Below are 61,402 nucleotides of genomic sequence, written 5' to 3'. Positions count from 1 at the left end.
ACAGTGATAGAGCAGGATGCTCAGGGTCCTCCTCTGGCCTCTACACACCAGTGTTCCTGAGCACTCACATGTATGTATCATATACATCACCACACTCATACATATGCACACACATACAATAAACAAAAACGATAGCAACCAGGGTGGATGGCTATTGAAGAACGACATCCAAAGTTGACCTCTAGCCCCCATGCACAAACCCATGCACTCTCAAATGGGACACACCAAGAAGAACCGAGGGCACATGAGAAAGGAAAGAGCCCCTCATCTCGTCGCTGGGACCTGACTTAAGTCTCTGGTGTTTGGAATTAAAAGTTACAACACAGCCCACAAGAAACTGATATGTCCACAGACACCAGTCTCATTTACTAAAAGTATCACGAACAAGATTATTAAGACGAACTATGTATACATGCTTTAACCTCCTTATGTAAAGGATATATAGTCATTTTTGAATTTTTTGATGCATGATGTCTTAATCACGTATCATCCTCATGTGTAAACCCACCAGTACTCTTATAAATCACCTTGTGATTTCTTTTGTTTAAAAGCACTTCTTACAAGGAGTAAGTGACACCAACACTTTCTTTTCCCTGGATCTTAGCTGTAGATTGACTTTAAACAATGGAATTCCAGATCGCTCACAGCTCTGTGGTTGAGGCTCCTGGATACATTTCTCTCCTGACATCTGCAGCTGATTCTCTTCAAGTGCATCTGCCCTGTAGTGAATTAGTGACCTTCCAACTTTGCTTTACTGATTGCCCCTGACATTCTTTCCTGTAGTCCCAAGCCCTGATCCCAGGTGCACCCGCACAGAGGTCCCAAGCCGTGATCCCAGCTACACAGGCACAAGGCCTGAGGCTCTGCATCTCTTTGAGGATTCCTCAGGCTTCACAGCTGGCCAGCAACCAACCTTCCCTGCTTCCCACAACCTGTGAGTTTTGAATGACAAACAACCGCCTTCCAAGATTAGTTCATAGCAGATCAAGTTTTGTTACAATAACAAGCATTACAAAAGTTTCAGTGTGTCAAAAACAAAAAACAAAAAACTTCTAAGCTCCATGACATGCCCCAATTGACTGAGTTTCTGTGAGCACAATTTTTTTTAATGCTAAGACAAGAGAATTGGGAAATTTGAAATCTTCAAATTTCCTTTGAGAAATAAGATTGTATTTATTATATAAAAGATATTACCGACTCTTAAGTTGAACTTAATCCACAGTGCAAGAATGGGTTATGTCTAGATGACATAAAAGGGCCCCATGGAACCCCTCAAACAGCCTAGCCTATTCCCGAGGGTATTGGTCTCTTTTTGAGTCTTACTCTCTTACGGACAGTAAGACTCCACTGCTGACGACAACACTTACATCCCTCACTGCACACAGAGAAGGAAAGCCTTCACCCACGGACTAGTGTTCATGGTCCTGAATGGCACCCTGCATGCTTCCAGAGGAGAAACCCAGGGGCAAACCCCGCGGTCTACAAAGGTGATCTGCCTGAACGATAGGATGGTGCAATAGTGGGTAAATGTTGTGGAAACAGCCAACTACCAACTAATTGGATTTATGGCCCATTCCACAAGACAGAATCCTTGGCCGACACTGCTGGGATACAAGAACCTGAGACTGATTGGCCACGGGCCTGGGGGAAAGCCCATTCTTATTGTCCTGCTAACGGAACATAGAAATAAAACGGCTCCTAATCATATCCTGCTCCACCCACAGATCAGTGTGCAGCTCAGCCATCATCCGAGAAGCCTCCTCTTGCACTAGCTGGAAACTAACACAGAGACCCACAACCGGAATTTTTGGAGCACTCAGTCTTAAATGGAATATCTTCATCAAACCCCTTCCCTCAGGGCTCAGGGAGCCATGCAGAAAAGTAGGCAGGAAGATTTTAAGAGCCAGAGGGGACGGGATGGCTGACTCCACAGAAACAGGGTTTTCCTGACTCAACAGGACTGACCCACATAGGAACTCACAGACACTGTGGCAGCATGCGCAGGGCCTGCACAGGCCCAAGGTAGACAGGGTCCCAGTGCTGAGAGGGGGAAGTGACGGAAGCCCCCATCCCTAACCAAGGAGCTATCCCCAACTGACATCCATTGGCAAAGAAAATATTAGTTCTTTCCAATGGAGTCCCACTGGGCATTATTAACCATTGCCAGCACAAAATAAACTCAATGGTATTTTTGTAGACATTTTATCTCATATTGCTTTGTTTGGGCATTTTTTTTCCTTACTGGCCTTTTGCTTGTACATTATGGTTTCTAATTTTGTATTTTTATGGATTTTGTGTGTGTGTGTGTTTCTCGTGTTTTTCCTTTATTTTTATTATGTTTGGGGTTTTGTTGTTGTTGTTTGCCTATTTGTTTTCTAAAAAGAGAGAAAGAAAGGGTCTTGTATAATATTAGAGGGACTAGCCTTAATATTATACATCCCAGGGGCTCAGGAGAGAGAACTACAAACGGCGAGGACTATTTTTGGGAAACAGAATCTCAGCACACGGAGCTATTAGTCCAGTCATTTATTCTTCCAAATCTTCTTCCTCTCCTTCCTGTGCCCTGGGAGTCCCGGTATGTATACACTTACAAGCAGTAATCCCTTGGCAGTGCAAAGCCAGGCTTTCAGGGTCAAATAGAGGGTGATAAGAATCACATAGAGGGGCAGTAACCATTAATTATCATTTGCAACCCAAAGGGAAGTGACCAACAGGGAAATGAATTAACTAAAGGCTAAATTCAGGTAATATCTAAGAAGAGGGAATCTTATGTGCTCAACTATAGTCTTAAACGTGATTGGTAGAAAAATGTTAAGAATCTGTAAGTTGCTAGGTCAATGGAAGTAAATAAAACTGCCTTCTTTTTTCCTGTGGCTCCTATCTGTCCAAGCTATCTGCCATTTGTCTGCAGGGTAGGGGAAAGTGTGCTCCATCGCTAGGCAACCTGTGTACAGCTAAATGCCTCTGGTGATAGTTAAAGAGAGATCTGGAACTAGAGGTAAGATTTAGGAAAGGAGGAAGTTAAGCTTAATTGGCACATCCACCAGGCCTTCTCAAACAGGTAGCCTGAATGCTTAAGTCTGTTCTTAGAGAGTACAGCGGTAACTCTGATAAGGTACTTTCCTCCATCTGGGGATGGACCTGGCCGGATGCTGCCAATGATGATAATTACAAGGAGGCTTGAACTGGGGTTCTGGCTGAGCATAGCTATCAGTGCAGAGGGTTATCTAAATATTCCTAGAAGTGGTTAGGTAAGGAGTTAGTTGTCTATAAAGTTAGTAAGGATGTAAGAAAGAAGGGTCCGAGCTAAATTGTGTAAAGCTATTACTCAACGTCCACCTGACCTAGGCAGTGTCTCCTTGTGGAATTTACCTTAAGTCAGGAGACTTGTATGTGGACTGTTATTACTGCTAGTCCTTGAAAGTGGCTAAGGGAGATATGATTCCAGAGGAAGCCTTTCCTGAGGCTGTTCTCCAAATACCTTGAATGTGTATGTCCAGTGAGTGATCAGTCTACACTGTTAGCCCTTCTTGGGGAAAAGTCAATTGGGAAAACTATGAAGGCACACATGGTTTTCATAACAGAATACAGCTGATATATAACAAGCCAAGTAACACCAAAAGCTCCTTGGAATTTGGCTTCCTCTGAAGGAATTCCTTGATCCCCTCAGGTAGTGACTTTGCCATAACCAGCTGAGGTCTTATGATATATTCCTGTGGCCCTCAGCAAAAGGTTATGCAGTTGGGTGGGTGAGAAGGTGGGGAGAATCTGGGAGGAGTTGGGGAGGGAAAACTGTGATCAGAATATATTGTCTGAAAATTTTTTCAATTAAAAAAAATCCCTTATTATTTTATTAACTCTCTTCAACTCTTGCTGCTGCTGTTGTTGTTGTTGTTGTTGTTGTTGTTGTTTGTTTGTTTTTTGGGTTTTTTTTTTGGCTTTTTCAAGACAGGGTTTCTCTGTAGACCAGGCTGGCCTCGAACTCACAGAGATCCGACTGCCTCTGCCTCCTGAGTGCTGGAATTAAAGGTGTGCGCCACCACCACCTGGCTTTCATTAACTCTTTACATCTCTAAAACCCCATCTTATTAATTATACAAATACAGCAACACTGAATAAGGTCAATAAGGTCATTTATTTTACTTTAATTTCTTTTAAAGGAATAAAATCTATATCTATATCATATTAGAATGCACTTGTTTTCTTAAGTAAAGTATTTTATGAATTGTAATTTTTCTTGTACTCTAACAACCTTTACTTTTTATATGTTTAGGAAAACTGAATAGTCAATATTAAACTTGAAATCCTTATTTCTTCATCTCACAAATGTCACCATGCACCTGTTTGGGATCCACAACTATCATCTCCCATGGACCGTCCCCCCATGCACAGATGATAAGATGAATGAGCACGTTTATGTGCTGGAGGTTTGACCTGTGTGGCAATGTCCAAGTATTAGAATCTTAAGATATGGAGTCTATGATGTTGGGGACAACTGGGTCATTGGATTACTGCCCTCAGAGGAAATGAAGGAAGTTCTCTTAGGACCCAGAGAGAATGAGTTGTTATATAAAAGAGCTAGTTCAATACATGCCTATTCCAGTTTCCTGTCTTGCTGTATGAGCTCTTCCTGTCACATATGCTACCATGGTATCCTACATCATGACGTTGTACAAGCCAAGGGAGTCCTCACCAGAGATAGCAGGTATCAGCCCTTGAGCCTCCAAAACTAAACACCATTTTCTTTATGAGGTACCCAGCCTCAGCAGTCTACCACAGCAACAGAAAGTAGACTGCTGTGGCAGTGATACATGCTATAAAGGGGGAAGCAGATCCAGGTGGATAAAGAGTGAAGTGATAGAGTGTCCCAGGTCAGGCAAACATCACCAATAAGGCAGTAGCTTGAGTGGATTCCTGGAAAAAAGAAGAGAATGAGCCATCCAAGCAATAGCAGACTAGCAAGTGCCGTGTCCTGAGGCAGAGAGGTATTTTGCCTCTTCTAAACAAAGAGGTCATTGTGGTTGGAATAGGTGTGAACTAGAGAACCCTAGGCAATGATGGCTGAGAGAAAGCAGAGCGGATCACAGGGCCTGGCAGATGCAGTAGAAACACAGCATAAGAAGACATGGATGTATTTTAAATTCTCAAGCAGCCATACTTGAAGAGTAAAAAGAAACAAGTGCAATTTTAAGGAGATTTTATTTTGTTCCATATAGCCAAGATAGTTTCATATTAACACTGAAGCAACTATATTGCATGACAAAACAAGATATTAGTGTGATGATTGACACTTTTGGCTTTCTTGCTAAGTCTTTAAGTTTAGCATGGATTTTAAACTCACAACTGTGGTAATATTTTAATTGTGCTGAAATGTGATTTTATTTGTATGTTAATAAATAAAGTTTGCCTGGAGATCAGAGGTCACATAGCCATAAACAGGATTCAGGCAGTGGTAGCACACTCCCTTAATCCAATCACATGGCAGGCAGAGTCTCTGTGTGGTCAAGGACACAGCCAAGCGTGGTGACACGAGCCTTTAATCCTAGTACCAACCATAGAGACCTGGAGTTTTGTATAGACAGGCAGTGACGAAGAAGTCATGTGGCTGGGCTTAGAGCCAATGAGAAGGCAGAACAGAAAGGCAATAAAAACACAGGTTACACAGGAAGAAGCTCTCTCTGGGGAAGCGAGGGCGTTAGGTGGGAAGATAAGGTAGCCATGGCTCTTTGCTAGTTCTCTGATCTCTTTGGCTATGACCTCTGTATTTGGCTCTGTGTTTCTTATTTAATAAGACTGTTTAGAAATTCGTCTACACACAATGCAGCTAAATTCAGTCTAGCAACATTTCCAAGTACCCATTAGCCACAAATACCTTCTAGCTACCTTAACTGACCAGGCAATTAAACAGAAATTGTGAAGCTTTTTAAAGGTTTTTTTTTTTAATTTTATATATATATATATACATATATATCACATTATTAATTTTATTATTTAGTGTTTTATGTTATTATTTATTTATAATTGTTATTAATTTATATTATATATAATTTACATGATATATCCTAGCAATATATGAAAACAAATTAACTCTCATGAACTCATGTTTCTATCACCCACTTTTAACAGTTAGCAATGTCTGGTCAAGCTTTTGTCTCTGTCTCTCTTTGTGTGTGTGTGTGTGTGTGTCTGTGTGACTCTGTGTCTGTGTGCCTGTGTGACTGTATGTGTCTGTGTGTGTCTGTGACTCTATGTGTCTCTGTGACTGTGTGTCTGTGTGTCTGTGTGACTCTATGTGTCTCTGTGTCTGTGACTCTATGTGTCTCTGTGTCTGTGTGACTGTGTCTGTGTGTCTGTGTGTCTCTGTGACTGTGTGTCTCGTCTGTGTGACTGTGTGTGTCTGTGTGACTGTGTGTGTCTGTGTGACTGTGTGTGTCTGTGTGTGTCTGTGACTCTATGTGACTGTGTGTGTCTGTGACTCTATGTGTCTCTGTGTCTGTGTGTCTCATCTGTGTGACTGTGTGTGTCTGTGTGTCTCTGTGTCTGTGTGTCTGTGTGTGTGATGTGTAAGTGTTCTCACCATCGTACCCCAGTACATATGCGCAGGTCAGAGATACTAAGGAGTTGGTTCTCTCCTTTCAGGCTTTTCAGGAAGAAAACTCTGCTCATCAGGTTCATGCTGCAAGGACATTCTCTCTAGCCACCATGGCCAGTCTTGATGCATCTATAAATTAGCCAAAACCCAAGGTATTCTAAGGAAATAAACTGGCAAGTTTTGAACAGAGGAGTTCCTTATCAAAGCTCATTCCATTCCCTAGTGGAAAGGAACTGTGAAGGACAAGCAGGGAGGAAAAACCCAGACACACTGGCAGCTGCAGAGCTTTGGGAGAGGGGCGGTCGGGGTGATGTCTGTCAGGGTGGTGGCTGTCAGGGTGGTGTCTGTCGGGGTGATGTCTGTCGGGGTAGTTTCTGTCAGGGTGGTGGCTGTCGGGGTGATGTCTGTCGGGGTGATGTCTGTCGGGGTGGTTTCTGTCAGGGTGATGTCTGTCGGGGTGATGTCTGTCGGGGTGGTTTCTGTCAGGGTGGTGTCTGTCGGGGTGGTGGCTGGGAGGGGGGGAGAGAGAATGGACTGGGCTGACTGGATGCCTGACAGCAGAAGCTAACAGGAGATACTGATGGATTGGTTACTAATAAACGAGGGAAGAACCAATGGTAATGGTGGCAGGATTCTGGCCTGAGCAAAATGACAGTGTTGCCATTTATTAAACAGGGGAGAGAACAGGGGACGCTGAACACCCGAGATTGTGTTTAACGTGTTAAATGTAAGCCGCCCATCCGCGACCCAAGCGGGACAGTAAGTGACAAGCTGGGTATGTAGAGCCACAGCTCGGGAGAGAAGTATCGGCAGGAGACACACGTTGGAGAGTGGGCAGGACATAGGCCGTAACAGAAACAGGGCCGCCTGTACTCTAGTGCTTGAGAGAGGAAGGTTTCAGGTTCTGGGCCAATTTAGGATAGATTCTTATGTCAAGGGGCAGGGGAGGGCAGGCCAGATGTGTTCAGTAGGAAATGGATGGAATTGAGAGGAGCAGAGAGGGCCTGGTGCCTCCCCTGTTCATGGCAGGAAGAGGAAACACAGACGGCCCCAGCGAGTAAGAAAACTATAAAAATAAAACACAAAGGAAAGGGATGCCACTGAAGATAAGAAAGACGTATTTCAGGAAGGGGGTAGGAGCAAAACTCCCAATAAATTTTAAAAGAAGGAAAGAAAAACTAAAGCACGGAATTAGAAAATAAACTGAAACAAGTGACCAGTGTGGGTTTGGTGACAAAATCCAGGCAAGGGGCTATTCTACCAGACCTTGAGCAAAATATTGTCACTTCCCATCTCCGCACGATACTTTCTTGGACCACAACACAAGCAGCAGGGGGACAGGCTTCAGATTACCACCTTCCTTCAGCAGTCTCATTGTTAACAACAGTATCGCAGTTATTTTAAAACATGGGTATTGTATTAGATTACGACAAATAAACCATGTTAAAGACAGCAAGCCAGAACATTTAGCATAAAAAGATCAGTAAACAACAACAACAGCAATTAAGATCTTAGATTGGCATCTGGGTGAGGGGTTTCACACCTATAATCCCACCAAAGGAGACTGAGCAAGAGGATGGTGATGATACAGCATGACTCTGTATCCAAAAAGAGAAGAGAGGGAGAGGGAGAGAGCAAAAATATAAAATTCTTCAGTTGTAGATATATATTATAGATAGAATCTTAATACAAAAAAAAATTTTAATTTTAAAAGTTACATATTTTTGTCTTTCTGTGCTGATAATGCTCCCATAAACAGTGAATGTTCCTAAAACTCACTGGACTTTCTGGGAGAAATATGGCAATCACCTACCCTGCAAAGTGACGCAGCACACAGATCCTCTGTGGGACCAGGGAAAGCAGCACCTTGGCAGGAGCCTGCAAAGATGACTGTGCTGAGGTGTGAGCGTATGGAGCTCAGACACAGGCTAAGAGAACCTCTGGAGGACATAAGACCAAGGCCAATGGTCCAGTTCTCAGCTGATGTTGTTATGAAAACCATCGTGAGATTATATTAGGGGGAGAAGTTGCATGTTTTCCAGCTCTGTTCAATGGTGATCTTGTAGCAAAGCCCTGTGTGTACTGTGATGCTGAAACACCATTTCTTAAAGGGCCAAGAATGTCCAGGAAACAATGACCCCAAGAAACATACCATTTGTTCTTGGGACATCTTAATTCTGCCAAAAGACAAGGAGATCATGAAAATTTAATACTACCTAATTAAAGCCACAAAGACTCACCACACACCTATCAGAACAGTTATTATCAGGGCCAAGGAGATGATTCAGCAGATAGAGGTGCTTCCCAGCAAGCCTGAAGACATAAGTTCAATCCCCTAGAGGCTTCATGGTGGAAGGAAAGAAAAACAAAAGTTGTCTTTGACCTCCATAAGATCACCGTGGTATATGCATGCACATGTATGCATACACACACACACACACACACACACACACAAGGGAGGAAGGAAGAGTGGCTATTATAAAAAAAAAATTGTTGCCAAGGATAGAATGATCGGGATCCTTTGTACACTATGAGAAGAATGTAAATTAGTACAGCCACTATAGGAATCAGTACATAGTTTCCCAGAATATTAATAAATAGAAACTACCATGCAGTTCCACTACTGGGTTTATATCCCAAGAAAATAAAATCAATGTGTCACCTATCTGTGTTCCCATGTTCATTATCGAAACACCCTAAGGCATCAATCTTGAGTGTCCATCAGTGGATAAACTGATAAAGAAACTGTACGATAAACATAAAATGGAACAGTATTCAGCCTTTGAAAAAAGAAAAAAAACCTGTCATATGCAATAGTACAGACAAACCTGGAGGGGAAAACACTTAATTGGGGCTGGTTTACAGTTCAGGGGTTTAGTCCATTATCATCATGGCAGGAAGCATGGTGACATGCAGGCAGACAAGGTGCTGGAGAAGGAGCAGAGCGTTCTACATCTGAATCGGCTGGCAGCAAGAGAGAGAGACACTAGGCCTGGCTTGGAAATGTGAGACCTCAAAGCCCTCCCCCAGTGACACACTTCCACCAACAAGGCCACACCTACTCCAGCAAGGCCACACCTCCTAATAGTGCCACTCCCTATGATCTATGCAGGTCATTTTCATTCAAACCACCACAGAAGGTAAGGAAACTAAACAGACAGAGAAAGTTACAACACAAATTACTAGCAAGCACAGCCTAAAATAACCCCAAACTCATAGAAGAAAAGAAGAATGTGGTAAGATGGGGGGTGTGGATTGGGTAGGGAATAGACAGGTGTTGCTGAAAGGATTCCCTCTCTGTCCATGAAAACTCCCTCCTTCCATTCCTGAGCCCATTCAACTGCTGTGGTCAAGGCTGCCCGTGGCAGAGAACTGGCTGCTGAGTTTGGCACCAGCAACCTTGACCAAAGCAGTTGAATGGGCTCAGGAATGGAAAGGAGGGAAGGAGTTTTCGTGGATAGAGGGAGGATGTGGCTGTGGCAGGCAGTCTGTAAGTCTTCCCCTCCGCCATGCTCCTACTTCCTGTATTTACAGTCTTGTGTAATCATTCTCTTTAGGCCAACAGCATAGTGATATTTAGATATCACTTTCGGGATTAGACTGTAAAAGACTGACTTCTGCCCCAGGGAGCGGGGTGGGGGGTACCTTTAATCCCAGCACTCCAGAGGCAGGGTCGGGCAGATCTCCATGAGTCTGAGCCTGTTCTACAGAGCAAGTTCCAGGACAGCCAGAGCTACACAGAGAGACTCTGTCACTAAAACAAAACAAAACAAAAAAACCGACTTCTGCCTTTTAGCAGACTTCTCCATTCGTCAAGAGTCCTACTGTTAAGCAACCCAGGACAGTCTTAGGCCAGCAGTCAGGGAGGAACCAAGTCCTCCGGGTCCAAGAGGCCAGAGAGTACAGCCTGAGCTGGGGAAGAGGCGCCAGCCCTGGCAAGCACCACTTTGGACGGTAAAGGGAGGCCCAGCTACCTGGGGCCTGCACACCTGATCAGACAGAAGCTGTGGGAGAATAAATAAGTCTCAAGTGGTCAATCTTTTGGTGATTGTGGTTACAAACAATAGATAACTAATACAGTAGATAACTAATACAGTAGGTAACTAATACAATAGATAACCAATACAGTAGGTAACTAATACAGTAGATAACTAATAGAATAGATAATCAATACAGTAGATAACTAATACAGTAGATAACTAATACAATAGATAACCAATACAGTAGATAACCAATACAATAGATAACTAATACAGTAGATAACTAATATAGTAGATAACTAATACAATAGATAACTAATGCAATAGACAATACGATAACTAATATAATAGATAACTAATATAGCAGATAACTAATACAGTAGATAACTAATACAATGGATAACTAATATAATAGATAACTAATACAGTGGCTATAGTCGAAGTGTGTGGGGTTCAACCATGGTTAGATTTGGGGGCATTGGTTACTTTTGGGGGGTTTTGTTTTTCTTGTTTTTTGGGGGGGTTTTTTTGTTTTTTGTTTTTTGTTTTTTTTTTGGAGACAGGGTTTCTCAGCCCTGACTCTCCTGGAACTCATCTTGTAGACCAGACTGACCTCCAACTCATCTGCCTGCCTGCCTCTGCCTCCCAAGTGCTGAGATTAAAGGTGTGCACCACCACTGACCGGCTTGGTTACTATTTTTAAGGGGAGAATATTGTAAAGTTTGAGGGCTTGGATTTTGTGGCTCTGTTTTTGTTTGTTCTGGCTTTATTTGAATGAATTAGCCCAGGCTGGTGCTGATTCCCAATCCTCCTGACTCAGTCTAATGTGAGGGAAGCTGGGGTGGAGTGGGAGACTACACCAGTCAGAAGACAAGGGCACTGCTTATGAGGTCACAGAAGGTCAGAAGACTGAAGCTGATGATAACTTTCAAGAAACGGGGAGGGATGTCTCTACAAGCAGATGACAGAAAAAAAGCTAGTTTGCCTCAACCCAAAACTCTGGGGAGGAGAAAGGATATCTTCATTTTTATTTATTTTAGTAGTTAAGATTTGTCTGTGTGTGTGTGTGTGTGTGTGTGTGTGTGTGTGTGTGTGTGTGTAGGACAGAAAAGGGTATCAGATCCCTGGAGCTAGAGTCTTAGTGACTGTTTTTGTTGCTGTGATAAGACACTATGACCAAGGCAATTATAAAAGAAAAGCATTTAATTAGGCTTATGGTTAGTGAGGGTTAGAGTCCATGATGGCAGAGTGAAGGCCTGGCAGCAGGAACAGGAAGCTGAGGGCTCACATCTCAAACAGCAAGCAGAGAGCACACTGGACATAGTGGACGACTTCTGGACCCTCAAACAGCCCCCAGTGACACACCTCCTCCAACAGAGCCACATCTCCCAATCCTTCCCAAACAGCCACCAACTGGGGACTGTAGATGTAACTGACCGTCTTATTAAATAAGAAACACAGAACCAATGCAAAGAAGAAAGCCAAGAAATCAGAGCTAAGAGCCTTACCCACCTGCTGTAGCTATCCTCTTCAGCCAAGAGACCTCTCCAAAAGAGACCTACTTCCTGTCTGTCATTATATAGACTTTCTGTTCTGCCTTCTCATTGGTTGTAAACCCAACCACGTGACCGCCTCGTCACTGCCTGTCTGTACAGACCTCCAGGTCTTCTATGGTTGGTATTGAGATTAAAGGCGTGTGTATCCAATGCTGGCTGTATCCTTGTACACACAGAGATCTACCTAGCTCTGCCTACCAAGTGCTGGGATTAAAGGCGTGCGCCACGAACGCCCAGCTCTGCTATGGCTTGCTATTAGCTCTGATCCCGGGGCAACTTTATTTATTAACATACAATTAAAATCACATTTCAGTACAAATAAAATACCACCATAGGGGACCAAGTAAACATTCAAATATAGGCTCCTGGGGGTGGGGGAGGGACATTCTCACTCCATCCACTACAGTTGAACAGGTAGTTATAAGCTGGCTGTTGGAAATGCTGGGAGCCAAACTCAGCATTTACAAAAGCAGCCAATGCTTTTAACCACTGAGCTTCTTTCCAGATCCCATCCTAACTGCTTTCACAGGGGCTTCATGGGCACTGCTTGGTCCTTTTAGTCCCAAGGCAAAAAGATAGGTCAGTCTGTCTTAGGTTATCAGCAACGCTCCAGAAATGCCTAGCAGAAAGCAAGTACAACATCAATATCAAGGTATTATCTCAGTTCGGGCCAGGCAGGGTTTCCACCACCAAAGCCACACTGATCATGAGATAACGATTCAACATTCCATAACAAAAACAATCTATCGTGGATGACTATCAGTACTGACTAGAAACTATCAAATTATTTCACATAATAGGATTTTATTAGCCATGCCTGGAGCCACAAGCCTGTAACCTTAGCTATTCTGGAGATTTGAGCAGGACAACTGTATATTCCAGACATGCCTGGGCAATGGAGTTAAGACGCTCTTTCAAATTTTAAGAAAAATATTGACAAGGTTGGCATACTAGTTACTTTTCCTATTGCTGTGATAAACACCATGGTGAAGGCAACTTACAGGAGAAAAGGTTTACTTGGGGCTTACAGCTCCGGGGAGATAAGAGTCCATCACCACCATCAGCTCAGGGAAGAGAGGCAGCAAGCACCAGGCATGGCGGCAGGGGCTGCCACTGGAGCTGGCATCTGTACCAACAAACAGGAAGCAGAGAGGGCACATCAAGATGGAGGGAGTCCTGAGACTCTCAGAGTGGCATGCTTCCTCCAGCAAGACCACACCTCCTATACCTCTCCAACAGCACCAACTGGGGACCTAGTACTCAAATGCTAGAGAATTTACCCACCGTAAGAGCCAAAGTTACATTTTATGTTTTCATTACTGCGCCTAAGAGATCCATGAAACAAAAATGCCTCTAACCTGTAAGCCCCCTTGCCCAAGGACAGATACTTTCCTGAAGTGCTGGAGGCTATTGTTTATGGGGGATAACAAACTACAAGTTTTTGCTCCCCTAAACAAGTTTGTTTGACCCAACTATACCTGATGATCACATGTAGGGGAGAGGTACGCAGGCAGGAAGTATGTCAGGATATATGTTTGCCCCTGAGTGGACCTAATAGGAAATACGGTGGCCTTATGGGTGTGCCTTTATAAGTCTCAGCAAAATGTACTCATCATTATTTCCTGGGAACCCTGAATGGACCTGGCCAGAGTCCATCAACCTGGCCAGTATTTAATTAAAGCTTGCTTCAAATCTGGCTTTAAATTGGGGTAGTGGTTTTATTCTTGACCGGTGGGACAAACAGCACCACAACTGTGAATAGACCTCAGTGGCAGAAGCAGAGAGAAGGAAGGAAAGAAGGGAGGTAGGGAGAAAAGAGGAAGAAAGGGGTTTTATCAGAGACCATTTATTTTTATTATTTAAAAAGAGTGGGCTTGTTTGGAGGTGGGGATGAAACCCAGGGCCTTGAGCATGCTAAGCACATACTCTACTACTGACATACATCACCCAAGTTCTCACATTAAAAAAATAATAATTAAACCAGATGGTGGTGGCGCACGCCTTTAGTCCCGGCACTCAGGAGGCAGAGGCAGATGGATCTACAGAGCCTGGTCTACAGAGTGAGTTCCAGCGAAGCAAGGGCTAAACAGAGAAACTGTGTCTCAAAAAAAACAAAACAAAAATGTGTATTTGAAAAGAAGATTCTCATTCTTAGCCAAGATGACAAAGTAGGAGCTGCATTTGCCCCCTGTGGTTGGCTGAATAAACAAGCCGGAAATCACTGGAATCTGTGGGTGTTACAAAAGAGACTGCAGATTAAGATCTTCAGATGGGGAGACTCTACCCGATACCCGAGGGCACCGAGTGTCACTAACAGTGTCTGTGTACGAAGGCACAGGCAGAGGGTGTCTGACAGCACTGCCCCGCTGGTTCCGGAATGGAACGGAGGGCTGCAAGCCAGAAAACGCAAGGAATGAAGCCCCAGGAGTTGGACAAGGCAGGGAACGCATTTTTCTGCCAGGGCCTCCCTGTTGGAGGGAGCAGGTCCCGCCAACACCTTGACCTCGGCCAGGATAACTGATGTCAGATTTCTGAACTGCAGAACCACAGGGGAATAAATGTTTTCACCTGTCAAATTTGTGATCATTTTTATGATGATCACAGGAAACTAACATACTACTCCCCCTTAAAACAAACCAAGGACCAAATATATAAAACAAGCTTTCAGACATGGCACAACAGGAAGTAGAAAATGCTGGCCCCCGAGAGACGGAACACACACACACACATACACACACACACACACACACACACACACACACACACACACACCCAGCATCGCTCTCACCTACACTATTAGTTTCAAAGCCTTAGCACAAGGAACATGAACTCAAATCAGGCCAGATGTTCTCAAGTTTACGATGAAAAGTTGAGAATCCAGAAAGGCTGATAACAGCTCGTGTTGATAAAGTAGAGACAGAGCTACACCGGGGACATGCCACGAGACACATGACATACAGACCTGAGCTAATGTGCTGCTCGGCGACTGACTGGAATCTCAGTGGCCATTCCTGTGGAAGCTGCATTCCCTCCTGGGCCTAGCATTTTAAATTCTAAGTAGGGGCTGTACTTAGGTGACTAAATTGAGCTGCAGATAATGTCGGAATGAGTAGTGCCCTTATTCTTTAGTTCCACACAAGGCATGTAAACTTTCACGAGGTTAAACATCCTGAAAACACATGGGGATGGGCCATGCCTGACTGTAATTTGAACACTGAGGTAAGACAGGAGGATGGCCATGAGTTCAAGGTTAGCCAAGGCTACACAGTCAAATCCTATTTCACAATATAAATTGAAATGGGAGAAATTTTTTTTGGGGGGGGGTTGTTTTCTTTTTTTTTTTTTTTTTTTTTAAATAAATTACAGTAGCAGCCCAAGGAGGTAAAGCTCAATTATAACATCCTATCCAGAGCAGAGAAGAACATACATCCCGAAGGATGAGTCCCCTCAGCAGCGCCTTTTACCCTGAGACTACTTTCCCTCTTCATAAATGCCTTTTGCACTCCTGAGTTCTCCAAGGTGGAACTTTGAAGATAATACTCCGATTATCTTCTCAGAACAATGGTCCTTGAATAAATTTGATTTTTGTTCCTCCTCCTCCTTTCATTTCCCAAGTGTTGGCTTTGAGAGGTGGGCAACTAGACCTGGGCCTGGTAACAATTAGCACAGTCACAACTTTGTCCACGGACATGTCTGTCAGGAGCTGTGGTAATATTTTATTTGTGCACCCCAATAAAAATTTATCTGAGAATCAGAGAACAGAACAGCCACTATATTAAACATAGAGGTCAGGCAGTGGTAGCACATGCCTTTAATCCTAGCATTCAGGAGGCAGAGATTCACCTGGATCTCTGTAAGTTCAAGGCCACACTGGGAATAGAGCCAGGCATGGTGGCACAGGCCTTTAATCCCCAGCACTGGTTAACCATTTAGTGATTGATGTGGGAGGGCCCAGCCCATTGTGGGTGGTGCCATCCCTGGGCTGGTGGTCCTGGGTTCTATAAGAAAGCAGGCTGAGCAAGCCAGGGGAAGCAAGCCAGTAAGCAGCACCCCTCCATGGTCTCTGGATCAGCTCCTGCCTCCAGGTTCCTGCCCTGCTTGAGTTCTTGGCCTGGTTTCTTTTTATGATGAGCTGTGATGTAGAAAAGAAAGACAAATAAACTCTTTCCTCCCCAAGTTGCTTTGGGGATCCTCCTGTGTGACCTCAGTGGTCAAATTACAGTCAGGTGCTGTGGGATGGTCTGTATGTCAAGTGTGTTGCTGATTGGCCAGTGGCTAGACAGAAAGTATAGGCGGGACAAGGAGGAGAATAAAGCTGGGAAGTGGAAGGCTGAGTGAGAGACACTGCAAGCCGCCACGATGACAAACAGCATGTGAAGATGCCGGTAAGCCACGAGCCATGTGGCAAGGTATAGATTAATAGAAATGGATTAATTTAAGCTATAAGAACAGTTAGTAAGAAGCCTGCCACGGCCATACAGTTTGTAAGCAATATAAGTCTCTGTGTTTACTTGGTCGGGTCTGAGCGGCTGTGGAACTGGCAGGTGAGAGAGATTTGTCCTGACTGTGGGCCAGGCAGGAAAACTCTAGCTACAGTCAGGCATGGCCATGCCCATGTGTTTCATCACAGCAATAGTAACCCTAACTAGAACACCCAGTGCTGAAATTATAGGCATGGGCCACCATGCCTGTTTTATGTGGTACTGGGAATTGAACCCAGGACTTCACACGTACTAGCCAAGTATTCTACCAACTGAGCTACACCCCCAGCCCAAGTTAGGGCTTTAAAGTGACATGATAATGCTACATTTTAAATGTAGTCCTGGACAAAGAACTTGGTGATAAAAGACTCACCTACCATGCACAAAGGCTGTGGATTTGATGACCAGCATTAGGGAGAAAAAAGTCAGGGTTTCTAAAAACACCATGACCAAAAAGCAAGTTGAGGAGGAAAGGGTTTATTTGGCTTCCACTTTCATATCACTGGTTATCATCAAAGGAAGTCAGGACAGAAATTCAAACAGAGCAATAACCCAGTGGCAGGAACTGATGCAGAGGCCATGGAGGGGTGCTGCTTACTGGCTTGCTCCCCATGACTTACTCAGCCTGCTTTCTTATAGAACCCAGGACCACTAGCCTAGGGATGGCACCACCCACAATAGGCTGGGCCCTTCCCCATTAACCACTAATTAAGAAAATGCCTTACAGCCGAATCTTATGGAGGCATTTTCTCAAATGAGGTTCCCTCCTTTCAGACAACTCTAGCTTGGGTCAAGTTGACATAAAAGCAGCCAGGACAAAGTGGAGGTGGAAAACCAACAGAGAATATGGGCACGGAAGGCTGACTGACTGTGGATGCTAAAGATGAAAGACATGGCCTTGTGCACACAAGGTAAATTCTACCACTGAGCTAAACGGCCAGCCTGGAGATTCCAATTCTATACTAAAATGTCAATGTCAATAGTAGCTATCCCTGGTTAGAAAAAATGCAGGTGTTCTTTTCACTTTACACACACACACACACACACACACACACACACACACACATTTATCTTATGACCCTTACCATCACCTAACCAATGTTCTTAAGAACCATTCCCTCACGGCTGGGATTACAGGCACGCACCATCACGCTGGTTTACACAGTGTTGGGGATGGAACCAAGACTTGGAGCACACTAAGTCATCACACTACCAACTAGCCACATCTCCAGCCCCTTGCGTTTTCTTGTTGTTTTATAGTTTTTTTGTAAAAGTTGTTTGGAGTTGAAATAAAATCCAAATTTAAGATTATCTCTAGCCGAGCGGTGGTGGCACACACCTTTAATCCCAGCATCCGGGAGACAGAGCCAGGCGGATCTCTGTGAGTTCAAGGCCAGCCTGGGCTACAGAACGAGATCCAGGACAGGCACCAAAACTACACAGAGAAACCCTGTCTAGAAAAGCCAAAAAAGAAAAAAAAAAAAAAGATTATCTCTAGTCATTAACATTAAGGGCTGTGAGGGAAACTCAGTGCAGAGAACTAATTTGCATGTGTAAAGCCCTAGGTTCCATTCCTGGCACTTTAAGAAAAAACCAAATCATTTACCATTTATGAAATGCATAGCCACTACTTAAAGAACACATGGAACAATTGTAAATACAAACCATCTATTTTATTTCATCCCTGAAAACAATGACAAAACAGAAATGTTCACAACCCCTCTGAGACTGCACAAGCCCTTCAGACTTCAACCTAGCAAAGGGACATAATCTCTTCACATAAAGGTACAAGGAAGACATTTCAGAAAGCTATCTTTCGTGAAACAATATATTCTTATACTCATTTTAACAAAATATTACAATCACTGCTACTGTTTGTGGTAGCATATTATAATAAGGAACAATATTGAAAACTAAGTTCAATTTAGTCTGAATCTAGAGGCCAGCTGCTCTTTAGCAGTCATTATGTAGAATAAATACTATGAAATATAGAATACTATATAGCAATTGGATTTGCTACAAAAGATATTTAAATAAAGACATGGTTTTTTCTATACTAGAATTAACCAAGTTAAGATTTCTTGTGCTGTATACAGTAGCTATTTCCCTAAAAAGATAATCAGTCTTCATAATTTATATTTTAATGTTCTTAATTTTGTAAAGTGGTCAGTTATATAAAATGAGTAGCTAATCTGACATCTCCTAACACAGGATACTCATAACATCAACTAACATTAACATTTTCCAAGCAGTTTTGTGCAGCACAAATACATTTATTATATACATCTGGTTAACATCATCAAGTCCCTTCCTTTTCCCACCAAGATAATCAAAGCAACATTTACCAAAATATGGAAATAATGTACACCTTCCTAATAGCAGAAACAGTCAATGGGCAAAATATTTTCCTTTTCCTTTTTTTAGATAGGGTCTGCTCTGTTGCCTAGGCTGGCAATGAACCTGCAATTCTCCTGCCTTAGCCTCCTGAGTATCCATGGCTACAAGCATATGACACTGGGATTTACTTTCAAATCAACAATCATGATTGTGAAAAATCACGCATTATTTTATTTTTTATTTCATCATAAAAATATGTATTATTATGCAGAATATATGTAAGAAATTTTTAAGTATGAGATTAGAGAGTACTCTCATTTCTATTAAATAGTCCCCAATGGTTAGGCTATGGACAGTGGTTGCTACCCATTTCAAAATTATACTCTTACAAATGCTATTTTTAAAAATATACAATTAACATTCAGTTATTTTGAAGGATAGTGCAAATGAAAACATTCTTTGGGTCTATTTCAAAACATGATTTTTAACATGACATTTCCTTTTCCTGCTCATAATCTGAGTAACAAAATACAGTACTGGAATTAAGCATGTTTTCTACTCACAGGGACATCATGAGGGCAGACGACAGAATAATTCAGTAATGTTATCATCCGCTTATCTGAAAAACATGTTATATACTCAAATAAATATTTTATAGAAAGGACTCCATGTCTTTCTAGTGTTTTTGTTTCTTCTTGATCTCAGATACTAAAGATGTATACAAAGATGACTTCCCTGCTTACCACATCCACTGTGCTGCCAAACTCCCAGTAAGTATACAGAACAGCATTGAAGAGCTTTGTGCGAAAGCAAACTAAGAGTGCCTGCGAGTTTATATACAGAATTAGCGTCCTATGAATCCAGCGAGCTCCTTGGAAATGTGTAGAGCCTTTATTATCAAGTATCACTGTGTCCTAGGCAGCAGTTTAGAGGTGTCCTGCGATGGATGCACTCCACAGTGGTGTAGCCCTGCAGGTGGCCTTCACTGCTATCTCACACTGCCCGACGCACTCGTCCTTTTGTGGGTGGTCACCGGCACTAAGTTCCCACTGGTGCCGTTGGTAGTATTGGCTGCCGAACCATTCACAACAATATAGTCGACCTTGTTCTCCAGCTTCACCAAGCGTTGCAGAATGTCATCTAAGAGGACTGCGATCGTTCTCTTCAGATCCGCTAGGGGAAGAATTGGAATAAATCATATTAAATAGCAATAGAGCACTTAATACGTGTCTTTACAGTTTACAGGAAAGAGGTAAACAATTATCAGGACATCTGAAAGAAAAGGTACTACAGAGAACACACTCGGACCCCAGACAGGGAAAGCTGAGTCACTTTCATCACTAACACCACACCCAAAGCAAGGGAGTTCAAACACACCAGCAACTCTCCACTTCTGAGAGCAGTGCATCAGATTTAAAGTCTGGCTCAAAACATTCCTTCTCTGTAAGGAATGCACTCACTTTTAAAAACCGTATTTATTCTAGGTGTATGGACGCTTTATCTAAATGTGTATGTCTGTGCACCATCTGTATGCCTGGTGCCCACAGGCCAGAAGAGGCTGCTGGATTCCATGGACTAACAAGAGCTGTGAGCCCCTATGTGGGTACTTCCAGATCCTCTGGAAGAGAAGCCAGTGCTCTCACCGGCTGAGCCGTCTCCTGACACACTCCGCTGAGATTCTTGAGCAGTGTATACAGAAGGCTTGGACCGGGCAGGTCAAATACTGGAAAAGGCAGGTAAAGAGAGCTAAGTGAGCAATTCAACCAAACACAAGCAAGACACCTGAACCCTCTAGACTGGAGCAGGAATGGGGAGCCAGGGCACAGGGCGACCTCCTGAGTTTGAAACAGTGACTTTCAGGTTCAGCCTGGGTGACTCCAGGTTACCAAGCAGCCCTTGACTCCATGTTGAGGGCAAATGCAGAGGCTTTTGACTTTGCATCCTGTTTGTGTGCAGATACTACCACCAGGCCAGCACTAACCCTGAGGCACTGACCATCAACTTCTCCATATGAGCAGAAAGGTGCACACCAGACCCAAGAAGGATGCAACATGAACTAATGGACTCAAAAGTTCTCACAAGAAGAAATGCCAATAAATACTTGAAAACTTGTTCATCATCCTTTGTCATCAGATAAATGCAAATTAAAATTGCATTGAGGGGGCTGGAGAGATGGCTCAGCAGTTAAAAGCACTGGCTGCTCTTCCAGAGGACCTGAGTTCAATTCCCAGCACCTACGTGGCAGCTCACAACTGTCTGTAACTCCAGTTCTAGAGGATCCAACACCCTCACACAGACATACATGCAGGCAAAACACCAAACACTGATCATAAAATAAAGGATTATAAGAAAAAGGAAACAGAGATAGCTACCATTGAGACAATGGTGACAAACCCTGTCACCTACCTGTCCTCTAACCAGGCCACACAGGCATCAAGGAAGACAAAGAACCCCAAACTGCTTCTGGCAATTTAGGTCAGCAATGCCCCACACTGCTTGATGAGATCTAATCCAACTGCTGTCCTGATCCATCTCGACCCCACCCTGCACCTTGACTGGATGGTCCAGTCCTATGCACCTGGCCTCAGTCTCTCGGCTCCTTCTCCAGCTCTTCCTCGGCAGGTTTCTCTGCAGCTCCTCCCACTGAGATGCTCAGAACCCTGTCCAACTTTCAGGCACTGCGTTCTATTAGCTCTCACCTCAGCCATGGTGAGGCCTCTCAGAACTCTGTGTCATCAACGTTTTGTAGCCGTTGTGTGTGTGTGTGTGCGTGTGTGTACAGTAATACACACAACACACATACACACAATAATAAACTGCATTTTTTTAAAAAATATGTGATCTGAGAGTTATTAGCAATTAAGATTGGAATAAAAGATCTCATGTCCTTACTGTCAGTACACCTAGAACCATCTGGAATACTGTAGTCAATTAAGCCAGCAAAGCCTGCGAACTGACTGTCACTGCATGAATTGTGACCTTGTGGAAAGATACACTGTGTCTACTGCGGACACGGCACACTCAGGAGACCTGGCCAGGGTGGCAGGCATGCCACCTAGTTCTAACTTGAATTTCTTCCAGAAAAACGACAATTGCTCTAATTCTTAACCTTTGTGGAACGTGAAGGGGCTTAAATAGACTTTTCCTAGCTAGAACAAAATGAATTGCTCTTTTGTGAAATTGTCCCTTCAGGTTTTTCACGGGCACTTCACAGATATTAGGTAGTCAATAGTAGCAACTGATAGTGCTGTTTTGTGTTGATCCTGGACCAAGAAGGCAGCTCACCCTACTCTCTGATCACCAGGGAAACAAACGCATCTAACACCAGCTGATAAGGCTGCTGATGGCTGTGCTGCTATCAGAAAAAGTATGAGACATGAAAGAAAGAAAAAAAGAGTAAGTTGGACTTCATAAAAACTAAACCCTTTGGAGCACCAAAGGTACATCGCAATAAACTAACTCCTATCAATATTCTACTACACTCAAAGGTCAGTGTCTTGCTCAGCCATCATCAGAAAAGCTTCTTCCTGTAGCAGATGGGAACAAATACAGAGATCCACAGATAGACAATATGCAGAGAATGAAAGACTATGAACACTTATCCCTAAACAGTTTGTTTTCATCAAATCCCTCCCCTCGAGGCTCAGGGAGCCCAGCAGAAAAGGAGGCAGAAAGAATGTAAGAGCCAGAGAGGATGGAGGAAATCAAGGAATCAAAACCTAAACACAGCAGGACCGACACACATACGAACTCACAGAGACTGAGGCAGCGTACACAGGGCCTGCACCAGATGGGGTCCTAGAGTTTTGAAAAGGAGAAGTACACACTCGCCCCATCCCTAACCCAGAAGCTATCTCTAATTGATAGCCACTTGCAAATTAATTTTTCTCCAAGGGAGTCTCTCTAGGGAAGCAGACTATTTTTTTTTCCTTTTCTTTCCCTTTTGGTTCCCTCAGCTCCTTCTGCAGCACCATGTCTGCCTGTGTGCCACCATGCTTCCCCCATGATAATGGGCTAAACCTCTGAACTGTAAGCCAGCTCCAGTTAAATGTTTTTCTTTATAAGAGTTGTTTTCCTTTATATGGTGTCTCTTCACAGCAATAAAACTCTAAGACCATTTTCAAAATAAGAAAACAATATTGGCTCTCCAGAAAAAGAGTATATATATTTGCACAGAGATAAATACAGCTGGACACTGTGATACGTGCCTATAATCCCAACACTTGGGAAGCTGAGGCAGAAGGATCTTGAGTTCAAGGCCAGCCTGAGCTACAAAGCAAAACCCTGTCTCAAAAGACCAAAAGGGTAAGGGGATATAGATGCCCAGTTTATGACTAAGCAATTCAACAGCCACTTACTCTCAACCTTTGCTTATTTTTGAGTCTTACCCTGCTGTGGGATGTTCTGTATGGCAAATGTGTTGCTCTGATTGGTTAGTAAATAAAACACTGATTGGTCAGTAGTCAGGCAGGAGGAAGTATAGGCGGGACAAGGAGGAGAAGAATTCTGGGAAGTGGAAGGCTGAGTCAGAGACACTGCCAGCCACCGCCATGACAAACAGCATGTGAAGATGCCGGTAAGCCACGAGCCACGTGGCAAGGTATAGATTTATAGAAATGGATTAATTTAAGATATAAGAACAATTAGCAAGAAGCCTGCCACAGCCATACAGTTTGTAAGCAATATAAGTCTCTGTGTTTACTTGGTTGGGTCTGAGTGGCTGTGGGACTGGCGGGTGAGAGAGATTTGTCCTGACTGTGGGCCAGGCAGGAAAACTCTAGCTACATCACCCGGTACCTAGAATTTGCCAATCCAGTTAGACTGACTGGCCAGCAGGCCCAAGGGACCCTCATCTCCACCTTCCTAATGCTGGGATTACAGGTGTGCTACACCATGCCTGGAACCATAAACAGGAAATCTACATGTCCTCCAAGGCTCAGGGGATACCACAGAAGGGCAGAAAGAATGTAAGAGCAGCCTGGGAGTGACAAGCTATTGTACTCTTGACTCACAACAGTTATGATCCCTGCTGTGAAGAAGGCCTCTCCTCAACACTGTAAATACCTCTGCTGAAAGAAGAAAGTGACCTGACCAAAAGGGACACCCAACCAACAAACTTACTGCAGAGGCCCAATCCCAATGCACACTGGAGGCAGGAAAAGGTTGAGTTCAAGTTCAGCCTAACTTACAAAGCAAGAACCTATCTCAAAAATAAACAGAGTTGGGCATATAACTCAGTTAATAAAGTACTTGCCTAGTATGGGACACAGGCCTGTAATCCAGTACTAGGGGAAGAGAGAAGGGAAGATAAGAAGTTCAAGGCCATATTCAACTACATGGTAAGTTCAGGACCCTGCTCAAAATAAATGATTAATTAAATAAACCAGGCTAGGGCTACGCTTGGTTTACAGTGCTTGCTTAGCATTACGTGAGGCCCTGGGTTCGATTCCCAGCACTGATAGAACGGGCTTCATTCAGACTCATGACTCTCCTGTCTCAGCCTTCTGGCAATTTCTAGCTCCCCATCTCATCTAAGAGGGAGGAAAAATAGAAGACACACAAAAAGAACTTAAAACAAGCCGGGCGGTGGTGGCGCACACCTTTAATCCCAGCACTTGAGAGGCAGAGGCAGGTGGATCTCTGTGAGTTCAATGACAGCTTGGTCCTTGTATATGTATAGTGAGTTCCAAAATGGCCAGAACAGAGAGATCCTGTCTCAAAAAATAAAACAAACAGACAAACAAAAACCCTTAAAACACAGGAACTAGGATTTGAAAGGAGACTTGCAGTAAGCAGTGCTGGAGTTACAGGTAAGTCCTGGTTCTTGGACTTCATAGATGTTCTCCATTTGACGTTGATATTGAGACTTTTTTAAAAAATCAAAAAAATGTATATACATATATAAAACAAATACACTGTATTACATACTCATTTTTAAATGCACATAATATACTTTATACATACATATTTTAAAGAGATGAATGTAGCAGTGAAATGTTACAATTTCTCTAATGTACTTAAAATATAATAAATGTGAGACGTTAATAACAAATCTGGGTGAAGAATGTATGAGTACTATATTCCTAGTTTACATTTGAAAATATACACCTGTACTTTTTTAAATATCAGCTTATAAAGAGCACACCAGGAGCTGAGCTCAGTTCCTGCAACTGCGTTTGCACAGGAACGGCTGGGAAGGAGAGGACAAAAAACATCCCGTGGTTCTTACCGTAGCCTGCCATGGATGCTCCGCTGTCCACATCCACCACGCTCTTGCTCTCCTCTGCCAGGGCCTTCACGTATCTTTTGCTTAAATCTAGGATCTGCTCGCGTAACTTGACGCTGCTCTGATGCCTCGGCTGTTGAAATGTATAGTGAAGTAACATCAGCCCCCAGATGAGTCCGAACACCAGCAGCAGGAAACTCAGTTTCTGGGACATATTTTTTCTTGAGATTGTAAAAATCATTTCTGATGAAGCAAACAGACTTGATTGAGAAGCAGTAACTGGTAACAAGACACCAAATAATCACGACTTTTGAGAAAAGAGGAAAAACTCTCTAGTGCGGTGTGTCCATCTTCAGCACGGCTCCCTCCGCTTTGACATAACTGTAAATGAAGAACAAAGGGGTCAGTGTCACCTGTATCGGGATCGGGATAAACAATGAAAGTTCTAGAGTTCTGATTTGTTACGATGTCATCTTTCCCTGACAACTTTTTTTCTCTGCCTCAAAACAAGCTTCCTGATCACCTATGAGTTCATTTAGGGCCCAACAGCTTGACCACACAGCTGCCATGACAGGCTTACTGGCAGGTACCACCCTGTCCCCAGAAAAAGCCATAAGCTGACCCCACTCAGGGAGGGCCAGCATCTAAGGGGAAATACCTGACATTCCAAGCATTCCCAGCACACATCTATACCCTAGACAAATACCAGCCAATCAGGGTCTTGACCCCTGGAAATCCCCTCACCCCCAACCTCTGCTATGATAAAAACTCTACCCCACCCAGGCTCCGGGCTCTCTGCTCTCACCACTGTGTCAAACAGAGAGACCAAACTTTGAGCTTGAAATAAAGGCTCTTTGCTTTTATATATGGATTCGTCTCCATGGTGGTCTTCTGGGGGTCCCCGTGATCTGGGCATAACAACATATATTTTCAAAATTAAATGAGAAATAAATATAAATTTGTTGAGAATATCTGAAAAATGTGCCACTGTGAAGGCAATATTAAGGCCTAGACTTGACTTTACAGACTCCATCTTAGGGAAGGGCTACCATCTTAGACCACCTGGTGACCCGAGGCTGTACTCAGTTCCAGGAAGAACCTCAGGAATGTCATGACAACTCGAGCGGATACCCTAGAAGCAGTCAATTAAGAAACATGGCAGTAGGGGCTGGAGTAATGGCTTAGTGGTTAAGAATACTGACTGCTCTTTCAGAAGACCTGGGTTCAATTCCCAGCACCCACGTGGCAGCTCACAACTATGTGTAACTCCAGTTCCAGGGGACCTGAGACCCTCATGCAGATATACCAAAAAAAAAAAAAAAAAAAAAAAGCCCTTTACGGGGCTGGAGGGATGGCTCAGCGATTAAGAGCACTAACTGTTCTTCCAGAGGACCTGAGTTCAATTCCCAGCAACCACATGGTGGCTCACAACCACCTATAATGAGATCTGGTGCCTTCTTCTGGCCTGCAGGGACACATGCAGACAGAATACTGTATACATAATAAATAAATAAATCTTAAAAAAAAAGAAAGAAAGAAAGAAAGAAAGAAAGAAAGAAAGAAAGAAAGAAAAAAGAAAAAAGAAACATGGCAGTAAGGTTTAACAAGATCCAGATGCTCCTGCAGACATTCTGCCTGTGGTTTATGGCCCTTGCAGATATCCAGATAATCCTGTCAGCAGGTTGTGGTTCTGCGCCAAAACTCTAGACCAATAGTTCAAAAAATCACCTTGCCCCATATGCCTTCTACCCAATCCCAAAATGCCAAGGCATATAATTCCCAGCTTGTGGTATTTCCCTTTAAAAACTCTCTAACCCTGGGCCTGCCACTGCTGCTGCCACATTTCCCTCCATCTGCCAGGCGGTGGCCCAGGTTTGAACCTGACAATAAAAAGACCTTTGTGTGATTGCATTGGAAACTGACTCCTTGGTGGTCTCTGGGGATTTCACAAAATGGGTACAACACCACCTTAGTCATAAAATTTCGAATGACTTCTCATCTGTCACTAAAGCCATTGATAAAGTTTACAGACAATACCAGATTTCTAAGGTCGGTCTTTTCAAACATGGCCACCAACACAAACACAAAGGTAATTTCTAACATAAACAAAAATAAGAATGCAAAAAATAAAAGTTAGAAATGATGGGCCAGGCAGTGATGGTGCAAACCTTTAATCCCAGCATTTGGGAGGCAGAGGCAGGTGGATCTCAGTGAGTTTGAGCACAGCCTGGTCTACAAAGCGAGTTCTAGGACAGTCAGGACTGTTATACAGAGAAACCTTGTCTCAAAAAAAAAAAAATTAGAAACGATGAAAAGCAAATAGAGAAATCAAAATGCCTAACTGGCACAGCCATATCTGATGGGAAGAGCAGAAGTCATAAAGCCAGCACAGCTGCTTGACAAAGACCCAGCAGAGCTGAGCCACATGATGGCTGCCACACCACCTTTGGTTTTCATCTCCACCTGTTGCATACTTGGGGCACTTTTAATATTTGTACAATTTGGGGATATTGAATTGATGGGAAATTTCATATGAATCATTTATGCCTTCTCCCAGAAACACTGCTTGTAAGCTTCCCCTGGAAAGTCCTGAACATACTACCCCTCCCACTTTTAGGGAGATATCCTTATCTACTTGAAGTTCTTTCTTATGCCTTGGAGGTTGTGACACATAAAGAAGCCAGATGTCTCTTTATGAGGCTATGAGACATTCTTGAAACATCTGTCCCTGTACTTACTCAGGAACAAGATATTCAAAACAAAGGAAATTCAAAAAGGTCAACAAGATTCAGTGGGCTAGAGGAGATCAGACTGCAAGCCTCTTCCCACTATACACTCAGGCAATTACATGACATATATAGCAACAAAGTTAGATTAGCTGAAGTTACCTCTGTCCTACACAGAGACTTATATTGATGAGCAAAGAATGGAGTGGAAAGATAATATAAGAATGAGATGTCAGGCAGATCTCTGTGAGTTTGAGGCCAGCCTGAGGCCAGCCTGGTCTACAAATTGAGTTCCAGGACAGGCTCCAAAGCTACACAGAGAGAAACCCGGTCTCAAAAAAAAAACAAAACAAAACAAAACAAAAACCAACAACAAAAAGAATGAGATGTTGCCAGGCAGTGGTGGTGCACGCCTTTAGTCCCAGCACTTGGGAGGCAGAGGCAGGCAGATCTCTGTGAGTTTGAGGCATGGCTGGTCTATAGAGCAAGGTCCAGGACAGGCTCCAAAACAACACAGAGAATTGCTGTCTCGTAAAAACCAAAAACCAAAAAAAAAAAAAAAAAAAAAAAAAAAAAAAAAAAGAAAGAAAGAAAGAAAAGAAAAGAAAAAGAAAAGGGAATAAGATGATGTCAGGACCTCCCTTTCTTAGAAGAGTTAGCTCATGTAGACCCACTGTAATGTCATAAGACCAAGGAACAACAGAATGCCAGAATTCAACATATAGACATAAAATAGAAACATTATATTATGCCAGAATTTAAATAATAAGTGCAGCAGCTTTGGCCTGAGACTTGGCTTGGGCACTCTGACCATTATAAGTTAATAGTACACTCCTTGGGACAAGGCAATGTGCCTGGGCTGGTTTGAAGATTTTTGTTCTGGTCTAGTGTCCTTGTAGCCACAAAAGCTACCAGTCTGAGACCAGGCTGTCATATGCCTCTAGATTCTTAAAATTTGGGTTACAGGGTTAATGAGTAAGAATGATAACTCTGTTTGTTAATGATGTCAACACTTGAGGAAAAAATATTGGAAATGATAACTCTGCTCTGTTATAGTTTATTAATGATGACTAAAAGATGAGCAAGAGGAAGTAAAACACATGTCCAAAAACAAAAATTATATGATCTATGTTTTGGAACATCATGAATGTATCCCTGCTTACTAAATTCTGTATAAATAAAGAAGCACTCTGACTGCTAGTCAGTCAAGCTGCAAGATCCTCCCAACCACCATGGCCTGGCTCACCTCCTTCCCTCACCAACTCCTTACAACCTCTGCTGGGACCTGTCCCGCAGGGGATGGCTCCTGTCAGAGTAGGACAAGCCATACCGAGATGCACTTCCTCTCTGTCCATCTCTCCAAAAAATGCAATTAAGAAATGTCCCGTGTCTGATCCCTCCCATCACTGCTCTTACATCCACCCATCTTCAGACTCTGCCCTCATCCGGAGCTGGACACCAGCACCTAACAAGATTTTCCATAATAAAATATGTGCCAATATTTGGATGTGTCACTGGAAGGTATTACTAGTGAAAATCATTAACCCTACAAAGCATCCAACATAACATGGAAAGTAATCAAGTGAAAAGTTAAAACCAATCATGAAATTTGGAAAGACCTAAAGTTTAAAAATAGTGTTTATAGAGCATCAAAGTACCCAGGGAAGAAAGCCCTGGTTTCATTACCCAGAGGGAAAATAATTGCAGTAAAAATCTATAGTGCATTCCCATGACTACTTCATAGCTTACTACAAATAATCTTTAGGAACACTTTTATTTCTGCAATGAGAACAATAAACTCAGTTTTAATCCATTTACCAGGGAATGACAAAACTAAATATAACCTACTTTGAGAACATGACTAGAGGTGAACACAGTACAACAATGTAAAGGTAACAGGCCAGCTGCAGAGGCACACACCGGCACTCCAGCACATGGAGGACAAGACAGAGCATGGCAAGCTCCTGGCCAGCCTAGGCTGCATGGGAGTGTCAAGTCAGTCTCAGCTACACAGCAAGACAACAACCAAACAAAAAACCAAGCCCATGGAGCAATAAATAGCTTTCATTCAGCACATACTGAGTGAGGTATGAGGGATGCTCTATAGCTCTATCCAGGAAATTTGCTTCCTAGCGAATAGACGCTTTCAACTTTTTTGTTTTACTTGAGACAAGCTCTTGTTATATAGCCCTGGATGGCCTGAACTCACTATGTACATCAGGCTGGCCTCAGATTCACACAGATCCATCTGCCTCATAAATTTATATTGACATATACTGGCTCTTCTGTGTCTTCCAATACAAGCTGCAGATTACACTGTGTATCTTAACACCCCATGAAACACTTGGACTCTCCTGAATCGGTCAGTTAGTTCAAAGTCTGAACTGCAAAGCCAGCAAAGTGACATCACTGGAGAACCGAGAACACAGGAAGCTAGGTATTTTTAGCAGGTGAAGATTTAAATGACAGCTAAGAAAGAGAAAAGAAGAGGGGGAGAGAAAGCATATCCAAATGTATGCTAACTTGACACGGACGTGCTGAGGAACGAAAGCAGGAAAGCAGCAAGGCCTTTGTTTTCCATTAGTACACTGTATGTATGGGCAGTGAAAACACTGTGACGATCACATGCCGCAGTCTTGACTATGAGCACTGCATTTAAAACAGCACGAAGGCATGCACACTGCAGAATGGCATGCTATGTGATCAGAGCCAAGGCTACACCATGCAGCCTGGGCACACACTGCCGCAAACACCCTGGGTTCACTGCACATGTGGTTCTGAATTCACTTCTGGCAGCTGCACATGCGGAAGTCTTTTACTGGTGCCCAATTGGAAAAAAAAAAAAAAACACCTCAGTAAGTTGCTCAATCCAGATGAGATAATGGTGCAGTGTAAGCCACTGGACTTTGTGACCAGTATCAGATCTGATTACACCCAACAGTCAGAAAAGAGACCTTCATAAAGGCAAGAACTTCCCAACATGAACTCTACAGCGTGTCTGCTCAGGACTGACATGGGGGGAATCCAGGTCTCCTCTTGGGGTTTTTGATCTTATTAATAAAAAGATTTTAAGAATAGACCCAAAGGAAAGCCCAAGAAAATTGTTATTAGCGTTTATTCAGAAAACCCCCAGGGCAGGCAAACTGTTAAATCTCAACAGACTTAGTTTCAGCTAGCATGGAAGTGAGACACGTAACTCACAAGCAGCAACATGATTGGGAGGGGAGCTTTAAAGAGCATACGGAAGCTCAAAATATTGGGGAAATTCAAGGCGTAAGGAAAGCATGCTTAGAAAATGAGAACTAAAAAGAGAAGTGACACTTTTCTGACTGATTCAGAACAGCCAGCAAGCTCATGAAGGTGCACCGCAGTGGCCTGGTAAGCTACGCTCCAGGGGTGGGATCGGGTAAGGGAAGGTACAGTGTCACACTAAAGGAGTAATTATTACACCTCTCCGCTTTTCTTTCCTCTTTTTTTTTTTTTTTTTTTTTTTTTTTTTGGTCTTTTTCGAGACAGGGTTTCTCTGTGTTGTTTTGGTGCCTGGATCTCGCTCTGTAGACCAGGCTGGCCTCGAACTCACAAAGATCCGCCTGGCTCTGTCTCCGGAGTGCTGGGATTAAAGGCGTGTACCACCACCACCCAGCAACACCTCTCTCTATAGCATGGCTTATTGGAGTAGTTCTTAGGTCAAGGGATTGACCATGCCCAACTGGAATGTTAGCTCTCCACCCAGGCCAGATTCCCTTTTCTTGACCAAGAGTTTTTTCTACTATTAACAATACTCAGCCTTCAACAGAATAAAATGCCCACTTCACAAAATGCCCACCTCTGCAGGAAGTCAGGGTCTTGGACAGAGCTAAACATGATAAGGAATCTAGGATAAGGAATTTGGTAGTGTCTGCTTCGTGATCCCTCATGGTAATAAGACATTTATTATGAAAAGGTTTTTAACCAATATAGTATATACACACAATAGAGGTTTCATCCAGCCATCATGAAAAGCAAACTTAATTACAGGAAAATGAACAGAACTGGAAACCATCAAAAAGGGGAACAAGCTAGTCTCACAAAGTGCCAAGCCTTCTCTCATGGCTGCTAGTTAACTTTAAAAGAAAGAAATGGGCCGGGCGGTGGTGGCACACACCTTTAATCCCAGCACTCTGGAGGCAGAGGCAGGTGGATCTTTGTGAGTTCGAGGCCAGCATGGTTAAAGAGTGAGATCCAGGACAGGCACCAAAACTACTCAGAGAAACCCTGTCTCGAAAAACAAAAAACAAAAAACAAAAAAAACAAAAAAAAAGAAAAAAGAAAAAAAAAGAAAGAAATGGAAGGAGGGAGAACTTGGAGTATAAAAGAAAAAAGAGGGAGGGCAAAGAGCGTAACAGCTGGAGTGAAGATGACAGACAGACATTCTCCACGTGTATGAAAAGGTCAGTGAAACCCACTGCTTTGTACAACCGATACACACTGGGAGACGTGTAAAAGAGAAGAGGGCTGTCTGGACAGTAACAAAGGTTTGAGAGGCTGGCGCACCTGGCCCACTCTACACTAGGGTACTCTGAAAGGACATCAGAGAAGGAAGTAGGCACGGACAACACACAGAAGAAAGAACACTCTAGAGCTTTCCCAAGTTAAACAGATGCCCAGGAGCCAGCTTATGCCTGGCAAAGGGCACAAGTTCCAAAGTCCAAGAGGATTCCCTGAAGCGCCCCAAGACCTGAGAACTAGTCTGAGAATAACAACAAGCAATTCCAAGCCACGCAGGAAGAAGTAACTAAGGTTTTTAAAGGTACACATCTGCCTTTGGTCTTTCTCAGGTAATGTTTTACATAAAAATCACCCGGCCAGATTTTTTATAATCCCAGTACCAAATCACACCCTATACCTATAAAACAGAATGGGGATGGGAACCAAGCCTCATCTTTTTGTTTTGCTTTCGAATGATGTATTGGTGAACCTTCCCACATGTTGGACAAATGTTCTCCCTACCACTGAGCTATGCTCCCAGCCAGCATCAGTCTTTACAATTGTCAATGCTTTGAGACAAAGATCATAATATGCACCTCAGTCTGGCCTCTGTCATCTTGCCTCAGCCTTTACAAGTGTTAGGGTTACAGATGTGTGCTACCTGCCTGCTACTACCAGTATTTTTTACAGAACACGACGTTAGTCCTCAATGTACAGCAAAGACGGAGAAGAACAGTGCCCAAAATGTCCGATCTCCTCACAAAGTAAAGCAGCAGCAGCAGCTGCAGGGGAGGTGTGTAAATTCCACGTTGTGAATCAGTTCATTTGGAGTGACATCAAACCCTGCTGCTTGGACCTGGGTATGGGAGGTTGAAAACCAGTGACCTTTACTAGTACACAAGTTGTTACTGCCAAGATGGCCAAGTCTCCATGAAGGAGAAAAACCAACTCTACTGAACCACTTCAGTGTCAATGTGAACACGTTCCTGTTCTCTGGGATTGACATCTATGCTTTTGTATAGGAAGATGGACAGACAAGGAGTTAGACCTTTCAGTGACTAATAGTAATTTACTTATATAAGTTCAGTGATTAGAGAAGAAATAAGTATTAGCCTCAATTAGGAAAAAAAGAGGATTCACTGTGTTTTTCTGTATAATGTTCAAAACTTTAAATGACTGCAGAAGCTGCACTTTAAACAGCCCAATTTTCTTTATGCTTCAAATACCGGCCAGGCACTTGGAAAGCCATGTAGGTGAGGGAAGAGTCATTACCTAGAAACTTGACTGACCAACACCATCACTAAGGGTTCTGGGCCACCACCATCTAACAGTCTTTCCCTAGCCAAAATGGATTGCAATCTAAAAATTACTTTTTTTTTTTTTTCAGTGCCGGGGACTGAACCCGGAACCTTTCCCAGCTGGGCGAGTGCCCTACCACTATGATACAGCCCCAGCTCCTAAAACACCTGTCAATCTTAACTTCTGCACTGCTATACTGCCTACTAATGACTTCAGAAAGTAAAACGCAACTACATCCTCATGTAATCCCCAGAATTTTTAAGGTAAGATTATTGCCACCACTTAAATCATTACCATCGTTATTTTAAGCACTCCTAGAAGAAAGTTCCGACCTGCAGAAAATAAAAAAGGAAACCATCTTTCTAGCATGTGGGAAACTGAATGAGAATGGCCTCATAGGCTCATAGGTCTGAATAACTGGCCTCCAGCTGGTGGAACTGTTTGGGAAGAATTAGGAGGTGTGGCTTCAGAGGGGGCAGGCTTTGCAGTTTCAAGACTCACATCATTCCCAGTATGCTCTTTCTGCCTCCCGCTTGTGGATCAAGATGTGAGCTCTTCGCTGTACCTGCCACCCACCAAGCCTTTGCTCCACCGTCATGAACCCTAGCCCTCTGAAACCCTAAGTCTGATTAAACACTTCTTTTTTTATAAGTTGCCTTGGTCGTGGTGTTTTGTCACAGCAGCTGAAAAGTAACTAAGACAAGGCACGAGGTAAAAGAAGTAAAGAGAGGAGACACGTAGGAAACGAAGTGTCTGAAAAGTCCTTTATGGACTTGAAGAAGGGCAGCAGAGTGTAGCCCAGCAATCATCATCCTGCTGCTTCCTTAAGTGGATTCCTGGATTCTTCAAGCCCACATCAATCCATTGTCCTCAAAGAAGTCAAAATACCTTTAAAAACAAACTTTGAGCAGGCTGAGAGATGTCTCGGAGGTTAGGAGCACCTGCTGCACAATCATGAGGCTGGAGTTCAGATCCTAGCATCCATGTAACAGGTCAGGCATCCGGTGCACACCTGCATCCTCAGTTGGTTCAACGGGTTGGAGACCAGAGGATAGATGGGGCTTGCTGGCTTCTAGTCTCGCTGAAAAAAAACCTCAGGTCCACTGTATTCATTACTTGTCGATAGCAGTGACAAAACACCATTGCCGAGGTAACTTACAGAAGGAGTTTACTGGGCTTGTGATTCCACAGGTTTAAGAGTCCATTATGGCCGGAGAGGGTGACAGTCAGGCGCAGGCATGGTGGCTGGAGCAGGCCGCTAACAGCTCACGGCTTCAACAGAGAGAGCAAACTGGCAATGATGTGAGCCTTTAACCTCACAAGTGACACACCTCCTCCAAGATCACACCTCCTAAGGCTCTCCAGTCTACCACAGTACTCAATACCCAAGGCTATGAGAGCACATCTCATTCAAGCCCCCCACTGCTCTTCCAAAAGGAGTGTAGGATCTGGGGATGTTTGCTTGTTTGAATGTGGAGTTGTGGTTTTGTATGTTTGTTTGTTTTTGGGTTTTTTTTTTGGTGGGGGGGTTGTTGTTTATGGAGTTTCTTACATATTTACTTATTTTTTGAGACAGAGTCTCATTTATAGCCTTGAACTCACAGAGATCCACCTGCCTAGTGAATGCTATAACTAGGCGTGTACCACCACGCCTGGCTATATATTTTGGTGGTGGTGTTTTTGTTTTTTGAGCCAGAATCTCACTCAACCTGACTGGCGTGGAACAGACTACGTAGCCTGGGCTTGCCTGAAACTCACGGCAATTCTCCTTGGCCTCACGAATGTTGAGGTTACAGGCATGAGCCATTACACACAGTAAAGTCTGTGCTGAAATGCGACCTCTGCTGAATGGGTTTCCAAAGCTCATTCCCTCCATCCAAGTCCATGCTGGTCCTCTAACTCCCACAATACATCACTGTGTACCAAGTGATCCTATCCGACATGCCGTCCAATCGTGTGCCTTTGCTCCTTGGTGCCACCCACACCCCTAACTCACCTTGGACTCTGTCACCTGGTCTACAGAGCCTGGGGAACAATCAGCAGTCACTGAGAAAAGCCTCGCTGCTCTAAGCATATCCCTGCACGTCATTCCACCTTCTCCCAAGCAGTAATGTAACTCTCTGTAATTTTTTTGTGTGTGAGGGTAAAAAGACAGAAAATGGAAATTTGGAGGTAAAGTTAAAGCATCTTCAATTATCTGTTACTGGATTAGGGGAACCAAAGAGAAATCTAATCCAATGCCCTTACATAATGAAAAAACTAAAGGGCAGAGACTAAAGTATCTTTCCAACAATGAGACAACAGTTAGCGGCAGAAACTTGGGGCTCAGAACACGGGTCCTGACTCTCGGCCCAGGTTCTCTATGCCATACTACTCCCTTCCTTCCACTGTGAAGACGATGCGTGTCCAGAAGACTGAGGGGACCAAACCTGACATGGCCAACACCATACAGACTGAAGAGACCCAGGGAAACTGAGAGAAAAGCAAAAGGCAGCCTCACGGATCCCCAAGGAGTTAACCTTTTCCTTCCAGGAGGGACTTTTACTCCTGTGTATGTGTGGGAGCCTACAGGAGTTTAGGTGCACTCTTCACATGCAGAAACCCACAGAGGCCAGAAGAGGGTGCCAGATTCCAGGAACTAGGGTTACAGGTGGTGGTGAGTCACCATGTAGGTGCTGGAAACCAACCTGGGTCCTCTGCAAGAACAGTAAGTGCTCTTAACCATGAGTCATCTGTCTCTGTAGTCCTCGTCATTGTTTGTATGTAATTGTATGACATTCTACATTAATACAACATGGAACAAAATTCAGTCTCTCCCTAGAATTCCTCAAAAATAACAGAAACAAAACCAGTGGCCACTTCAATTTTTTCATTCATTTTTATTGTGCATTAAAATAATCATTTTTATTGTTTCATTTCTTGGCATACCTACTTAAAATGTGTGTGTGTGTGTGTGTGTGTGTGTGTGTGTGTGTGAATGTATGTGTTTTGATAATACATTTAAGGGTCTGATAAGTTTTTTTGAATAAGGTTGAATTTGCAAATACTGAATGAACTGTAACATTAAATGAGTCTCTGTCCTTTTCCTCTTTAAAAGAATAATATAAGAGTATTAGGGCAATGATCCAGAGGTTGACCATTATTGGACCGTTCATTAATTTATTATTGGTCCATTATGTTTCAAATACATTTTATTCACATAAATCAAAGCATTACGAAGTTGCTATAAGAAGGATCTATAAACAAAGATTAAGGCTTGTAAAGTACTTGTCTAGCAAGCATCAGGCCCTGAGTTTGATCCCCAGAACTTGCCTAAAAAGGCTGACCCCCCCAACCACACACACACACACACACACACACACACACACACACACTCACACTTTAAATAAATAAACAGGTTATATCCATACCTGGGGAGGAAGCTAATGTGATGGTGGCACGTTTGTAATCCCAGTACCAGGGAGGCAAAGACAAGCAGATGCCTGCAGGCCAGCAAGTCGAGCACTGGTGTGGAGTTACAGACTAGTGAGAGAACCTGTCTCCAAACCAAGATGGATGGCTCCTGAATGATACCCAAAGTTGTCCTCTGGCCTCCACACATACATGAATACACACACATGCACACACAAAGAAAAACTTAATTTTAGATCTTAATTTCTAACATGGGTTTTTTCAAACACACACACACACACACATACACACACACACACACACACACACACACACACACACACACCTAGAACAGGGGCTGGAGAAATGGCTCAAAAGCAGTGCTCTGCAAGCATGAGGACCCAAGTTCAAATCCCTGCTATCTGTGTAAAAAAGCCAGGCGTGGCTCTGTGAGTAACCCCAGCATGGGGTGGGGGTCAGTGACAGGCCAATCCTGAGAGCCTGCTAGCCACCCAGCATAGCCATAAAACAGCAAGCTTCCAGTTCAGTGAAAAAGTCTGTCTCAAGAGAACAAGGCAGATAGCTCTATAGGCAGAAATCCGATACACCCTCTGCTACACACAGCAGAAAAGAACATGAAGTGAAGCAAAGACATCGTCCTCGAGAAGCAGATCCCTTCACCAAGATCAGCAAACATATCAACGTATTTCCAGAAAAGTGTGGGAAAAATGAATAAAGCTCTACACCTTATACATGCAGTTTCATTTAATGTATGGATGAGCTTGGTTTATTCATTCATCTGTTCATCCATGCATTCACATTATCTATTAAAGCACCTGCTGTGTGTCATGAATTGATAATGTGAAAGGTGGAAATAGGATTACTGTTCCTAACACTTATACCTTAGAACAGCAGTACTCAACCAAGGGGCCATGACCCATTCTGAGGTCAAATAACTCTTTCACAGGGGTTATCTAAGACCATTGGAAAACACAGATATTCACATCATGATTCATAACAGTAGCAAGTTACAGTTATGAAGTAGCAGTGAAAATAATTTTATAGAAACAGCATGAGGAACCGTCTTAAAGGATCGCAGCATTAGGAAGGTTGAGAGCCACCGCCTTAGCAGAAGTGGGACAATTAATGAGTAACTCAGAAACAAGCTGATTTCCTATCATAAAGCACCACACTGAATAAATGGAAGCAGGCTTTTGTCTGGGAAAGTCTCTACGAGGGACAGACGGGCTTAGGTAATCCCTCTGAGGAGGTAGCAACTGACCCGCCAAAGCACAAAGCCTGGTCCCAATTTCCTGCCAACTAAAACCATTAACATTTGCATCTGACCAGAATTTTGAAGGAAGGGGAAAACTGCTTCTTCTTGCTCTCGACACAAGCAAATAGCAGGGCTGGAGATCCAGCTCTGCCCAAGAGCACTTACTGCTCTTTCAGAGGACAGTTCAGTTCCCAGCACCCATGCTAGGGCAGCTCACTACCTATAATTCTAGCTCCAGGAAATCTGAAGCCCTCTTCTGGCCACCATGGACATGAGAAGACAGAAACATGGACACAGACAGACACACATACACATACACACACACACACACACACACACACACACACATCTGAAAGAAAGAAAGAAAGGAAGGAAGGAAGGAAGGAAGGAAGGAAGGAAGGAAGGAAGGAAGGAAGGAAGGAAGGACGAAAGAAAGAAAGAAAGAAAGAAAGAAAGAAAGAAAGAAAGAAAGAAAGAAAGAAAGAAAGAAAGAGAAAATAAATCAGGAGAGGGTTCACAAGCCCTAGTATGGATAAGCCTGGCCTGGTCTGGAGAAGCCAAAGCGAGTGAGTTAGAAACAAAGACTATCCTTGTCCCACAAGTAATCACAGGAGCCAAGGGACAGCAGCTTGCCAAAGCAATTCCTTCCTGCACAAAGATGCACTAAGACCCCAAACCAGGCTAGCAAGCACACGTTTTTATTCTAACACTCATGGTGACTGCGTCTTTTCCAGATTGGCTGGGGTCTGATCTCACAATCATTCTCGATTGGCTAGTTTTAAAAGAATCATGCAAAGAAAATGAAGGAAAGGGAGGAGTGTGCCATTCCATTTTCGGGGGGGGGGTGTATAAACAAATATGAGGAAAATAAAAGTTCTGCATAAAAGTTTTACAAGGTGGGGAGAGAGATCAGAGGTGAGGGAGATGTACGGAACGTGGGCCCTCGCTAGACTGTCTACCTTTGATAGAAAAATGACATTCTTCCCTCACAAATAGCAGGAAACCCCAGACAAAGAAAGCTCTGATGACCCTTTCTTAGGAACTTGTCAGGCAATCTGGTAACATACAGGATCAGTAATATAGGGAACCTCGGAGTCAGCTCAAGACCCCAAGACCAAGTTCTCAGCACAAAGGAGATTTATTTACCCCAGAGGGGGACAGAGGGCAGGGACTAAAGAGACAGACACAGAAGATAGAGGGAGAAGGGAACCAGGGGCAAATGGGAGGGATGAGGGGCATTTGTCCTGGAGGACAAAGGACTGCCTCTGGATAGAGGAGACGGACACACAGCACATAGGAAAATGGCCGTTTATAAAGGTAAAACGGGAACCCCCCGGGTTAGGATGAGGTGTTTAATTTTAATTGGGCATGTAATTAAGTGAACCAAAAGGGGCTTCTGATTGCTAGACTTGAATACTTTGATATCTGGACCTTGGTAGTCAGTCTCGGAGGAGGAAGCGTCCAAATAAGGGACTAGACCTTGGTGGCTAGCTTTAGAAATGTAATCTAATGGCTTTCAGCAAGGCAGAGGGAACAGGGGAGAAGGGGCAAGGCCTGCCAGAGCCCCTTCTCGAGTGAGCTCATGTCCCTTCAGTAATGATCTGACATGGTGGTCTTTACAAACACAAAGATACTCTTACATTGTGTTTTCTAATAGGAAGAGGATAACAGAACGCCAGTGCAGAACAAAGGCAATCGCCAGAAAGTTAACAGAAAACTATCACTAACATTTTAAGCACAATGTGTCAAATTCTAAAACATTACCTACAGAGCACAAGAATCAACCAGCAAACACTGGCAGAAGTTTCTCTAAAGTTCTGTATTTGTTACAGCCTTTAATACTCCCATCCCAACTTATAAAATCTTTACAGGAAGCAGGGTGTAGTGGTAAATGCCTATAGTCCAGTACTTAGGACACAGAAACAAAAAGATCTGAGTTCAAAGCCAGCCAGGACCACAGAGTGAGAGCCTGTCTTTAAAAAACAAAACAAACAAACAAACAAACAAACCCAGTAGTTTTCATCTTTCCTGATGCTACGACCTTTCCTCATGTTGTAGTGACCCCTAGCCATAAAATTATTTTTTTGCTACTTCATAACTGTAATTTTGCTGCTGTTATGAACTGTAATGTAAATATATGATATGCAACTCCTTTTGGGTTGCAATCCACACGTTGAGAACCACTGCTTTAAAGGAAAGTACTGTTCAAAACTCTCTGACACTCTTACCAAACAGCATACCATCATGCAAAAAGCCGAGTAGTTAAGCAACATTTTAGTGGTTTCACCCTAGCCCCAAACCAAAAGATAAACACGTTAGGCCAGCATTATTACTAGAAAAAAAGACAATGAATCATGAACTATTTAAACTAGAATTATATTTTATTTTACTTTATTTTATTTATTTATTTGATTTTTTTGAGACAGGGTTTCTCTGTGTAGTTTTGGAGCATGTCCTGGATCTCGCTCTGTAGACCAGGCTAACCTCGAACTCACAGAGATCCACCTGGCTCTGCCTCCCGGGTGCTGGGATCAAAGGCATATACCACCACCGCCCAGTCCTAAACTAGAATTATAAAAAGAAAGGAAGGAGAACACCAAGGGAACAAGGACCTTCCAGCAACACCAGAGGACTAGAGACAGCTCACACATCCAAACTCCCAACTCAGGACCCCACTGCTCTTCAAAAGCAGGGAACAGATTATTTGCAATTAGCAATGTTTTGAAAAACAAAGAAAAAAATCATCACAGAAAAATGTACACACTGCAGAATTTTCTCGGGATATTTGTTTTTACATAGACATGCATGCAATTATAAGTCTATGAAATCTGAAGATAAAGATTTCTTGCTGGGTTGCAGTTTTAAAAACTATTTTTTTAAAAAATAGAGCATTTCAAACTGCCTTTCATGAAGTATTTCCATGTATTTTTATGAAAACACTGTAATAGCAACATTAAAAACATTAACAGATGGCTAATCCTACCTTAAAATCTCTCATTCAAATCCCATTTTGCTTGCTTCAGGGCTCCGTTTTGTGCTGTTATGAATATTATCTAACAACAGCAGCAGCAGCAGCAGCAACAGCAGCAGCCCTCACTCAGCCTAGGGTACTCTAAGAATCACCTGTCTATTAGTCTCCAAAAGATTTTGCAGCCACAGAGGTACGTGTGTATTATAAAAGAGACATGGTATGCTCACCAGCTTGCAAAGGTGCACATAGCACTGTCCAACACAACCACACACAACTAAGTCCTACACACACACACACACACACACACACACACACACACACACACCAGATTTGGCCCTGGAATGGAATTTCTGGGGAAAAGGTCCATTCCTAAAATATTTTCCCTATATAATACTGCCTGAAGCTACTATCTGGTGGAAAAAAAAAAATCAACATAAGTGACAGCTACCCACTCTATAATTAGGTCTAAACTTGAAGATGCCTTAGGCCTAGGGGTATGTAGCTACTGGGTTCAATCCACACTGCCAAGAAATAAAGATTAAAAAAAATAAAATAAAATGTACTGCCTTGAAGAAAGCTACACAGAGTTCCTCCTAAGGTAACACACAGAAATTTTATCATTTTTAGATGGCATTTTTGGGAAGGGAAAAGACAGAAGCAGCAAAGATTACAAAAATAGGCCGGGCGGTGGTGGCACCCGCCATTGATCCCCGCACTCAGGGAGACAGAGGCAGGCGGATCTCTGTGAGTTTGAGGCCAGCCTGGTCTACAGAGCGAGATCCAGGACAGCCAGGGCTATACAGAGAAACCCTTTCTCCAAAAAAAAAAAAAGAAAGAAAAAGAAAAAAAGAAAAAAATAGATTTTTTTAAAAGAGCAATAAAATACCTTAAAGTACCCGCATAGTGACACAAGCCTTTAATTCTAGTACTAGGGAGGCAGAGACAAGTGGCTGGCTGTGAGTTGGAGACCAGTTTGACACAGCGAATTCCAGCCTAGCCAGAGATTACATGGTGAGGCCCTGCCTCATAAATAAATAAATAAACCCAAAAAAGGGGGTAAAGCAAGGCAGAGATAAAAACAAGGAGCACTATAGTAAAAAGAGCACTTCATCACTGTGCTATAGTGAGTGCTTAATCTAAAATATATGGTGCACCCCAGACACTTCAGTCACAGTCTGACCTGCTCGTAGCCTTAGCCAAGCATAACTTGTATCACATGGCCCACACTCCTTTCCACAGCTAGCTGTGGGCATGGGCACCCCTGCCAGAGGCCTTCTACAAAAAGAGGCCAGAGAGAAAACAACAGCCAAAGTAGATGAACTTATGACGAGCAAAAATGAAAACGGGTTAGAAAAGTGAGAATAAAAGTTATGCGCGAGAGCACATACCTAGGGCCACCAGCAAAGGACAGACAACGAAACGTCAGCACAGAAAGAATGGGATGCGGTCGGCAGGGATCGCGATTCCTGCAGCTTCCCAGCTCTTTCATAATCCCTTTTTATCAGGGTGGACTCGGAGAACTATATAACCTGGAGTGCAGGGAACAAGGACACAGCTGAGTGAAGGAGTTTCTGTCTTCTTCCCCCACATTAAAATGGATGTTTCAAAATCCTTAGCATTGCAAGTCTGAGACAGAGGAGTCCCCGGGATCGATCAATTCACTGTTTTAGACACAAGCAAAGGAAAATCTGCAGGGAAAGCAAAGCTAAGGTCATACAGACGGTGGCAGAGCAGGACAAGAACCAAGGTCTCCCTCTTCTGTGGTCATTACTGTCTCCTCTAGACACTCAGTAACAGCAGTAGCAACATTTTCTTCAAAATGAATGTTTTGCCACACATTTCAAGGCTAATCAGAAATGTTTACATGCCTTCTTCCCCAATTCCCGGTCATTAACTATGTTACTCTTCTAACAATCATTGGAAGTCTTCCTTTTTCCTAAAGTCGTTTACACAGGCAATTCATCAGGCCCACCAGCTCCGCTGCCCCATTACAACTGCCCATCCAAAACAATACTCAATTATTTCATAAACTGCACAAGAGTATCTCCACTCAAAACAGTACATACAGAGCAAACGTCTTAAACGAAAAGGAAATTCAGTTACAGATTTAGAAAGATTTCCATGAAAAACCCATCACCAATGTCAATAAAAATGAGAAAGCAGTGCAAAAACCACCGCCATCAGCAGCAGGGCTAATGTGAACCGCTGAAGTGGCTCCCCCTCAGATTTACTGCGTTCAATGTGTCTCGAGAACAAAAACTGCAACTTGGAAACAGAAATCCTAAGCGCAGTGAAGACTGTGAACCAGTGAGACAGTACAGAAAGTTGACAGGGGAAAGCTGCAAAGGTCTTGGGTGCTGACAAAGCCTTTAATCTCCTCTTAAGGGTTTCCCACAGGACAGGCTGGAGAGGTGGGGGAGGTGAGTGAGTCCTTGTACAGTACCTCCAGAGCTGATCCTCAGGAAAGCAGAGTCATCAACTTCCTTAGAACATTCTCAGCCATCTTAAAAGGACGGAAATTAAGAAGCCAGCATATTTTAAGGCAGTGGCGCTCAACCTTCCCAATGCTGTGACCCCTTAATACAGTTCCTCATGTTTTGGTGACCCCCAACCATAAAATTATTTTCGTTGCTACTTCATAACTGTTATTTTGCTACTGTTATGAATCGTAATGTACATATCTGATATGCAGATGGTCCTGGACAACCCCTGTGAAATGGTCCTTCGACACCCAGGTTGAGAACCGCTGTCTTAAGGACTTCTTTGCATGTAAGGTGAGTAAAACCTAAAGTCAACACACAACTTAACAATGATTGAACGAAAGAGCACACACAAGTGCACACCACTTCGTATCACATTCAAAACATCTTTTCATTAAACGAAGAGCTCATGGTGTAATAGTTTATTATTCATAAATCTAACAACTTAAAACTATGTGCGATCTCCATCTGCTGGATGAAACCTATCCGGCTTGAAGCCTTTGATTAGCCTGATGGAAGCAGCACCGGGAGTTCGAATCCTGGCAGCCTGGCCACTCAACCTTCACTGCCGCCTGCACCAGACAGCAAATGAAGTTCCTCCCCCACCAGCCTCCCAGGAGAAGAGTTTGGCAGGCTTAAAGGCCATTTCATGGTCCTTCACCCAACGGGAGAACTGAGCTGTCAAGAACGGAGCACGAGTGAGCGCGGCCGCGGCGGCTGCACATCCCCGCAGAGAGCCGCCGAGTCCGGCCCGGGAGTCTCGGCTGTCACGGCGGCAAAGCCCGGGCCGCGAGGACACCGCCTCCCGCCTCCCCTCCGCGTTACCTGGCCCGCGGGCTTCCCGTCAATCACGCGGGCCACCGCCGCGGAGCTCGCGAGCTGGAGCTGCAGCCACAGCCCGCCGCGGACGTCAGCGGCGCCGCAACAGCCTCCGGGCCGGGATGGAGGTAGGACGGAGAGCGCTGGGCGCCCGGGGACTCTGCTCCCCGTTTCCGCTCCGCCTCCCGGCCGCCCTTCCCCCACTCTGCGGCCAGGGCCCGCTGCGCGCGGCATTGTGGGAGATGTAGTCGGGGCTTGCGGAGAGGCGGCACGTGCTCTTAGCCCAGGGGCTCCGGGAGACGCCGTTGCTTGGCAACCAAGAGGCGCGGCAGCTGCAACACTACTAGGAGAGATGCAGCATCCTGATGGTGAAATGAAGTCTCCGCGTCCTACTACCGACCTTCCATCAGAAAACCAACCTTCCAGATGCTGTTAGCTGACGTCTGGCATCCTACTGTTGCGGAAAGAAAGTGTGACCATGGTTGTCCCTGGAGATCCTTACATAGTGCAGAAGGGCAAGGAAAATAAAAGGACTAAAGATTAATAGAAACAAAGTATCCTTTTCTGGTGACTGAAGACCTGGCTCAGGAGTACAGACAATTTGCTGAGGACCGTAATGCCGGAGTTCTATTCCCAGCTCCCACACCAAGAGGTTCATAACCTCCTGCAACTCCAGTTCCAGGGGACCCCATCTTCTTCTGGCCTCTGCAGACCAGCACACTCACATACAATTTAATAAATACAAAAAGTATTTAAAGATATTCTTTTCCCGTATGGTATAATTATGTATGTACCCGGCAAACACAAGACAATTTGTAGACAAATTATTACAATTAAGAAGAGTTCAACAGCCGGATGGTGGTGACACACGCCTTTAATCCCAGCACTTGGGAGCAGAGGCAGGCGGATCTCTGTGAGTTTGAGGCCAGCCTGGGCTACAGAGTGAGTTCTGGGAAAGGCTCCAAAACCATACAGAGAAAACTTGTCTCAAAAAAGCCAAAAAAAAAAAAAAAAAGAGTTCAACAAAGTTAATACATTTTTTTAAGAATGTATTAACTCTCTCTCTCTCTCTCTCTCTCTCTCTCTCTCTCTCTCTCGTCAAAAAACAAAACAGGAGGGTCTGGAAATCAAAGCCAGCCTGGGAAAGACACACAGTTTTAACAGCAACAAACAAAAGTCTTAGAGTGGAGTGAGACCGTATATATAGAGTCCCTATACAGGGGAGTTAAGGTTGGAAACACCATCTATCTCTCGGCATGGATATTGTAGGCTTTATAATTTGCCAATTATATATTCATTGCTTATGCATTTTTCCACATAGATGCTGTGCTTACCAAGTTGAAAATCAAAGCTCATGGATCTAGAATCAGACAGCCTTCGTTGAATTGTAGGTCCTACAACAGTATGACTTTAGGCAAACGCCACAACAGCACAAGCCTCGGCTTCCCCATTAGTCATAAAAGTAAATCATAGGGATATTGGGAATTAACTTGAGAGCATGAACTGATATGTATGAAGCATTTTCACAGCACTCTGAGTACAGCAAGCCTTTGGGAATGTTGGCTCCTTGGCCTCACTTCCACACTAAAGCATTAAAGACACTGTCGTAAGTAAAGCCTTCGATGGCTCCTTGCTGCAGAAAGAGTGGACGTGTCGGTAAGTGGGGAAACGGTCTCCGCAGCTGTCTGTGTGGAAACAACCAGCCTGGTAAGCAGGCATACAGGGAAAGAAACATCATCATTCATGTGCGCAAAATGGAATGACCTGGATGTAGATTTTCTGTGCTCTCTAATGCTGCTAGCCATGTGTGACCCTCGAAGACTTGCAAAGTAGGTAGGCAGTCTGAATCAGGATGTGCTGTAACAGCAAGCTACCAAATACTGACGATTTGCTACATAAGAAACAATGTAGACTACCACTTGGGGTTTTAAACTTCTGACTATAAATGTTAAATATTATATATTTAAGTAAATGTATTGATAGGATTTTGTTTGTTTGTTTGTTTTTCAAGATAGGATTTTTCTGTGTAGCCCTGGATGTTCTGGAACTCAGTCTGTAGACCAGGCTGGCCTCGAACTCAGAGATTTGCCTGCCTCTGCCTTCTGAGTGCTGGTAGGATTAAAGGCATGCACCACCACCATTTGGCTAATTTATCTTTTTTTTCCCTTATGTTCACCATGCAATAAACTTCTATCTCTTTTTTTTGTTTGTTTGTTTTTTGTTTTTTGAGACAGGATTTCTGTGTGTAGTTTTAGTGCCTGTCCTAGATCTCGCTCTGTAGACCAGGCCGGCTTCAAACTCACAGAAATCTGCCTGGCTCTGCCTCCCGGGTGCTGGGATTAAAGGCCAGCGCCACCACCGCCCGGCTTTTATCTACATTTTTAACAGAGGTTCAGCTATTACTGAAAGTCATCATCTCTAAACTTAAGTCAGGTCAAATGTCTACAGCGCAGAGTCAAGCCATTGCGGCCCACAGGAAATACAGACTGATGAATTAATAACCACCCCTCAGGTGGAGGATGAGTTAGAGTCAGCTTTCTAGACTTTGTGGCCGGAAAGAGTGTAGCCATCTTCCAGCTGCTTGCCAGTAGACATGAGTCTCTGCTAGTCCAGGGGGATGCCTTCCTTATCCCGCTCTTGGATCCTTGTCTTCGCGTTGTTTTTAAGATTCTCCCTCTATAGCACTGGCTGCATGGAACTCATAGAGACTCCTGAGAGCTTCGATTGAAGGCGCATGCCACCACACCCAACTAGCCATCACACTCTTGATAGCGTGGAAGGACTGCCTCCAAGACGATGGTCATACCAGACAGACAGGCTCTTCACAAAGATTTGTGTTTTCACCTTTTCACAGATGTGATGACACCACAAATCACCAATCACATCGAGACGCCAGCAGCAAAGCACCTGACAAAGCCATTCACTATTGCAATTTACCAGCTTTTTTTTTTTTTAAGGTTTTTAAGTATAACTGCAGCTAAATGACATATACCTATAATCCCAGCATTTGGGAGTTCAGTGTCATTCTCAGCTATATATTGAGTTCAAAGCAATCCTAGGCTACAGGAGATCCTGTCCCAAATATGTGTGTGTGTATATTATCGTATATATGATATATGGCGTATATACTATCATGTGTGGTATATTTACTATCATATATGGTATATATATAGTATTTAGCATACATAGTGTATATATAAACTAAAGTAAATACTACAAGCAAAAGTAAAAATCAAAATGCGGTTTGCATTACATTTCTCTCAGACAATGTTGCTATAAAGATACGTGAAGAAACTGAAAATGTAGGCAAGACCAAAATTTGTACAGCCTTATAACATGTATAACCCAAACAGAGCCTGTGTATAGAATCTATAAAGAACTACAATAAGGGCTGGAGAGATAGCTCAGTGGCTAAGAGAACTGCCTGCTCTTGCAGAGGACCCAATTTCAATTCCAAACACCCACATGGTAGCTCACAACCATCCATAACTCCAGTTCAGTGGGATCCAACATCTTCTTCTGAACTCCACAGGCACCAGGCACATATACTCATGCAAAACACTCATACACATAAAATAAATCTTAAAAAAAAAACACAATCATAAGTAAAAGATTCAAGCGCTTACAACACTAAGGAAGAAAAATAGCTGTGCATCCTGGTTATGAAAACTGTGTCAACCTAAGGAATTTCTGTTTAATTTGAAGAGTATTAAAAAGTGTTGAAACGATAGTTCTTACTTATCTGAAACTCTATTACCTAATGTTTATGTGTGTTAATTTGTTATATTTGTAAACTATGGCCATTTGAATGAGAATGGTCCCATAGGCTCATGTTTGAATACTTGGTCCCCAGCTGATGGAACCATCTGGGAAGAATTAAGACTTGTAGCCTTGTTGGAGGTGTGTCACTGAGGGTGGGCTTTAAGGCTTCAAGACTCATACCATCCTGAGTGTGTTCTTTGCCTCCTACTTGCTGTTCCACATGTGAGTTCTCAGCTGCCACACCTTCACCCCACTCCCCCACCTACCTAACCCCATAATGGATACAACCCTCTGGAACCACAAGCTAAATTAAGTGTTTTCCTTTATAAGTTGCCTTGGTCATTGTGGTGTTTTGAATGAGAATGGTCTCCCATAAGCTCACATGTTTGATATTTGGTCCCTAGTTGGTGAAACTGTTTGAGAAGGACTAGGAGGTGTGATCTTGTTGGAGGTGTATCACTGTAGACCGGCTTTGAGGGTTCTGAAAGGCCATTCCCAGTTTGCTATCTCTCTGCCTCAGGGCTGTTGCCTCAGGATGCAAGCTCTCAGCTATGCTCCAGCACCATGCCTGCCTCCTCCGCTCCACGCCATGATGGCCATGGACTCACCCTCTGAAACTCGAAGCCCCAATAAGCTCTTTTTTCGGTAAACTGACTTGGTTGTGGTGTCTCTTCACAGTAATATGAAAGTAACTAATCCAGTATTTGGTGTTTTAAAGCTGGACATGGTTGCACATGCCTTTAATCTCAGCACTCAGAGGCAGAGGCAGGTGGATCTCTGTGAGATCAAGGCCAGCCTGGGTCTACAGAGTGAGTTTCAGGACATCCAGAGCTACACAGAGAAACCCTGCCTGGAAAACAAACAAAACAAAAGAAACTCTGATTAAGACATAATTCTGTTTCCAGACAATAGTAGGAATTTTCAATGGCTACATGAGAAATGGACAAAATTTTCCCCTGACCCCAGTTCACTGATCTCTGGACACTGCGTATATTTAATAAGTCCTGTTTGCCTCTGAGGGCTCCCTGGATCGGTGGAAGGATTCATTGCATGCTATTTTCTTTCTTTCTGTTTTCATTATGAATATCTCTGTGTAGGTATGTGCGCATGAGTACTGGTATCCCTAGAGGCCAGAGGAGACAGATCCCCCTGGAACTGGAGTTACAGGTGGTTGTGAGCCACCCACAGGAGTGCTAGGAATCAAGCTGGGGTCCTCGGGAAGAGCAGTATGTGCTCTTAACTGCTGAACCTCTTCTTCAGCCCCTACTATAGTAGAGGCCATTTTCAATCGCCTCTGCCACCTCCAGTCAATCCTACAACCTAGCAGACAAAAAATAAATTAGTTTAGAAGTTCAAGAGATTAAAAATAATAACTGTTATCTTTTATTGTACTTTTCAGCTTAGAAACCTTTTTCTTAGAAGTCATGGGACATATTGTCAAACTCATTCTGCTCATCCTTCAAAGAGACACTAAAATCAAAGGAATGCAGTTAGCTGCTCAGGTGACCTTCATCAGAGTGGAAGCCATGCCTTTCCAGAATCCGAGACGACAATCACAGCCAATGAGAAAGAGAGTCCTGCTAGGACTCCGAGAGAGAGCAAGACCATGAGTACCACACTAGTAGGAAAAACAGCCCCTCGTGTGTTTAATCATGTGGTCTCTAAGGCCAAGAGCTAAGAAGGGGACTCAGGAAGGAGGGAAAGTTGAAGTTTTACTTCCAATCTCGTCCTGTTTATTTGTTTGGAATCGAGACAGGCTCTTGTGTAGCCCAGGTTGACCTCAAATTTGCTATGTAGTTGATAATGACCTAAGAGCTAGGATTACAGGTATGCACCAGCAGGTTTTTGTTTGGTTTGGTCCTAAATTCAGGTTTTCATGCATGCTAGGCAAGCACTCAACCAACTGAGCTATAGCCTCAGTCACTGTTCTTGCTTAAGGCAAAGCATGATGCTCGGGCCATATCTCTCAGATTCGCAGATACCAGGCAAAGGACTCAGGACTAAACATGTAGGGCATCTTTGACTCTGTCCTGAGGGTAGCAGTGGCTCTTCAATGAAAGTTTAAAGTGGAGAACCACGTGGTTATAGAGAGATGAAAAGCCAGTGACAAAGTCAGGTGTGAATGGTTGAACAGACCTGTAATCCAAGGACTCAGAAGACTGAGACAGGAAGATCACAAGTTTGAGAACTACCAGCGTTACAGAATGATTTCAAGGCCAACCTGAAGGACTTAATAAGACCCTATCTCACAAAGAAAATTTAAAAGAGGGCTGGGGATATCACTCAGTGGTAAAGTCTAGCAAGTACAAGGCCCTAGCTTCAGTCCCTAGCACACCTACACACACACACACACACACACACACACACACACCAGAAATGAAGTAAGACTCCCTGGACAAGGCCACTATTGAGAAGGCTGAAACCTGGATCACTGGGCTTCAGGCCCAGTAAATATGTTCTGTTTTTCCCATAGCAATTTCAGCACAGAAGTGTGACAGACTAGAATGGAAGGCCTGGCCATCCCCTTTTTGAGAAACTTAGAATATGAGAAGTACTGTTAGCTATGAAAAAAACTATTAAAACAGATGTAGTTTTTATTGTATTTGATAAATCCCAAGGATTAGTTTGCACATTTATAGTAAAACGTATAAGGGCTGGGGATAGAGCTCAGCGGTTAAGAACACATATTGCTCTTCCAGATGACCAGAGTTCAGTTCCCAGCACCTACATCAGGTGGCTTACAACTACTGTAATTCCAGCTCTGGGGAAATCTGATGCTTCTAACCTCCAAGAGCACTTGCATTCACATGCACATACTGCACATACCCCAACACACACACACACACACACACACACACACACACACACGCTTTAAAATTAAACCTTTTATTAAGAAACTCTATTTTAATTCCTACATTCCAGTGTGCTCCCTATGTACTTGACTCAGTTAATCCTGAAGCAGAATAGATAGTTTTTTAGCAGAATAGAGGCAGGTTTGAAATCCAAGTCCCTGTCGGCTCCATCTATTCCCACCCACACCATGACAGCAACTGTCTTGGTTTCCACAAAAAGTGAGAGAGAAGGGAAGAAGGAGGAGGAGAAAGAGGAAGAGGAGGAGGAGAAAAAGAAGAAGGAGAAGGAGGAGGAAAAGAGGAGGAGGAGGAGGAGGAGGAGGAGGAGGAGGCAGGCATTAACTACACCATCTCTTCATTTGGCTGAGGATAAACAGGATTCAGACTCTTCAGTTTTCATACAAATAACTTCCTCTAGTCAAACACTGGGTTGAATGTTTCCAGAGCACCAACTGCCCAGTTTTATGCTGGTGCCTCAGGAACACATGGCAAGCACAAACAGGCCCACACTTTGTGACTTTTCCAAGGAGGCCAAGATAACATGCCCTGCAAGAAAAGCAAATGATAAAAATACAAGACATTCTTAAGCGATGGAGTGTTGATAATAGAGTAAAAATTCAAGATTATGGAATGTTTAGAACATAATAGCACATGTTCAACTACAGCAACAACACTGTTAAACCTGGGACCTGCTGTTAGTTAATATGATTGCTGGGAATTTGGATCAATCAGGGTTCTCCAGAGAAACAGAACCCATAGAATGAATCTATACAAATAAAAACAGAAATTTTGTTTTGTTTTGTTTTTGAGATAGGGTTTCTCTATGTACCCTGGCTATCCTGGAACTTGATCTGTAGACCAGGCAGACCTTGAACTCAGAGATCTGTTTGCCTCTGCCTCCGGAGTGCTGGGATTAGAGGGATGCGCCACCATCACCCGGGGGAAAAAGCAGGATTTATTAGAGTGGCTTACAGGTTATGGTCCAACTGTCCCAACAATGGCTGTCTCCCAGTGGAAAATACAAGGCCGGGTGCCTGTGCTGGTCTTTAGTATACATCAGAATCCTGAAGAAGGCGGCTCTGACACCAGTGAAGGAATGAAACGGCCAGCAAGAGTGAGGGCAAGCAAGCAAAAATCGTGTTTCCTCCTTCCGTGTCCTTTCATAGAGCGGCAGAAGGTAGGGCCCAGATTGAGATGGGTCTTCCCACCTCAAAAAATCTAGATTTAGGGTGGGTCTTTGCACATCAAATAATTCAGTTCAATTTTAGTTAACCCCAGTTTTGGTCAAATTGACAACCAAAAATAGCCATCACAGAACTCATAACCAAAATGTTTTATGCAACCTTTAGAAACTATAGGATCTATAGAAATACATAGTGGCCTTATTTGTATACTTTTTTTTGCAGCAATGCAAAATTCTGAAAATCTTTCTTACATTCTAAGAGACTGGAACTTTTGCTGGAGCTCACAGCCAAAGTTAATAATATACTCTGAGGCCACTGAAGACAAGACTGCTCTCCTACTGTGTATTCAAACTGTTTATTTAGCCTGCTCTTAAGGGAACAATGTAACAACCCGTCTTACTAGCCTTGGATTTCCCATATAATTGACTTCTACAAACTAAGGAAATGTGTAGCTGTAATTTTAAGTTATGTACTCTTCCATGCCCCGGCCCAGAGTAATACATGTGTATCATTTGCTGAAAGCGAGTACAGAAGTTAAAAACAACTTCCTACCATTAAGGCTCAAAGTGTCCATTATGGATATTGGTTGATAAACAATGATGCTCCTTATCTTGGCTGGTTGGAGCCAGCGACTTAATCCCTTGTAAAACTGTTAAAGATGCTGTAAACTATCCTATTCCCTCCCCATGTGATGCCTCTATACTGTTCAAGAAACACCAAGTAAAGCTCTTTGTTAAGGACAGACACACATACGGACAGACACAGACCCAGGCACAAACAAATTCACAGGGCAGCCTTCAAGCAGGCACAGATTCAGACTCATGCAACAGACAGACAAAAGACAGAATACCTGGGGAGCATGAAAGAGAATTCAAATTTGGACCCGCAGTTGGATAAATGACTTCAAGGGAAAGTGCTTTCATTTCTTTTCTTAATGCGTTATCACTGCACTATTGGTAACTTGGAGTTAATCACTAATGTATATAATCTAAGCAATTTTCAACTCATTTTGTTATCTCACTTAATTATTCTAACACCCTAAGAAATAAAAATAGAAATATTATAACTCATATTTTACCAAGGAAACTAAGACTCAGGCTGGTGAGAAGGCATGGTCAACAGGACAGCGTGTAGGTAGCAGAGGCAAGAACAGAAATTAGATATTTTGCTATCTCATCTAGTATCCAATAATATTCTTTCTGGATGAGGAAATAGCACAGCAGGTGAGGGCCTGAGTTTGGATTACCGGAAACCATGGGAAACTGAATATGGAATCACACGTCTGTAATTCTAACCTTCCTGCAGCTAGATATGACACAGAGACAGGACAGTCCTCAAAGGCTCACAGGCCAGGTACACAGTAGCAGAGGAGAGGTGAGGGCTAACATCTAAGGTTGTCCCTGATCTCTACACACAGGCCGTGTATGGCATGCACTCCCATTCCCACAGTTTGTACCAGACTTTTTTTTGGGGGGGGGGCACCCAACTAGCTCCCAAATCATGATATGAAGATTTATTATTAGTTTCAAATGCTCAGCCTTAGCATAGCTCCTTTCTGGCTGGCTCTTTTAACTTAATCTGTTTCTCTTCATCTACCTTTTGCCTCAGAGCCTTTTACTTTTCTTACTTCTGTATATCTTACTTTCACTGCTTCCCGTATCTGTCTGTCTACGGCTGCCTGGCTTCTTGCCCGGGGCATCTCCCTCTTTCTCTTCTCCTTCACCACTGCCTCCTTCTCCTCCTCCTCCTCTTCCTCCTCCTCCTCCTCCTCCTCCTCCTCCTCCTCCTTCTCCAAAGCCCAGAGCTCTTTTCCTATTTATTCTCTCTATCTGCCAGCCCCACCTATCCTTTCTCCTGCCTGGCTACCTTTCTCCTGCCTGGCTATTGGCCATTCAGCTCTTTACTAGACCAATCAGGTGCCTTAGGCAGGCAAGGTGAAACAGATGCAACACATCTTTTTTTTTTAAGATTTGTTTATTTATTATGTATACAATGTTCTGTCTGCATGTATCCCTGCAGGCCAGAAGAGGGCGCCAGATCTCATTGCAGATGGTTGTGAGCCACCATGTGGGTGCTGGGAATTGAACTCAGGACCTCTGGAAGAACAGCCAGTGCTCTTAACCTCTGAGCCATCTCTCCAGTTCAACACATCTTTACATAATTAAACACACATCATTAAACAAATGCAGCATAAACAAAAAAGTAAAACACCATTACACAGTTAAAATAATATTCTGCAACATATACAAATGTAACACATCTTTGCCTAGTTAAAATAATATCCACAACACACATGAATATATAACATGTACACACAAACACACACCCATATCCTTTCAATATTAGTATCAATCTGTATTACAGCCAGAACTTGTTTGGTTTTGAGAGGGTCTTTTCGTACTCGTGGAATCAATCTAGAGCTAGCAGCTCTCTAGGACCCAGGGGCTTCAGTTTTCTTTCCCACTGTCTCCCAGCACCTGTACCAGACTGGCTCATACCAAATACCAGGAGCTCTCAACAAATGCTTACTGACCAAGTCCATTTCAGCCAGTACTTGGGGAAATGTTTGTTTTGATTAAAGGTAAATTCTCAGAGATTTGTTGTCTACAATTCAGTGTCCCATTAGTTAAATATGGAAATACATGACACAAGCCACTTGGTAGTGGGAGGGAATGATATATATCCCCCCTCCCCCCCCCCCCTGCTTTTAGAGGGCACACTCCAGCCTGGCGGTGGTAGCTCAAGTCTTTAATCCCAACACTCAGGAAGCAGAAGGAGATGAGTCTCTGAGTTAGGCCAGCTAGTCTAAACAGTGAGTTCCAGGACAGCCAGGGCTATAGATATAAACCCTGTCTCGAAAAAAAATTAGAGTGCACATTCCATCATTACACAAAATCCATAGAGGTGGGACTGATGCCGGGACTCCTCTTATCTCAGTACATGGGAAAGTAGAGCCAATAGGGCTAAAAATGTACAGAGTTGTAACCCTCAAGGCCCACCCCCAGGGACCTAATTCTCCCCAAGCCAGGCCTCGCTGCTTCTCCTTCTTCTCCTTCTCCTCCTCCTCTTCCTCTTCCTCCTCCTCCTCCTCCTTCTTCTTCTTCTTCTTCTCCTTCTTCTTCTTCTTTTTTCAGACAGGGTTTCTCTATGTAGCACTGGTTGTCCTGGAACTCACTCTGTAGACCAGGCTGGCCTTGTACTCAGAGATCCAACTCCCTCTGCCTCCAGAGTGCTGAGATTAAAGGCATGGGCCACCACCGCCAGGCTCAGGCCTTACCAGCCTGGTCTACAGAGAGAGTTCCAGGACAGGCTCCAAAACTACATTGTCTCAAAAAAACTAAAACAAAAAACAAACAAACAAAAATCCTTGGCTATGTAACAAGATCTTGTCTTGGGAGGGTACATAGAAAATGAAGAAGGAAGAGGAGGAGGAGGAGGAGGAGGAGGAGGAGGAGGAGGAGGAGGAGGAGGAGGAGGAGGAGGAAGAGAAGAAGAAGAAGAAGAAGAAGAAGAAGAAGAAGAAGAAGAAGAAGAAGAAGAAATGTGTTTTGCTTTATCTGATGCCACTTCGACTGAAGAATCAGTAGGAATTCCCAATTAATTTCTGTCAATAGAATTTGATTCTAATGATCTAAAGTTCTCTTAGTCAGGGTTTACTATTGCTGTGAAGAGACTATGACCACCACAAATCTTATAAGGAAAACATTTAATTTGGGGGCTTGCTTTTAGATTAGATTCAGAGCTCATTATCATTGTGACGGGGAGCATGGCAGTGTGCAGGCAGATGTGGTACTGGAGCAGCTGAGAGTCCTACATCTTGTCCAGAAGGCAGCAGGAAGTTGACTGACTGTCACATTGAGGGAAGCTTGAGGAATGACCTCAAAGCCCGCCCCCACAGTGACATACTTCTTCCAACAAGGCCACACCTCCTAATAGTGCCACTCCTTTTGGGGACCATTTTCTTTCAAACCACCACAATAGGTTATAAAACAGGCTATAACACTAGGAACTCAATGAATGATTAAGAAGCTTGGGGATGGAGAGACTGCTTAGTAGTTAAGAGCACATACCACTCTTGCAGAGGACAGGAGTTTGGTTCCCAGGAGCCATGGTTAGGTGGTTCACAGCCATCTGCAACTCCAGCTGCAGGGGATCTGACTCTGTCCTCTGACCTCCTTGGGCACCTGCACTCTTGTACACATAGCCAGCACAGACAGACACACACACACACACACACACACACACACACACACATCTTTTTAAAGAGAAACAAATTACAGAGCTAAGGGAGATAAATAAGAATGTTTACATCTCTGTAAAAAGTCTATCGATCCAGCTAGAAAGCGTGTGTGTGTGTGTGTGTGTGTGTGTGTGTGTGTGTGTGTGTGTCCTCACATTTTAGGTAAGTCCTGTGCCAGTGAGTTAAACTCACAGCACTCCACTGTCTTTTAACGTGGATAATCTGGCCAACATACTTCCACCAGTGCAGTATGACACTACCAGCCTCCACAAGAGTATTTGGTGAATCTTAACCATTTCCTCACCTGAGCATCATGTGTTGTGGGTTCCACCGAGGCTCCCTGCTAGTCCTCCAGCTCCAGAGAAGGTGGGAGGAAACTACTTCCTTTTTGGGCAATAAAGGGCAGAATGAGGCTAAAAAGACAGCAGTCTCTCCTTAAGTTGCTGTCTACTGAGAGATTCCTCAAGTGAGAAAGACTTGCATACTAAAGTATCAAAAGAGTATCAGATCTAACCATGGCTTCTGTTTCTCCAATCCAGAAGATCCCCGGCACACTCCTAGAGAAAGGACATATCCTAAAGCCAAATCTGAACATAGATTCTGTATCAGAATGCTTGTCAACCAGACACAACACCAGGGTATTGACGACCCATGTATGAGTCAAAAACAAAATAAATCAAAAGTGTAGATTCTTCAGTTAGTGATCCTTAAAGCCAACAAGGGGAGACAAAACATTGAAAAATAAAAATTCAAAATAAAATAACATATACCACAAGCAAAAAAAACTTATGTTAAAGGAACCAGTTCAGTGTAGTGCTTAAAAACCCAAAGTGTTGGGGGTGGGGATTTAGCTCAGTGGTAGAGCTCTTGCCTAGCAAGCGCAAGGCCCTGGGTTCCATCCTCAGCTGGGGGTGGGGGGAAGAAAAGAAAAACCCAAAGTGTTAACCTGAGTAATAAGATACGATAAAAAATAATAAAAGGTATACAAATAGAAAAGGAAGAAGTCAAATTATTACTGTTTGTAGATTACATCATCATATCCTTACAATATCCTAAAAATTCTGATAAACACTTTTAGCAAACTAGGAGGATACAGAATCAACATACAAAAATCAACAGCTTCCCAATATACGCCAGCAATGAATGGGGGGGGAGAAACATTTTCGTCACAGTAGCACCCTTGAAATAAAATGCTCAGAAATGAACAGAAGTGTGCAATAGTCAGCATATGAATTACTAAAACAGTTCATTGTCAGCTGGGCATGGTGGCAGATGCCTTCAATCCCAGCATTCTGGAAGCACAGGCAGGAGGATCACTTTGAGTTCAAAGCCTGGACTACATAGAGAGAACCAGGTTGCATAATGAGACCCTATCTCAAAAAAGAAAACTTATTGTGTTGTTTCTGAGAAGATGAGAGATTATAGTATACATTCACAATTTAATGCCCTTTGTGTTTGGTTTTTAAAAATAAAAACTTCAGCCGGGCGGTGGTGGCGCATGCCTTTAATCCCAGCACTCGGGAGGCAGAGCCAGGCGGATCTCTGTGAGTTCGAGGCCGGCCTGGGCTACCAAGTGAGTTCCAGGAAAGGCGCAAAGCTACACAGAGAAACCCTGTCTCGAAAAACCAAATAAATAAATAAATAAATAAATAAATAAATAAATAAATAAATAAATAAAAACTTCAAATGCAAAGAGAAAAGTACATTGAGATGCTCTGTTACCCACGTCAGAATGGCTGTCACCAAGAAAGACATGTTGTCAAGGACACGGAGGAAAGGGACGCTTCCCACACTTGGCACAGTTGTGAGTTAGCTCGGTCACTGTGAGGACTGGCAGGAAGCTTCCTCAGCCACCCTCTCAGCTGTCTTCCTTCCTTTGCGCTCTCTCTACCTTTCCTTACTACATTGGAATTTCTTCCTTTTGAAAGTAAGTCCGTTCAGAAAATGAGGATAGTCTGTTCTAAACTTGGGAAACTGTGACAGTCAGGCATCTTACTACAGAGATTTAACCACTTTTTCTATAATTTCTTTAAAATACAAAAAGTGAAGGGAGCAGGTAAAAGCACCTCGGCTTAAGTACTGTCATTTTGACTTCAGACTCCATTTTACCCTCAGAGAGAAACACAATTCAAGTTTCCAAGCCCTAGGGGAGCTGAGAATTTTCCAATGGCTGACCAGCCTCCTCCCTAAACCAGAGAAATAGTCTGTCATGCCCCTTAGTTCTTTAAAACATTATGACTGCTCCTGACAACAGAAAAAATAAATGACTCTGATTGGTTGGACCAAAAAACTCCCATTTTGTGTTGGTTGACCGTGACGGAACACACAGGAACGTCCCTAATCTTTGGCTTCTGATGGGTGAAAATTTTTAACAAACTTGGCAGCAAATGTTTGTGGGTTTTGTGCTTGTAAACCCCACTTCTGCCCCTGCTCTGGGCTGCCTGGAGAAACAAGGCTCCTGAGTCCTTGTCCTGCAGCCCTGATCAATCAACAATTCGATTATGTGGTAAATTATTAAAATCTTTGGAACCCATAAGTGTTTCTCTCCTTCCTTGTGGTGCATAACAGGCTAGGTGGAACAAAAGCTCTCAATTAAATTTAAGCTTCGGAAGAACAGCAATCAAATAAATAAGTAAATGAGGGACTGATGAGATAGCACCGTGGTTAAGCACACATACTTCAGACGACCAAATTCCCAGGATGGAGTGACAGATACACATACATGCAGGTGAAAACATTCGTATACACAAAATAAAATAAATAAATCTTTTTTAAAAATCTTAACTGGCTAATAAAAATACTTGCTGAAGGGCCTGGAGAGATGGCTCGGTGGTTTAGAGCACTGGCTGCTCTTCCAGAGGACCCAAGTTCAATTTTCATCACAACAGAACCAATCAAGACCTGCTGTAATTGTAATTCCGGGAGATTTGATGACCTCTTCTGGCCTTGGGGGACACCACGCATGCACGTGGTGCACAGACATACATGCATGATGCAAATATCTATATACATTAAAAAAAAAAAAAAAAAACAATTTTTAGGCCAGGTGGTGGCAGCCTTTAAAGGTGGCAGCACTTGGGAGACAGAGGCAGGGGGATCTCTGTAAGTTCAAGGCCAGCCTGATCTACAGAGTGAGTTCCAGGACAGCCAGGTCACACAGAAAAAAACTGTCTCGAAAAGCAAAAGAGAGAGAGAGAGAGACAGACAGACAGACAGACAGACAGAGAGACATGGCTCAGCCATTCAGAGCACTGGCTGCTCTTCCAGAGGACCTGGGTTCCGGGTTCAATTCCCAGCATCCACATGGCAGCTCACAACTGTCTGTAACTCCAGTTCCAGGGGATCTGACACCCTCACAAAGACATGAATGCAGACAAAACATCAATGCACAGAAAATATAATTAAAAAAAATAAAAACCAAAATAATAATAATAATAATGTTTAAGAGTTAAGAATGAATATTTACTGAGTAGAGGCCCAGTGAAGATTGAACTGAGACCATCCATATAAACCCTCTATACTGAGTGTGGCCAACACATACTAAACCCTATTGCAGATTAGCTAATTAACAGTTATCCTATTTCATCAATATCAACCTATGTCAACAATTATAAAATACATCATGAGTTCATGAATGACAATGAAAGAAAATCACTCCCAATTAAACAATAAAGAACATTTTCAGTCACTTTGGATCTTGAACATCCCCCAAAGATGAGTGCATCAGTGGTTCTGTTCTTGGTGTGCATTGGGAGGTTGTAAAATCTTTGACAGGTTGGGACTTGGAGGAGATCACTGAGTGTGTCCCCATCTCCATCATGGGTCATTGGCCCATCTTCTTGCTCTTTTGCTTCCTAACTATGAGGAATGTGTTCACTCTGCCATATGTTTCCCATCATTGCCACCCAGCATCCCCACAGGAGGCCTCAAATCAGTGGGTCCATCTGATCACAGACTGAATTAAAAATAAACCTTTCAGGCTGGAAAGACGGCTCAGCGCTGAAAAGCACTTGCTGTTCTTGCTGAAGATCTGAGTTCAATCCCCTGTACCTCACAAAAGCCTGTAACTCCAGTTCCAGAGGACCCAACACCTCCCTCTGTCCTCCATGGGCACCAGGACCATATATATGTAATAAAGAAATCTTTAAAAAAATAAAACCAAGCTGGGAGGTGGTGGCGCACGCCTTTAATCCCAGCACTTGGGAGGCAGAACCAGGCAGATCTCTGTGAGTTTGAGGCCAGCCTGGGTTACAGAGCGAGATCCAGGACAGGCACCAAAGCTACACAGAGAAACCCTGTCTCAAAAAGCCAAAAAAAAAAAAAAAAAAAAAAAAGGAAATAAAGAAAGAAAGAAAACAGGCTGAGTAAGCCATTGGGGAGCAAGCCAATAAGAAGCACCCCTCCATGGCCTCTGCATCAGCTCCAGCCTCCAGGTTTCTGTTCTGTTGGAGTTCCTGTCCTGACTTCCTTCAGTGATGAACAGTGCTATGAAAGCACAAGCCAAAAACCACTTTCCTCCCAAGTTGATTAGGTCACGGTGTTTTATCACAGCAATAGTGACCCTAAGACACACCCTGTTTCTGTAGTGCTGGGATGGAAACCAAGGCTTTATGCACGCTAAACTAGCAGTCTGCCAACTGAGCCACATCCCCAGTCCCAATGGTGCAGCATTTATTAAAAAGTGTTCCCAACTGTTTCTAGGATTCACTAGTGAACCCCTGGCATCCTTTCTGCAAGGCAATCTGAACAGCAACCCTACCCAAC

The 61,402-nt window shown here is 43.4% G+C and overlaps 1 protein-coding gene across 1 annotated transcript; it reads right to left on the bottom strand.

Annotated features, from left to right (window-relative positions):
• Nucleotides 1–18,260: 18,260 nt before the first annotated feature.
• On the bottom strand, nt 18,261–44,792 carry Ccdc126 (coiled-coil domain containing 126). Its single transcript, XM_059257823.1, has 3 exons — nt 44,607–44,792; nt 25,176–25,553; nt 18,261–20,119 (listed from the first exon to the last, which is right to left on the bottom strand). Exons 2-3 carry the CDS (start codon nt 25,411–25,413, stop codon nt 19,935–19,937), a joined length of 423 nt encoding a protein of 140 aa, XP_059113806.1. The 5' UTR covers nt 25,414–25,553; nt 44,607–44,792; the 3' UTR covers nt 18,261–19,934.
• Between the last annotated feature and the right edge of the window lie 16,610 nt (nt 44,793–61,402).

This window comes from Peromyscus eremicus, chromosome 3 (genome assembly GCF_949786415.1).
Source record: "Peromyscus eremicus chromosome 3, PerEre_H2_v1, whole genome shotgun sequence".
Classification (NCBI taxonomy): Eukaryota; Metazoa; Chordata; class Mammalia; order Rodentia; family Cricetidae; genus Peromyscus; species Peromyscus eremicus.
The sequence above is the reverse complement of the archived record's forward strand: the minus strand, read 5'-3'. Positions and strand labels throughout refer to the sequence as shown.

What these genes read in the sequence shown, in the direction of transcription:
- Ccdc126 (XM_059257823.1), bottom strand. Translation starts at nt 25,413, where the DNA reads ATGATTTTTACAATCTCAAGAAAAAATATGTCCCAGAAACTGAGTTTC. An exon ending in AGCATCCATGGCAGGCTACG is followed by an intron (nt 20,120 to 25,175) that starts GTAAGAACCACG and finishes TTCTTCCCCTAG; the next exon opens with CGGATCTGAAGAGAACGATC.